Raw genomic sequence first — 72,089 nt, forward strand, 5'->3', positions numbered from 1 at the left:
TTCCAGGAATATTCGGGAATCCGAGGGACATGGGCGTGGTCAAAATATTGACCGTGCCCATGTCCATAGGATTCCCGAATATTCTGGGAGTCTGCAATCGACTTAAAGATTGTCGCTTTGCTTGGCTCAAAAGGAGATTGATTTATTTAAAATCAACAAATTAAATTTACATATTCACAGTCAGTTATTAAAATTTATGGCGTTAATATTTGTGACGTTAATTTGAATATTTTCCAAAAAAAAAAAAATACCTCTCTTTGTTAATGTTTTGAAAATTTTAACGTCAAATTCCAGGCCTGGTACTACATATTGAATAGACAGATCTTGTCATCCATCCTGCACTATGTGGTGACCAAATGACAGGGTTACATCTATTTTAAATAATCATTGTAAAATATAGTGGTATAATTCAGATAGTTTAAGTAGCATAATATAAGTTATGTTCACTCTGTTGTCATCGTTCTTGGTTTGTTTTCATCAATCTGTGGCAAATTATATAGTGGTTTAATGGCACTTTCATTTTATGAAAATGTTTCACACCATTCACATGACAGGTTAGGAAATGGTACCTTATGACCGATATATATTTGAACATTAATACATGCAATCTTGTGGAGTGTGACATGTTAAAGACCTTAATATCAAATGAATATTCCAAAAATTTAATACTCGGAACATTAATACAAACCAGTGATATAATGTATGAGCTCATCTTTGCTTTTTAACTTTGTACTATGGTATATTATGTCTGTGGTGTTAGGTTCATTATGATTGCTTCCTATTAGTTATTAGTTGGGTCAGGGCGGAATGTAATGTGAAAGGATTTATGTTTTTGAAGATTAAATAGTATAAAGTGTTAAAAGATTAAGTGGGTTTTATGGTTAAGAGCATGTTTTTTGTAAGAGGTTACAGGTTCAAAATCAGAAGGATAGACGAGTAGAGTAAATCAGAGGAATAGAGTAAGTTTTATAAGTCCCTATATTGTTGTCATACAAAATGCACAATAAAAAAAATAAAAATTAAACGATGTGTCATAAAAAAAAGTATAGAGGAGTAGAGTAAATCAGAGAAATAGAGAGGAATAGAGTAATTTTTATAAGTCTCTATATTGTTGTCATACAAAATGCACAATAAAAAAATAAAAATGAAATGATGTGTCATAAAAAAACGCATGATAAAAAAATAAAAAATGAAACGAATTACCTCCAATGTCAAACAAATTACCTTCATGGAATGGACAATGAAGTTTCTGATTACCCTGTGTTAATCTAACATGAGGAAAAAAAATGAGAAATGGAAAATAGGTAGTTTAAAGACAACAACTCTATGATTTCCATGGTTTCTCTTTGATCTTACCCTTAAAGAAATCTTGTGAGATTTTTTTTTTAAAATGCCATTTTTTTAATATCACAAGGGGTTGATAGAGGCATTAGATGCAAGACTTAAACAAAAAGTATTTATGAGTGCTTTAGAGAACATACTAGAAATATTTTTGAGCCCACACCCTCCCAACATCTTTGGTACTGTCAGACGATTCCACCTTACCCACAGAAGCACAAAATAATCTTGAGAACCTTCCCATAAAAACTTAAAACAAATCCTTTTGGCTTCCTCCAAAGCGCCCTAATCCAGGCCAAGGACATCCAGTAGACTGATATGGCTTCAAGGACTTATTTGATTAAGACCAATATGCCTGCTCTGGATGGACACTTGAAGCTCCAACAAGAACGTATTTTTTCCAATTTATCCAATAATCACATCCAATATTCTTTTTTGTAGCAGTTTGGTTTCAAACATAAACCCATATATTTTAGGCCTAATTCCACATTAGAAATCATAAAAGGAAAAGTAGAGTGAATATACATGATCTACTGCTCTTCCAAGTTATGGACAACTATGGTAGATTTTCTTTCATTTATCACCATGCTTGTCGCTTTCCCGAACAAAGTCAAAATATCAAACAATTTTTGCATATCTCTAGACGACCCATTACAAAAATAAGAATTTTGTAAAAAAAAAACATATGGGTAATTTCCAATGCCTATGCAATCACCACTCCATTAAAATCCCTTCTTCTCTTTGCCTCCATTAGCATGCAGCTAAGGCCTTAAGCAATAAGAAAAAAGAGGAGAGGAGAGAATGGACATCATTGTCTCAATCCTCTCTGAGCATGAAAAAACGACAAAGAAGATCCACTAATAAGAGCAATGTAAGAAACTGTTAAAATGGGCAAATAGGGCCAAAATCCATGTGGGTCATCCTATTTGTGGCAACTGATATTTTTCCTTGATTCCTCTCGTCGAGAGGTGTAGGATTGATCTAACGATCATTCGATTCCGACAAGTATTTATGGAGATATGAATTTATTTATATTTACTTGACAAATTGTCCAAGTCGGCCAGCAGCGAAATGTGTGGCACACATGCCTAGTATATCTGTCAGACCAGGAGGTAACTCCTCAAATCAATTCATTTATATTCATTTAGGTTGGTCTTTATTATATACATAAGGGAGATACTGTTCATTTCATCTCCCGGTGACTCTTCATATTTTCTATTATTTATTTACATCAATTTCAGTTATTCACCCAATCCTGATGATTAGGTGTCAATATTCCCCCCCTTAATCTGAAGGGATGTTGGTAAGTCCAAGCATCATTCCGAATCTTTCAAGCTTTTCTCTTCCAAGCGCTTTGGTGAAGATGTATGCAATTTTCTCATTAGTGGAACAATGGTGAAGATGGATTGTTTTGGCCTCAACATGATGTTGAATTAGATGATATTTAGTATTGATGTGCTTCATTCGATCATGGAACTTTGGGTTCTTGGCCAACTTTATTGCCGAAGTATTGTCAATCATGAGTGGAGTTGATTGTAGTTGTTTTACCTGCAAATCTTCAAGAATTTTCCTGAGCCACACAATTTCTTTTGTTGCCTCAGTTGCTACCACATATTCTGCCTCTGTTGTGGAATCTGTTGGAACTGATTGTTTGCGTGATATCCAGGAGACAGTTGTTGATCCAAGACTCGTAGCGTAACCTGAAGTAGATACCCCAGTTTCTTTGTCTCTATCAAATTCTGAATCAGAGTATCCAATCAAGCTGAAGTCGTCCACTTCTGTATACTTGATTCCAAAGTCTTGAGTTCCCTTCAAGTACCTTAGAACTCTTTTTGCAGTAGGCCAATGTCCCTCACAAGGCTTTTGCATAAACTTGGAGAGGATTCCAATAGCGAATGAAATGTCTGGTCTGGCAGTAGTTAGGTAGTTGAGACTTCCTACAAGCTGTCTATATTTTGTTGCATCCTCAAATTCTTTTCCTTCAATGGATGTAAGCTTTATGTTTTGTTCCATTGGAGTAGTAAGAGGATTGCATTCTATCATGCCAAACCTGTTCAACAGATCTTCAATGTATTTCTTTTGAGAAATGAATATGGACTTCGGGTGTTGAGTTACTTCAATACCAAGATAGTAATGAACATAGCCCAAATCAGTGATTTCAAAACCTTTTCTCAATTCCTTCTTTATGGATGCAATGCAGCTTTCATTGTTCACTGTCATCAAAAGATCATCTACATATACCACAAGATATACAACGGTTTTGCCAACTTTCTTGACAAATAAAGTTGCATCATCAAGATCATAATGTTTGAAATTGAGTTTTAGAATATGCTCAGTTAGTTTTTCATACCAGGCTCGCGGTGCTTGTTTGAGGCCATACAAGGATTTCACAAGTTTGCATACTTTATGTTCATGTCCTTTCACAACAAATCCTTCAGGTTGGGACATAAAAACATTTTCTTTTAGATCTCCATTCAAGAAAGTAGTTTTTACATCCATTTGATGGACTTTCTAACCATTCTGAGTTGCTAGGGCAAAGAGTGTCCGGATGGTAGCCCATTTTGCTGTGGAGACAAAAGTCTCCTCATAATCAACCCCTTCCTTCTGTGCAAAACCTTTTTCCACAAGCTTGGCTTTATGCTTGTCAAGTGAGCCATCAGCTTTATACTTGTTCTTGTAGACCCACTTGCAGCGAATTGGTTTGGTTCCTAATGGAGGATCAACCAGCTTCCAAGTGCCATTCTTTATCAGGGCATCATACTCCTTTTGCATCGCTTCTTTCCATTCATCATGAGAAGCAGCTTCTTTGAAGGAAGTTGGCTTGAAATCTGCAGACAAATTCAATTCACAATCATAAGAAACATCCATATCAACAGGTGAATCAGAGTCATCTACATCACCTCCATTTTGCCAGTTTGAATTTCTAGTTCTTGTCTTTCCAACCTCATTAGGATGAGCACTTTCAAGTGTCTTTGTCAACCACTTTGGGGGACGTTTCTCAGATGGTCCAGGCTGCTCCGTTGATTGAGTTGGGACTGAATCAAGATTGAGTCTCCCAATTCTATCAATCACATCACTTAAAGTATCATCCGTTGGTGGAGTTTCATGCGGGAGAGAGAGTGCTTCAGAAGAAGATTCCACAGGTTGATCTAGTATAGGAATCCCCCCTTCAAGATGTGGAATCTGATTATCAAATTCTTGAAATGATTTTGCATTTGCGAATCTATCCAAGCGATCAAGTTGTCGCTCAACAACATTATCAGTTTTGGATGATTCAAGAAATATTACATCTCTAGATACAACAAATTTTTTATTGACTTCATCATAGAGACGGTATGCTTTGAAGGTGTTTGAATACCCGAGGAAGATACACTTACGACTTCTTGCACCAAGTTTGTTTCTATATACCTTTGGTATCAAGGCATAACAGGTGGAACCAAAGACCATGAGATGCTTTACCGAAGGAATGTGCCCATACCACATTTCATAGGGAGTCTTGTTTCTGATAGCATTTGATGGACATTTATTCTTTATATATACATCACATATAACTGCATCAACCTAAAACATCAATTTTACATTTTTGAAAAACATCATGGAGCGCACCATATTTAAGATTGTCTTATTCATTCTTTCAGCTACACCATTCTGTTTGGGATTATAAGGCACGGTTGTTTGATGTTTGATCCCATGTTGGCAAAGATAGTTTTCAAATTCATTTGAAGTATATTATTTTCCATTATTAGTGCGAATAGAGCCAATATGAGATTGTGCATCATTTTCAATCCATGTATAAAAGTTCTTGAATGTTTGAAAAGCATCAAATTTGTTCTTCAATAAATAAACCCAACACATTCTGGTGTAGTCATCAATAAATGTCATCATATATTTATTTCCATTTGCAAAAGGAACAAGCATTGGACCACATAAATCTGAATGAATGAGTTCAAGTTTTCTATGTGCTCTTGAATGTGAATCATGAAAAGACTGTTTGTTATGCTTTCCTAGAATGCATGCATCACATTGCTTAAGTTTCCTAGGAATTGTAGGCAAACCAGTAACACCATTTTTCTTCAACAAGTGGAGGCTGTCATAGTTCAAATGTCCAAATCTAGCATGCCATAATAAACTTGATGGAAGTGTACCTTCTTCATAATGACAATTGTATGAGAAATGTTGTGCACGAGCAGAGGTACCCTGCAGCTTGAGAAGCCTTTCTTCTTCTATCCCCCTCATGACAAGTGAGTGGTCAGATGCTTTTCTCACCTCAAGCTTGTTATCAAACATATGAATGGAGTGACCTTGCTGGCGAATTTGGACCAAGGACAACAAGTTTCTCTTCACTTGTGGGAGATATAGAACATGATGCAGAAGAAAGTCTGGAAGACCAGGCAATTTAAGCCTGATTGTGCCAAGCCCTGATGGCTTGAGTTTTGATTGGTTTGCAAAGTATACTGCTCCATCAACATTTTCGGCAAATTCTTCAAAAAAATATTTTCTATGAGTCATGTGGCAAGTTGCTCCTGAATCAAGCAACCGATCATTTTTCCAAGAAGCAAGTGAAGCATTAAATAAGTCTTTATTTACTATTACATTGTGCCACAACATAATGAGCGGATTCAGGTGCTTTACCTTTGTCCGTGTCATTAGTTTTAACTTTGGGTTGGTTTCTTCGTTGCTCAATTTTTTCCCAAGGTAACTTGCATGTGGAGGCATCATGTGATCCATTTCTTTTGCAGTGTATGCAGTGCAAGAGTGTCTGCCCCCCCTGCCTCTGAAATATCTTCCTCTTCCTCTTCGACCACCTCTTCCTCTGGAAGAATCTTGGGCAAGATTATTTTCTTTATGAGCAAGGCACACAACCTCTTCAAAAGATTCAGGGGTTGTCTTCTTTCCAAAAGCTTTCTTTCTTTCAGCAATTTTTTTCACAAGAGAGTCAAAGGTAATATCTTTGAGATTTCCATTTTCTTGCAATGACTCAAAATAATTGGAGTAAGTAGGATAAAGTGCCTTGAGAAAATCTATCAGAGGAATATCCAGTTCAACATTAGTGACTTTGATATCATGCATCATAGATTTTACTTCTGATGCGAGAGCAAGAGGATCATTGTTTTGTAATTCAGGAGTGAAGAGTTTAATCATGAGTTGAACAACTTCAAGTGCAGAGTGTGAGTTATAGAGTTCTTTTAGCTTTTGTAAGGCTTCGAAAGCATTTGAAAATGGCGAAATATGGCAACTCACCTCTTCACTTACAGATGCTGCAATTAATGCATAGGCTTTGTTGTTCTTATTTTCCCAAATAGCGCATGTATTAAAAATGATGTATATTAAAAAAAACACACAGTGGTGTATTAAAATGAGAGTGGGAACGATATTGTATGGTGGATTATGGCAGCACATGTATGAGAAGCGCGGTATTTTTAAGAGCCAACGTTCATACAACAACCAACGTAGGAATTGAATACCATTTTGAGCATCATACACCATGTCGAAGCAGCACCATCACCAGAACGAGGTCTCGGTTCTGGCTAGCAGCATTTGGCTCTCTCCCTTTACAGAATCTGTGGGATGAGACAAGGTAGAGGCAGAGGACTGGTGGTATGTGTAATAATGAAAACGTAGTGGGTATTCAAACTAGGTCCGAAGCTATCAGTGAATGCAACATGATTCATTCAACTACAAGTCACAATCCAAGTCAATGACTAAGTGCCAAGCATTGAGCTCCAAACCACTATGGATAGAAATGTGTAGTGAACAACAAAGGCAACGCGGTATTATACTGTGTAACGAACAACAAAAGCAGCGTTGTATTATACTGTGTAATGAACAACAGAAGCAGCGTGGTATTATACTGTGTAATGAACAACAGCAGAAGTGAGGAGACCAGAGTTACCAGCGTTATCAATAATGTTGTGTTTGTGGTGCGTGGGATGGAGACCCGAGGCTGCGAGATTGAATACAATGGCGGTAAGACCAGATTGAATGCATTCTGGGAAAAGAACGCGGCAACCAGTGGGGAGAGCACAGAAAGCACCATGAGCGTTTTGTATGCAGGTGGAGTAGCGACAGGAGCAGCGTAGCAGAGAATAATAAAGAATAAAGTGTTCAGGCTAGTGGAAGTGTCAGAGCAGCCAGGCTAGCCAGTCTGCATAGGATTCAGAATACCATAGGCAGAATAAGGAGTTACAAAGCAGAGGGAAGCCAAAAATGGTGTTGGTTCTGATACCATGTTAGACCAGGAGGTAACTCCTCAAATCAATTCATTTATATTCATTTAGGTTGGTCTTTGTTATATACATAAGGGAGAGACTGTTCATTTCATCTCCCGGTGACTCTTCATATTTTCTATTATTTATTTACATCAATTTCAGTTATTCACCCAATCTTGATGATTAGGTGTCAACAATATCATGTAAATACAAGTGAGGTTGAGTCATTATTCACTCATCTCATCTCTCACACATCTCTTCTCTCCTTCGCTGATTGGGTTTACACACAAGGAAGAGAAGCTCACACGTGGGAAGGAGGAGGATGCAAAAGGGCAAGGAAGGAGGACACAGGAGGACACAGAAGCTACAACAAGACGTTTTGGACAACGTTGACTTTTCAGGAGTGTGGTTTTGGTGTGGTAGGCCGCAATTTTTGGCACGCAAACCGAGGAAATCTGACCTCTGGTTCGACAAGCGTTGACTGCCCTAGTTTGGGGCAGCACGTTGACTGCAATTTCACTGTGTTTTTGGGGTTGTTTATGGACTTCTTGTTGTTGTTGGAGGAGGAGTAGATGACCGGGAAATTAACCAAACATATTGAAGGTCAATTTCAAATTGTTTGACCAAATTTTACTTTGTTGGTTAGGGTTTACTTCTGTTGTCATAAAATTATAGATTTCTGAATTTGTACTATTTCTCTCTATTGAACTATTGAGGATTAAAGAAGAATTGATCAAAGGGTTTCCCTGCATTGGGGTTTGTCCCTGGCTAGCCGCCACATCTTGTGTCTCTTGTCTTGGCTTGTTTTCTGTCGATCTATTAATGTTCTATCAGCGTTTTACTTTATGTTTATGTGATTGCTAAACAATGGCTAATAAGAAGAAATTGAAGTAAATTGCACTAAGCATAGAACATACCATAAATTAACATGGTATCAGAGCTGAGGTGAAGACAAAGCCCAAGCAAGAGCAAGAGCAAGAGCAATCACCGAAGGTTGTTGAAGCAATCTCAAAGACTTCATGGGGTCCTCATCACACTTCCCCACTGAAGACAAGCTCCGTGAGAAGTCTGACTATCACAGATGGAAGATGTCTCTCGATCTGACATTAGAAGAGCAGGAAGTGTTGGACCATGTGAGAGGCAAAATCGTTGAGCCTCCATCAAATGCATATGTTGCTACTAGGATCAAGTGGACCAGGGGAGAAATCAAAGAAAAGAAGATCATCTTGGACTCTATCGACAAGCACCTAGTGGCTTACATTTCCAAACTGACCACCTCCAAGGAAATCTATGATAGACTGGTAAGCCTATTTAAAGTTAGTGGTGCAAATCAAGTTTTGCTCCTTAGAAATAAGTTGAAGGAAATTAAAAAGGGCAAAGATGAGAGTATGCAAGCCTACTTCTTAAGGATCATTGAGATCAAGAATGATCTCCTATCGATTGGGGAAGTCGTTCCTGACAAGGAACTGACCATCACAACTCTCGGAGGGCTCCCATTTGAATGGTATATATTCAGAACCACTCTTCTCAACAATAATGTAATCCCAAGATTTGAGGAACTGATGGCGAGATGCATTCAAGAAGAAAAAAGGATGGAAGAGCAAGAAATGCCTGCACTTAGAGGCAATTTCGTTGCATTCTCCTCTCATGCTAAAAAGAGAAATAATTATGGGGCAAGATCAAAGGGAAAGGTCGGACCAAAACGTAGAAGGAAAGGTAGATGTTACATTTGCAACAAAATTGGCCACTATGTGAGGGAGTTCCCTGATAGAAAGGACACATCTCATGATGATGATCAAAATCACTTCCGAGGCAATTCCAACAACAATCAAAGGAAGGGCAGGTTCAATGGAAAAGGAAAAAGGAATGACATAAATCAGGGAAATGGTCAACCCTCCAAGAAGGCAAGAAACTCCAGGTATGAATCTAACGTTGTTAACAATAAGCAAGATGAATATTATCTACCAGCGGTCCTCTCTACTACTGCTCCCCCGAATTCGCTTGGAAATTGGCTTATTGATAGTGGTGCCTCAATGCACTTCACTGGTTACAAAGAAGCTCTCTCTAATTTGATAGAGAAGGAGACCAACCTGGAAATTGTTCTTGGGGACAACTCCAAATATCCCGTGAAATGCGTAGGGAATGTCTCTCTACAATTGAATCATGGTAATACAATTCATTTGCAAGAAGTCCTATATGTATCTGATCTCAAAAAGAACTTGGTGTCCCTTTTGGAAATGGAAGACAAAGGCTACAAGGTGGCCTTCATCGATGGCAATGTACATGTATGGAAAAAGAATTTCAAAGATGCTTTCACTCTTGGGTTTAGGGTTGACTCTTTATATCATGTCGAAGGAAGTCCATTGGGTGTCATGACTTGTGACACATCTCTTCAATTTGAACTATGGCATCGAAGGATTGCCCACCTTCATTATAAAGCTCTACCCGATGTGATACAGATGGTGACCAAGATGACCAAGTTCAAATTAGAGCAAGAAGGTGTATGTCCAGGATGTGCCGAAGGAAATCTCAAAAGGGGACCATTCCCCTCAAGCCATAGCAAGACCTCCAATATATTGCAATTGGTTCACTCCGACATATCTGGTATGATGCCTATGAATTCCTTGGGAGAATATTTATATTACCTCACTTTTACAGATGATTATTCTCGCAAGACTTGGATATACTTCTTGAAAAAGAAGGATGAAGTGTTCTCCTGGTTTCGTCACTTCAAAGCCTTGATCGAGAATCAAACCGAAAAGAAGATCAAGATCTTAAGCACTGATAATGGGACTCAGTATGAATCCAATGAGTTCCATGACTTTTGCAAAGAGGTTGGCATTAAGAGGGAGACTACAACACCATGTACTCCTGACCAGAATGGTGTGGTGGAAAGGAAGAATCGTATGATTGTGGAAGTTGTCCATGCTATGCTACATGATCAAAGGCTTCTGAAGTTTCTATGGGCCGAAGCTGCGAATACCATTGTATATGTGCAAAATTGATGCCCTCATCAAGCATTGGGTTCCAAGACTCCCAAAGAAATGTTCACTGGTAAGAAACCTGGCGTATCTCATTTTAGAACTTTTGGAAGTCATGTATATTTTCATGTGTCGAAAGAGAAAAGGAATAAATTGGGTGCTTTTGGAAAGAAAGGAATCTTCGTGGGTTGTAGCGAAAATACTAAGGGCTATAGAATCTATGTTGTTGGTCAAAGGGATGTCGATATTAGCCATGATGTCACCTTTGACAAAGATATGGCTCTTAGTAAAGTTGACAATCTTCCAATACTAAGGAAATCTGGAGACGCTGACACCAGGAAACCAGAGGAAAAGGAAGATGAGATGATGCTCGATGTAGAAGAACCTATGGATCCTATTGATCCCCCTCCGCAAAAACCTTCCTCTTCTAGGAAGAGGTCTTCATGGCTCAGAGGGACACTTGATGATGCCGAAGGACACATTGCACCCAGAGGGACTTTCCATGAAAGTAAGAAGCCAGCCAGGTATCAGGGATACTTGACCATCATGAGCACGATCATTCAAAATGAGCCTTCATCGTTCACAAAAGTTGTCAAGCATCACGTATGGAAGGATGCTATGACTAAGGAACATGATTCCATCATGAAGAACGATGTTTGGGATGTGGTCCCCAGACCCCAAGACAAAGCAATTGTCACTTTGAAATGGCTTTACAAGATAAAGCATGGAGTTGATGGAAGTGTTGAAAAGTATAAGGCTCGTTTTGTCACTCATGGCTTCTTTCAGAAGGAAGGTATAGACTATGACGAGATATTTTCACATGTTGCCCGATATACCACCATTCGCTCGATCATAGCCCTTGCTGCTTCGCAAGGATGGAACCTACATCAGATGGATGTCAAGGTCAAGTTCTTGCATGGTTCAATGAAAGAGGAAGTCTATGTGGAACAACTCGAAGGATTTGAGATTCATGATCGGGAATCTCATGTGTACAGGTTGAAGAAATCGCTCTATGGGCTGAAGCAAGTACCTCGAGCGCGGTATGAGAGGATCGATAGCTACTTGATGAAGTTGGGATTCACTAGGAGTGAAGCCGACCCTAAACTTTACTTTAAGGTTGAAGATGAAAAACCTCTCATAATGGTGTTATACGTTGACGACCTCTTTCTGACAAGTGCAGACCCTCTCATTCACAAATGTAAGAGGGAGTTGGCTTCTGAGCTTGAGGTGAAGGACCTGGGACTGATGCACTATTTCCTAGGACTAGAACTCTGGCAGAAGCCACAGGAGATTTTCCTATCTCAAGGAAAATATGTGGTGAAGATATTGGAGAGGTTTGGTATGGTGGACTGCAAGTTTGTGACTACCCCGATGGAGCTTGACTCAAGAAGTTAAGCGGTAGTGCTGTCGGACCTGCTTTACAAAATGCTACCGAGTATCGTTAACTCATCAGAGCATTGATGTTCTTGGTAAACTCCTGTCTGGATATATGTTTTGCAGTTAACATGTTGAGTCAACATATGGTTAAGCCTCACCATACACATTGAATTGGTGCCAAGAATCTATTGAGATACCGTCGTGGCACAATAACTCATGGGTTGAGATACACTGTCGGAAATATCAGACTACATGGATATATCGATGTTGATTGGGCTCGCAGTGTGGTGGACTGAAAGAGCACTTCCGGGTGTTGTTTCTCTTTGGGATCTGCCTCGATATCCTGGATGAGCAGGAAGCAGAAGTCAGTGCCTTTGAGCACCGCTGAGGCAGAGTACATTGTTGCGAGTATGGCCTCTTGTGAGGCAGTCTGGCTACGGAAGCTCTTCAATGAGTTGTTTGGATTTACAATGGATACTACCGTGATCTATGTGACAACCAAAGCAAGATTCGTTTATCAGAGAATCATGTATTTCATGATCGCTCCAAGCATATCGATATCAGGTACCACTATATCTGGGATATGGTGCAACGGGGAGCAATAAGGCTCCAACATATCGGTACAGATCAGTAGGTAGCCGACATTTTGACAAAGCCCCTAGGAAAGGTCAAATTCTTGATTTTCTGAGAACGACTTGGTGTAATTGAGAGACCCTCTAATGAGGGTCGTGTATGATGCATACATTGAGCTCTGGGAGCTCCGGGGGCTTGGGGTACTTCTTGGAGCGACATGCGACCACAAGGGCGACTCAACCTCCCCTAGTGGTGAGCTATGTACATGGTGAAAGGTTCAACCCGCCCCTATGATACCCCATGGCGACTTAGGGACAGGATGATTAGTTCTCCTGTCGAGGCATCCTACCCATGCAATCTCATACTCATGGGAAGTACCTCTCATCTAATCAATGAGCAAGGAAATGGGGTTAGGGACCATAGTAGTACTACCGATGGACGCATCGTTGTATCTACTGTACTCCCTATGCTAGAATGACCTCCATTGATCTGCGATCAATGAAACTGATCTAGGATCAGTGAGAGTGATATGACACACTCTCTAAGACTGACTTCAAGTCAGTGGAGGATGCTATGATACATCCTCAATCATTTCTTCTTCTTCATAATTCAGCAGAGCAGAGAAAAGCAGTGTAGTGCAGAGCCGAGCAAGTGTAGGGTATTGCATTTGATGGCTGATATAATACCGACGGTTAGACGAATTAGCAAATGGAGTTCTCCCTAGTTGAGAGGGAGTGTTAAAATTAAAAACTAGGGCCAAACCCCATGTCAGTCATCCTATTTATGGCAGCTGATATTTTTCCTTGACTCCTCTCGTCGAGAGGTGTAGGATTGATCTAACGATCATCCGATTCCGACAAGTATTTATGGAGATATGAATTTATTTCTATTTACTTGACAAATTGTCAAGGTCGGCCAGCAGCTAAATGTGTGGCACACATGCCCAGCTTATCATATAAATATAAGTGAGGTTGAGTCATTATTCACTCATTTCATCTCTCACACATCTCTTCTCTCCTTGGCTGATTGGGTTTACACACAAGGAAGAGAAGCTCACATGTGGAAGAAGGAGGATGCAAAAGGGCAAGGAAGGAGGACACAAGAGGATGCAGAAGTTGTAGCAAGAAGTTTTGGACAGCGTTGACTTTTCAGGAGTGCGGTTTTGGTGTGGCAGCCTCTCTTGGGCAAGCCACAATTTTTGGCATGCAAACCGAGGCAATCTGACCTCTGGTTTGACCAGCGTTGACTACCCTAGTTTGGGGCAGCAAGTTGACTTCAGTTGACTACAGTTTCACTGTGTTTTTGGGGTTGTTTATGGGCTACTTCTTCTTGTTGTTGGAGGACTAGATGACTGGGAAATTAACCAAACATATTGAAGGTCAATTTCAACTTGTTTGACCAGATTTGACTTTGTTGGTTAGGGTTTACCGCTGCTGTCATAAAATTACAGATTTCTGAATTTGTACTATTTCTCTCTGCTGAACTATTGAATATTAAAGAAGAATTGATCAAAGGGTTCCTCGCATTGGGGTTTGTCCCTGGCTAGCCGCCACATCTTGTGTCTCTTGTCTTGGCTTGTTTTTTGTCAATCTATTAATGTTCTATCAGCATTTTACTTTATGTTTATGTGATTTCTAAACAGTGGCTAATAAGAAGAAATCAAAGTAAACTGCACTAAGCATAGAACATACCATAAATTAACAGAAACATATGTCAAACAACTCATAATCCAATTGATTAATTGAACGCCAAAACCCACATGAGTGAGAATAAGTTTGATGAAAGACCAATTGACTCAATCATAAGCATTAGCAAGGTCTATTTTAAACAATGCACCCTTGATATTTTGAGTTTTTATGCTATGTAACCCTTCCTGAGCAACCCCATTGGCCTCATGGATCTATCTCCCATCAAGAACCCTGAATTATTCCTGAGAAGATGCCTTTGAAAGGATTGACTTGATTATTCTAACAATGACCTTAGAGATGACCCTGCACACACAGTTGCAAAGAGAAATTGGCTAAAAGTCCTCAAAGGAAATCAGATTATCCACCTTAGGAATAAGGGCTATGAAATTTGAGTTGAAAGCTAGGATAACACTACCTTTTCTTTGAGACTCATTAACAACTTGCAATAAATATTTTTCAATCGGGTCAAATAAAGCAAAGAAAATTTTCACAACCCATCCATCAGGGCCCAAACTCTTGTCATTTTAATAACTGGAAAGAGCAGTCTTTAGTTCATCTTCAAACACTGCCTTCATAAATGATTTGTTCTTTCCTCCTCTACAAATCTTGGTAAAATTGAGCCACTTTGATCATTTCAACAATATTGACCCCCTTTGGTTCCCTAAAATGTTTTGGAAAAATGGCTTTCCCACGGGCACAAGACCTTCAAAATTTGAAACCTCACAACCCTCACTGTCAACCATAATCCTTATGGTGTTGACCATTTTTCTACCTTTTGCGTAAGCATGAAAAAATTTGGTATTCTCATCTCCACAATCCAACCATAAAGCCTTTCTTTTAAGACACCATGCAACTTCCTTATTTGCAAGGATCTCCTTTCTTCTTGATTTAAGCATGAGTTATTCCTTTCTAGAAACTTGTGAGTGATAGCCTTCAACACAATATTTATCGAGAAACTGAAATCCCATTACTTTCGTCAAAAGGCCACCAATTATCCCTAACCAAAGCAGAAAATTCCTCATCTTTAATCCAAAAAGTATTCATTTTGAAAGGACTTGCAAGCTTTTTGATTTTCTATTTTAATTCTAAAATGATAGGAGAATGATCTAGTACCCCTCTAAATCCTACCCAATGGTGAAGAAGAGGAAAGCTAAGCATCATAGATTCAGCTAATATAAAGTTGTCAAGTCTTTTTGCCACATGACCCTCCCCCACTTTATGATTTCCCCATGTTGGTTTTAACCTCATTGGAGCAATATCAGTCAAACAATTAGTAGTTATCGTGTGTGATAAAAAGTTTGAAAAAGGGTCAGCGTTGACACAAGGGCCCCAAGATTCAGTTGCTCCCATAGAAAAAATTGAATCGCCGTCGATTATCAAATTGTTAGTAGTCAAAAGAGACTTCCCAAAGAAAGTGTTCTAGAAAGAGACCATATCTTCATTAGGCCCATATCTATTGATAAAACTAAAAGTAAGATCCAACTCCACAGAGAAGCTGACTAGTCCCAGGTCCGAGGAAATGCTCTAGGAGTTATGAGCCTATATCTTATGAACATCCCAACCCTAATCCAAGCCCCTGGACTGATCACGAACATCCACAGAAATAAATTTCCAGAATGTAAATATAGATTCTAAAAATTTACAAATATTATCTCCATCCCCCAGAGTTTCTTGAAGAAATAAAACACCAGGTTGTTCCACTGAAATAATCTCTTTAATGCAATTTTTTTGGGATTACATGTCAACCCTATGCAATTTAAAGACAAGACTTTCATTATGGCACCTTCTGAAGGGATTTCAACGCTTTGAGAGCCCCAACAATAGAAGTTTGTCCCAGATTGTTCCCCAAGTTTGCAAAACTTCGGGGATTCCACATATTAGATGGTAATCATGGAAATTAGACCCAAATAGGTATTTCATCTAATCGTTCCCTTCGAGAAACAAACAGTGGAGTCTAGAATTTAAAAATGACTAGTGTATAATCAATAGCCCAAATCTCTTTCATGATTTTGGTCACATCCTCCTAAGACTTGAATGTGATTTGAATCCATCCCTTTGCAAGAAGAAAAAATATTGGGGCATCTAAAACCAAAGGGTTTATATGTTGATCCCTGCAAATAAAAATAGTCTCTAATACAAACTTCTGACCCCTGGCCCTTCCCACCAACGATTTTTATGCCAAACTCGTCGCTTTAGACATCTCTACATCATCCTCCAAGCACAAAGTATATGCAGTTGGGTTTTTTTTACATTTTAGGACCCAAAACTTCTTTCTATTTGGAGAAAAACATCGACCACCCTCCTCCTGTGCACAAGGGTTTGAAGCATCCTTCTCTGTACCCCCTAGAGTGTTGCCAGAATTAAGATCTTGCTCTTTGGTCGCCTAATTCACTAAAACTTGTTGACCAAATACATATGATGTGGATATTCTATAGCATTTATGGGGGCCTCTAGAAATGGCTTTGAAACAAATGGTAGGCCACCCACGGGCCGAGAGACCAGAAACGCTAAAATCCCTCCACTTAAGGAAGAAAGGGGAATACCCACACCATTAAAACCCATGGAAAATGATATTGAAAATTCTTTCAACCCATCGCTAGAAATGGGTGGGTCCAAAGAAGAAATACATCCCACAGAAATCAGTTGCAAAAAACTGACATTAGAGGAAAAATTATTTACTTGGGATATCACTAATGAGAACCCTAGACATATGGCAATAGATGAAGGATTACCTGGAAACCATTGGTTTCAATTCCATGGATACTCTCTGGATGGGTTCGAACCCCCAAAAACATTTCCTATAGGTGGAATGCAAAATCCCCTAAAATAACCAACATCACCAAAAGAAACAAAAATCGAACCCCTAATAGGTATCACCGAATTGTAGTCAATGGCCTCCACGTCGTTCATCCCTTTATAACTTTGTGCGTTGTAGATCAACAAACCCATTTAAATTCATTCCACAGAGCCCCAGAAAGGAAACTAAATAGGGTAAGAACCCAGGTTGCACCACTAAAAAAAACTCATAACCTGTCACATGAAAATTTAAATCACCTAAGGAAAATGTTGCCACTCAAGGAAGAAGACACCAACATCGCCCAGACTGCTAGCAAGCTCAACTCTCCCACCAACAAAATGGAAGCTATTCAGAGCCCATCAAAGAAACCCTACAGTAGCTCCAGTTACAAGGATGTTACAAGAGTATAAACATTTAAAATTGTTTTTGAAAGACCATATCTAGGTGGCATGCTCCAAAACTCTATCTAGTCTATTAGAAACCAGAAAATTGAAAAAGATTACTAAGATTCTTGTAATATAGAGCCACAAATATATATATATATATATATGCAACTCCTTTGCCCAGAGCATGCAGCTCCTCTGCCCAGGGTCGCGTTCGGCAGACTCTATTTTTTTTTTAATAAAAATTTTATATTTAAAAAATAATAATAAAATTTTATTTTAAAAAAATGCGTATAATTTTTTTTTAATGTTTAAATTAAAAAAATAATAATAATGAATTATATTTAAAAAAAATTGTTTTTTTTTTTTAATTAAAAATATGCACATAATATTTTTGGAATAAAAATAAATAAAAGTTTTTTTTTTTTAAATCAAACATATATATATTTTTTAATAAAATATATATGGTTTAATAAAATTTTAAATGTTCTTCTCTTTTTTTTTTAATCAAAATAGATATTAGTTTTTAAATTTTAAGTGTTCTCTTTTTTTTTTTTTTAATTTGAAAAAATATATATATATTTTTTAAATTTTCTCTCTTCTTTTGTCTTTTTTTTTTTTAATTGGAAAATATATATGTTTTTTTTTTTTTTTTAATTTTAATTTGAATATGTTTTTTTGTGTCTTTTTTTGTTTTTTTTAATGTTTTTAATCTTAATTTTAATCATTTTTTAATTTTCTTTTGTTAATTTTCTATTTTTTTAAAACTAGTTTGTTTTTAATTTTTCTATTTTTACTTACTTAATTTTAATTTTATAGTTTTAGCTTTGTTTTTTTTTTTTCAAATTCTTTTATAGTTTAGAAGATATTTTATTTTTTATTTTACATTTTATTTTATGTTTTTTTGTCTTTTTTATATATATTTTTATATTTGTTTTTTTAAGTAATCAACATTTAAAAAAAAAACAACAACTGGACATAATAAATTTTAAAATGTGAAAAATAAGTCCCCTAAAAAAAGGTCGAAGCTACATCAACACGTTTCAAAATCAACATGAAACTCACTAACATTTAAAAAAAATAATTATATTTGATACATAAGAAAATTTAAAATGTCAAAGCTCTGAAAAAAAGAAGTGTGTTCTGCATCACCACTTTTCAAAATCGAGTCATTTTTTGCTACCTCTACGAAACCGGTAATCGTATCAGTGATTTAAAATGTCAAAAATATGCTCAAAACAAAAAAAACAAAACAAAACAAAACAAAAAAAAAGTGTATTATGCATCACCACTTTTCAAAATCGGGTCACTTTTTTACTACCTCTACAAAACAGGAATCATATCAATTCCCGTTTCAAAGCTTACATTGTTCAAAGTAGAATTCTGTTGTGATTCTTGGTTTGGTAGCAGCGATCTAAGATCTTGTAATGTCCCCATTTTTATTCTTCTTCATAATATAGCCAGGGTGGATTTCCAGAGCAGGGGATGGCCAGGTCAGTGACGCAGGGTTATGTCATCATGGGTCCCGATGGAATTTTGAGGAGTTTTCATGGGGTCCAATGGCATTCATTTGGCATATTCATCATCATGAGTAGTTTCAAACATTTTGTTTTTGATTCCGTGACTTTCTGATAATTCCCGTAAAACTAGCTTATTATTGGCATAACTTAATTAATTATGTTCGAGGTGGCATTCCGGGGAGATTAATTGATGGAACACTTTAGTGTAATAGCTCGTTGAAACCAAAATGAAAAGATCTACACGATGGGATGTTGAAAAGAGGCTTCTAGTGGCTGAAGAGAATATGGTGGGCGATTCACCGTTTTCCTTAGTTAAAAATGACTTAATTAATTATTTAATTAAGGAAAAATAATTAATTGAAGAAAATGGGCCAAAAGTGATTTAAGTAAAATTAAATTAAATTAAAAATCACTTAAGATAAAGTCAATGGAAGAGCTTCTAGAATAATAATATAATAATAAAATAAGATGCGTTTAAAGGCTTGGAGATCTATCCATCATAGTTATAAAAGGGGAGGAAGAGATTATTTGGAGACATCTTGGATTTATGTATTGTTTTTGTGGAAAGGTTTGAGAATTCGTTTTTCTACTTCAGCAGTAGCCCCAAAACAGAAACCCTTGGGTGATTTAGTGAGAGTGGTCAATCACCTAGCTATTCCCTTGGTAAATCCATTCAGGGTTCACAAGTTGTAGTGCACTGTTTCCCAATTATGTTTGGAGGCCGATAGTGGCATTATTGTAGATCTGTTTGAGGCCAGTATATCTCAGCTATATGGGTTGTATGTGCAAATAAACCCCATTTTATCTAATATAATAAAGCTGAGATTGTTCATGTTCATTGTGTTATGGGATTGCAATGCTCTTTTGTTTAATTTTACATGGCAATCTTCTGTTAAATGTATGATAAATTTTATGTAAAGAATTTGTTCCAAATTTTCTTCATTTGGGACATTACAGTAGTATTAGAGCATCGAACTTGGGTCAGCTTGCGGGTTCGGGTTTTTTCAGTTTCAATTTTAAGTATTCGAGGGTTTATTCTCGGAGTGTCAAAATCATCTTTGTAACAAAATTTTTGTGCCAAAAGTTGGAATCATTTTATTTGGCCAAAAGCCAATTTTCTTCATTTTGTTTATTTCTTAATAAGCATTTGACAAATCAAAGAGTCAAAGTATAAGAGTCGTCCATTAAATTTATTGAAAAGAAAAAGGGCAAATTGGCCAATTCACTAAAGAGTCGATGAGGGCATGAGCATTTTTCCAGCGTGAGTCGCGTTTGTGGTTGCATGCATTCATTTGAAAAAGGGGTCGAATGTAGAAATTTCTGTTTTCCCACCTCGGTTTTCAGTTTCACCTTATTTCTCCTATGTAGTTAAATGTCATTTCCCATAACCATACATTTAACAAGCTAAAAAAATAAATATTGCTGAAAACACAAATTCTGAAAATTTTACAGAACGCTGGAAATTGCAGAAATAACAATCAGCAGTAATAAACAGCCATTAGAACACATTTAAACACTGAGATTTTTGGTCAACTTGACCCTGGAAAAACCCCCTACAACTCTTGGGGAAAACCAGTTCGAGAGCTCTTCTTTATTTCTGAAAATGCATTTTTCACAGTGAGAAATATTCAGCAAAGCAAATTTACAACTTATCTCTTCCCATGCCTCACATCAAACTAGAAATTACAGCAAACAGGGCAGCAATAAATGTTGTACGGCTGCCTCGATTTTCGTGCCCACTTTCAGCATTAAATGCTGTTGTACGACTAGCATTAAATGTGATGTATGGACTGCAATAAATGCATTGTACTGCCCTCGTTTTGCGTGCAGAAAAATCAACAAACTGCTCCTCGATTTTTGTGCAAACCACTCCTCAAAAATCATGCCAAAATCTGTCTTTCACTGTGTGCTGAACCAGCTGTACAAATCTGCTCAACTGCTGCCTTGGAATGTGTGCCAAGCTGTTGTCTCCTTCTCCTCCCTACTCAGAAATCTCTCTTGCTCTCTTGCTCTCCTTCTCCCAATCTGCTCATGAAAGAATGAATGACCTTTTCTTCATTTTCCTCCTTTAATCTAACCCCAAGTGACTTTTGGGTGATCCCTAAATCCAATGGCTGAAATAGATTGAGATTTAAGGCTGAAATTAAATGCTCATTTAAATCTCACTTTTTATTTTTTAATTCACCCCACTTTAATAAAGACCCACTTAGTCATTTATTTCCAAAGTCACTTTTCCTTTCTAATTTTTCATTGACTTTATAAAAGTCACTTTAAAATTAGACTTAGTAACTTTATCACTTAAAGTCACTTTTAAATTAGATTTAACTTTATAAAAAAAAAATTACAAAATCGCTTTAGGAGAAAAATTAAATTCTTTTGTACACTTTTCCCTACGCCAAAGATCAAAGCCTTATGGAACCACCTGTCCTCTGGTACCAAATTTCAACACTCCTTCTTACCGAGGAAGGTGTTCCTCACCACACCCATCTTGTCTCTGAAGTAGACATGCTTGCCCCGTGGTAAGGCTTTAGTAAGAATATCTGCAACCTGCTCATCAATGGAAATATACTCAAGCTTCATAGCTCCCTTCTGAACATAGTCTATGATGAAATGATATCTGATCCCGATATGCTTTGACCTGTCATGAAATACTGGATTCTCCGTGAGTTTAATGCAACTCTGATTATCACAGTAAATCATTGAAGGTCTCAACGACTGACCAAATAAGCCAAACAACATCTTGCGAAGCTAGATGGCCTCACAACTAGCTAGACTGGCTGCCATATACTCTGCTTCCGCTGAACTCAGTGCTATTGACTGTTGCTTCCGGCTGAACCATGACACTACTGTTGAACCCAACCCAAAACAACACCCTAAAGTGCTTTTCCTATCAGAAGCACAACCTGCCCAATCAAAATCAGTGTATCCTGCCAATCTCACTCCATCTCCCTACATGTAGTCCAGACCATAATCCACTGTCCCCTGCAAGTACCGCAAAATGTGTTTTGCAGCCACCCAATGAACCTTCCTAGGCTCACACATAAACTGACTCATCGTGTTGACAGCAAAACAGATATCTGATCTAGTGTTGACCAAATATATCAAGGAACCAATCACCTGTCTGTACAATGTGGGATCCACCAACTCGGAATCTGAAGCATGAAGTTTCTTCCAGTTGGTGATCATCGGTGTCGACATGGGTCTACAATCCTCCATGTGGAATCTGCTAAGGATGTCCACAATATACTTCCCTTGCCCCAGGAAGAAATGCCCCTCCTCCTGCCACACCTCCAAGCCCAAAAAGTAATGCATCAAGTCGATGTCCTTCATCTCAAACTCCGTCGCAAGATCTCTCTTGCAGTGCTCTATGAGTCTCTCTGCACCTGTAATGACCAAGTCATCCACATACAACACCAGAATGAAAAGCTCCTCACCAATCACAATAAAGTAAAGGTTCGGATCTGCCTCACTCTTTGTGAAACCCATCCCCTGCAAATATGTATCTATCCTGGAGTACCAAGCTATGGGAGCTTGCTTCAGGCAATAAAGGGCCTTCTTCAGTCTGCACACATGGGACTCCTTCCCATGCACCTCAAAGCCTCGTGGTTGCTCAATGTACACCTGCTCCTGTATGAAGCCATTGAGAAATGCGGTCTTCACATCCATCTGGTGGATCTTCCAACCCATCTCTGCTGCTATCGATATAATGGAGCGGATCGAAGTATATCGAGCCATGGGAGCGAAGGTCTCCTCATAATCAACTCCCTCTACCTAGGAGAACCCTCTAGCCACAAACCTCGCTTTGAATTTCTCAATGCTACCATCTGCAGCATGCTTTACCTTGTAAAGCCATCTGGAAGTAACCACGGATTCGCCCTCAGGCCTCGGCACCACCTCCCAAACATCATTCTTTATGATAGAAGAATACTCCTCCTACATGGCCTCTCTCCAGACCTGCTCGCTAGCTGCCTCCTCATAGCTAGAAGGCTCAGATTCAAGGATGCTGGTAACCATCGCCATATAGCTACAAAACCTCTCAGGTGGTCTACTCTCTTTGACCGGCCTCTTTGGCTCAGCAACAGATGTGACATCTCTCAAGGTGTCCTGAAGCCACTTGGGCTTCCTCTTCCCTGAACGCACTTCTCCCACCGGAGAATGAAACTCCTCCTCCTCATCACCATCAATAGCCTGAACTCCTGACTGTTTGTCTGCTGTCCTCCTGCCTGCACCTAAACCTGTAGAAGCCGAGGTACCGTGTGAACTGTCCATCAGTGGACTCCCTAGTGAACTGCTCTGTGAACTGCTCTGCATGCTGCCCGGAGCACCACCCCTCTGGCTCGGTGAGCCACTGCTCACTGACGGACCTGACATCCTCATAGATGTACCTCCTGATCCTCATGATCCCTACCCACTGGATCCCTACGACTGACTCAACTGCTACTGAGGGTCTGGCTGATCCAGATACTCTAACTCTCGTGACCTCCTAAAGGCCCTGTCCTCCTTGAACTTCACATCCCGTCTGACGACAACTCTCCTCTGTGCAGGAATGTAAATCCGAAAGGCCTTTGAGGTCTCACTGTAGCCCACAAAGATACCCTTCTCTGCAGTGGGCTCTAGTTTGGTCCTCTTTTCCTTGGGTATATAGGAGTATGTAATGCATCCAAAGATATGAAGATGACCAATATCAGGCTTCTTCCCAGAGAAAGCTTCCTTCGGAGTCATGTGCCCCAAGGCACGATGCGAACTCATGTTCTGCAAGTAAACAGCTGTGTTGCAGGCCTCTGCCCATAAGAACAATGGCGACCTCTGATCATGTAACATGGCTTTGGCAGCCCCTATGATGGATCTGTTCTTCCTCTCCGCAACCCCGTTCCGCTAGGGGTTGTAAGGAACAGTGAACTCCCTCCTAATGCCTGCCTCCGCACAATAGTCAACAAACTCTCCAAGGGTGTACTCTCCTCCATTGTCCGACCTCAGGGACTTGATCTTCCGACCTATCTGTGTCTCCACAAGAGCTCTGAACTCCTGAAACCGCTTGAAGACCTCACTCTTGGCCTTCAAAAAATAAATTCAGGTCCTCCTGGAGTGATCATCAATGAATAAAACATAGTACTCATATCCACTCAAGGAAACATGATACATCCGACCGCTCATGTCAGAATGAATCAAATCAAGTATCCCAGTCGCTTTGCTATCACTGCTGGGAAAAGGGGATTTGGAAAACTTGTCCATCGCACAACCTCTGCAAGTATCAAAGTGATCAGTACTGAAATCTGGCACACCTGTAGTGATCTCCCGCAATGTCCTCAAGGCTCCATGATACATATGTCCCATCCTGCGGTGCCAAATCTCACACAGCTCAGAACTGCTAGCTCTGTTGTCGGTACTACTGCTCAATGCCAAAAGGGGCTGGAATGCAAACTTGCACACCTTTGCATGGCGTACACCTATCACTCTAGCTGAATCAGCTGGAGTGCCCCCGGGATACATCAACACCTGTCCTCCCCTGAACAGTACCTCATATCCTCTGTCCTCCAAAGCTGAGACAGATATGAGGTTCTTCCTCATCCCTGGCACATAAAGAACATCTGACACTTTTAAGGGAGGTTTGGACTCCCTCTGAAATGTCAGTGTCCCCACCCCGACTGCTCTAACAACTCTGTCATCACCGAATACTACTTCAATATCAGTGCCACTCTCTGAAAGCTCTGAGAAGTACTCACGGACTCCTGTCATATGACGTGAAGCCCCACTGTCCACATACCAGATACCTGAAGATGCTCCGCTAATCGAGGGAAAAGCATGCTCCCTCTGAACCTGTGTGGCAGGTGATCGTGCACTAGAGGACTCACAGGTAGTGAACGCAAACTCCCAGTCAAAACGACCTGCAAAGTCCTCAATCTCTGCTGAAGTTGCCACGTCCTGGTTCTTCCCCTTCTTCTTCTTTTCCGGACACACAACTGCATAGTGTCTCATCTTTTGACAATTCCAACACTTCACCTTGGAATAGTCCTTCTGTGTGTTCCCCTGTTTACCTTTACCTTTGTCTTTGCCCCCACCACTGCTAGTGGAAGCCTGCTTCTTCCCTTTACCTTTCTTGTCTCCTGCCACCAGTGCTACATTCTCATCCTGCTCAACTGGCTTGGCTGCCCAAGCTGACCTTTCCTGATCTCTGTCTGAATACAATCATCCCAAAACTTCTCCCATGTGAGAAGGGTCTCACGTGCACAAACCCCATCAGCAAAGTTCAACCATGAACGGGGGAGACCATTCATTGCAATCCGCACCAACTCAGTGGGTGGAATGGCCTCTCCAATCGCTCCCAACTCATCTCTTACATTAGTAATCTTTGTGAGATATCCAGCTACACTATCATTACCCATCTTAATGTTCTTCAGCTTCTCCTTCAGGACCATCTTCCGGTTCTCATTGGTATTCTGGTAGAGATTGGACAATGTTGTCCACATCTCATGGGCATTGCTCTTTCCTCTCACATAAGGAATGCAATGGTCTTTGATTCCGTCTAGAATCAGTCTCTTACCTTTATTGTTCTTCTTATTATACTCAGCCAATTGAGTAGCATCAATAGGCACAACAACAGGGTTCTGTGTGGTATGCACCACGATATCCCAGACTTCTGCTTCTTCAAAGATACTTTGCATTCTCTCATTCCAAACGTTGTAATTTGTATGCCCATCCAGCCTATCCTCCACCCTCAATCCCAATGACATCCTGTTGTCCTAACACTGAAAAATAGCACTACTATAGTAAAGATAAAGTTGTTGTTTATGAAAAAATCAGCTTGCTGGAATTTTCTGAGTGAAAAATCAGCAGTTGTAATTTTTCTTCCTTGCTGTCCCAAACTACACTTCAACACTCAAGCTTCGATACCATGTAGAAATTTCTGTTTTTCCACCTCGGTTTTCAGTTTCACCTTATTTTTCCCATGTAGTTAAATGCCCTTTCCCATAACCATACATTTAACAAGCTGAAAAAATAAATATTGCTGAAAACACAAATTCTGGAAATTTTACAGAATGCTGGAAATTGCATAAATAAAAATCAGCAGTAATAAACAGCCATTAAAACACATTTAAACACTGAAATTTTTTGTCAACTTGACCCTAGAAAAACCCCCTACAACTCTTGGGGAAAACCAGTTCGAGAGCTCTTCTTTATTTCTGAAAATGCCTTTTTCACAGTGAGAAATATTCAACAAAAAATCAGCAAGCAAATTTACAACTTATCTCTTTTCCCATGCCTCACAGCAAACTGGAAATTACAGCAAACAGGACAACAATAAATGTTGTACGACCTCCTCGATTTTTGTGTCCACTTTCAGCATTAAATGTTGTTGTACTGCAAGCATTAAATGCGTTGTACGAACTGCAATAAATGCATTGTACGGCCCTCGTTTTGCGTGCAGAAAAATCAGCAAACTGCTCCTCGATTTTTGTGCAAACCACTTCTCGAAAATCGTGCCAAAATCTGCCTTTCACTGTGTGCTGAACCAGCGGTACAAATCTGCTCAACCGCTGCCTTGGAATGTGTACCAAGCTGTTGTCCCCTTCTCCTCCCTGCTCAGAAATCTCTCTTGCTCTCCTTCTCCCAATCTGCTCATGAAAGAATGAATGACCTTTTCCTCCTTTTCTTCCTTTAATCTAACCCCAAGTGACTTTTGGGTGATCCCTAAATCCAATGGCTGAAATAGATTGAGATCTAAGGCTGAGATTAAATGCTCATTTAAATCTCACTTTTTATTTTTTAATTCACCCCACTTTAATAAAGACTCACTTAGTCATTTATTTCCAAAGTCACTTTTCCTTTCTAATTTTTCATTGACTTTATAAAAGTCACTTTAAAATTAGACTTAGTAACTTTATCACTTAAAGTCACTTTTAAATTAGATTTAACTTTATAAAAAAATATTACAAAGTCACTTTAGGAGAAAGATTAAATTCTTTTGGACACTTTTCCCTAGGCCAAAGATCAAAGCCTTAGAGAACCACCTGTCCTCTGGTACCAAATTTCAACATCGAATATACTCCGGTGCGAATTGTTGTTTGATCCAGGTCAACCCTAGTGGCAGGCTGAGAGGAGATTTTAACAGGGAGAGGTGAATTAAAGTATTAAAGGTTGAGATGATTTGATAAAGAGGTCGTGGCATGTTATAGGAGGAGCCATGAAAACTCTTAGTGGGTTGTAGAAGATTTTTATTACAGCCCAAATAATTTGTGAACGTCAACATAGAGGTCGGAGCCAATTTTTTGTGAAGATTGGCCCACCAACTGTAAACATTATAGAAGAGGGTCAATATTTTATCAAACTCCCACTGCTGTGGTCGAACTAAAATACCAACTTTGTGACGTACACTAAATTTCTTCATCCTTATTCGAGGACGGATTCATTGCAGAGAAATAGGAGGGCCAAAATCCATCCTTCACCAGTCAATCGAGTTGCTTGTGCCCTTTTCTGGATGAGCCAAACACTCAGAAGGTCGAGCACTTGTGATTTGTCATAAAAAAGGAGCCCAAAATCATTTTTTTTAAAAAGGTGGTTCACTTGTAAAAATGTAGATGAAATTAGAAGGTCGTGGCATTTGAAATTAGAAGGTATGGCTTATATTATTTAAAGTGGGAGACGTATTATTCATATGCAGTCGAGTTCATATCCTTATTACTCGCCAAGTATGGAGCTTTAAAGAGGGTCAATATCAGTCTTTGAAGAGGCTAAGTTACTTCATTTACTAGCCTAGTTTGTTGTGGAGAGAAATCTCTGATTTGGGCTGAGTTGAGTCACTTAAAGGCCCTGAGCACTGTTATATTTCTATGGGATGTGAGCAGCCATCTAAAGAGGTTGAGTCTATTGTAAAAAGGTCCAAGTTTACGATTCTTTAAGAGGGTTGTGGGCATCATTTCATTGTTGGCTGAGTTCTATTGGGTCACAGCATTTCGTGTGGCTGAGGCACCACCTACAGCAGTCATGTAAGGGACTAATACAATCAGGAAACAATGTTGATATCCTGGCTGAGTTTCACTGTCTTTTATAGTGGTTGAATTCTTTCATTTGATGAGTTGGAGTTGCTGATGTAGAGGAAGCTAACCCCTTCTTTTTTTGTGTTTATTTGGGCTGCCAAAGATAGTTGTTTGTTTGATTGAAGAGAAGTTGGGAAGGTGAGCATTGTTGGAAAGAATTGGCGTCATTCTCTTGCTGGAACAAACCCAGGCTGATATATCAACATTGTTAGAGGAAGGAACACAACAACAAAGGCACGAGCTTGTGTGCAGCGGTGTCCATCAACTCCAGTTCTGCGAGGACCAATTTCACAGTGAGTTAATTGGGTTGAGTTGATGTGCCTCTTGCTGGACGAGTTACCCACCAAGGAGAAGAATGGTTGAATCCCTTGTATACTGAAGTTGATATCATAACAAAACTTACTGCTGAAGCCGCCATCAAAAGAGACTAAAGTATTGAGGTTCATACTGCCGGACAATAAATTTCAAGTTCTTATTTATTTAACCACTCTTACTGTTGTTTTGAAGTTAATAAAATGGTTTATTAGTGTTGAATATATGATTGTAGTGGTCATTTTAATATAATATTGTGAATGTGAGTTTCATATGAAATATATCCAACTGAGTCATTATCTCTCCATGGCATAAAACTCAATGCTATGTCTATTTCCTATGAAAAATGACATGAAAGTGTACCTACAGCCATAGATAATCAAACTGTTTGACGAAATCTTTCACTAAGGAAACACTCCAAACGCAGGAATTGCCTTGTAAAACCTGTGTGATCAGATAGGTACCACTATGTTTGTGTGAATAAGAGGGTATAGTACAGTGCGATAGTTGATCATTGACAGTTGTACATCCATTTATCATTGTATGTTGCCACTCCCTATATGGTGCCATGAGTCTTGATACTTGTAGTAGTTACTCTTGATGTCATTATTGAGTCAACATGTGAAGGCGGAATTGCATTGAAAAGATGTTGGTGTTACATGTTGATTGTATGGCCATATTAATGGCTTTTATAGTTGCTAACCCATGTCATGTTTGGATTAAGTGAGTATATTGTTGTAAAGGGCGGTTGAGGTGTTATGGCAGCCTTGTATTGTCATGTTATTGTTGATTGATTATAGTTGAGCTACCAATACCATTGTTTTCATATATGTTGCTGAACAATGGAGTTTTTAAAACAAGTCTTAAATCAACACAGCGATACATTAGTGGACTGCAATTTAGACCAAAAACCCAAACTAAACAACAGACCTTTATCAAGGGGGTTCAATGCCATTATTCAATAGGAGTAGTCAAAGGATTTGCAGAAAGCCAGAAATGGGGCACAAGATCCTTGCACTTGAAACAAATTTGAAACATATGAAGGTCACATGGAAAATCATTTTCAAATTAGATGAACTTGATGCACTCTTCTCCAAAGTAAGCCAATTAGAAGGGAAGGAACTCATTTTTGTGAAAAAATCAAAATAGAAATCCTACTGTAGTGATAATATTATTTCTTCTAGTTATTAACTCATAAATAAGTTATTCACAATGTTCTTACGGTGAATATCAAAATAAATTCTATTGCAATGTTCACAAATAAAATTCTGAAAGCGAATGCAATAACAACACATAAGAATAACCACAATGACAGTTATTTTTGGACAATTGTCCCCGGAAAAATCCAATGTGAAAAAACCAGTGCAGCAGATGAGGGTTTTTTATTATTCTTCAGCAAAAAATCTCTTGTACAATATACAACCAACAGAATAGAAATAAGAAAATTTATAGACACTTCCTGACAAATCTTTGATCCAGGGGAAGTGCTCCTCAGACCTCTGAATCCCATTGTGTCCCTCTGCAACACTTTTCTCACGATGGCCCAGCATCACATTGCTCACGCAGTCCCAACGTCAACCTACCCTTCGTTGCCTCTCACTGCGTCACACTTCTGCATTGGCTCTCCTTGGCTCTGCATCTTCTTGGCTTGTACTCTCGACTAACGTTGATGCCCTCTTTCGCTCTCACCTGCAACTCTCCTTCTGATTTGATTTTCTCTTGCCAAACTTCGACCAGTGAGAAAATCGATCTTACTCGTCTAACTGATTATCTACCTGTGGTGTGTTCTCCAAGCGTCCATCAAGTCTCCTCTTATAATCCTCGTTGATCAATCAACAGCTCAGATTAGATCCTAATCAATATATTGACTTGATCTTCGCCTTCTTCTAGAAGTTTCACCCATAGTTTAGATCAATACCCATTAATTATTTTAATTTCTGAAGTTTAGACTTAAGATCCCATTAAAAATAATTAATTATCTTAATAAAATTGTCTCTGGGTGGAATGTCCAAAAACGATTTCTACGTTTTGGAGAATGCGTGTGTCTAAGCTTCCCTTCAAAATTTGAGACCTAGAGCACATCCGATGCTACCAGAAATCAACGCTCCCTCTTAACGAAGAATGTGCTCTGGCAATGCTACCAACAAAAGCATCCCCCTGACTTCATAACATCTTCCTCTGCGTTGTTGATGTTTGGTCTGTTGTCCACCAACTACTGTGCAAATGTTGCCTTTGTACTGTCGCTAACCCTGCCACTATCAACCGTGCATCCGTACTGCAACTCCCTCTGTCACTGTAACTGAGAAATCACTTGTTTCTGCTACCGAAACGGATTCTCTACCATAACCATCTGCTCCCTGAATTGAATGAACTTAGCTCTTCTTAGAGCCTTCGTGAATATGTTTGCTACGTGATCTCCTGTGGGGACATATTGTAGATGTACTGCACCACGCTGAACACAGTTTCTAATAAAGTGACATCTGATATCAATGTGTTTTGACCGATCATGAAATATTGGATTCTCAGAGAGCTTGATACAACTTTGATTATCACAGTACACCCTGATCGCTTCCATCCTTTTTTTGAACAAGCTCACAAGCAATTTTCTGAGCCATATAGCTTCGCACATAACTGTGCTGGTTGCCATATATTTCGATTTTTGCTTCCTGCTGCACCAAGATATCATTCCTGATCCAACACTGAAGCAATACCCCGAGGTACCTTTTCGGTCTACTGAACTACCTGCCCAATCTACAATTGTGAACCCATTCAATCTAACGTCCTCCCCTCGAGAGTATTTCAACCCATATCTGAATATTCCGTGCACATACCTAAGAACGTCTCGCTGCCACCCAATGCACCCTTTTTGGTTCCACCATGAACTGACTAAGAGTGTTGACAGCAAAGTAAATGTTTGGCCTAGTGTTGACCAAATACATGAGCGACTCAATGAGTTGCCTGTATAAGGTGAGGTCCACTTCCTGGTCTCCTGATGCATCTATTTTCTTCCAGTTGGTGATCATGGGAATAGTCATGGGTCGACAATCCTGCATTTTGAATCTCTTCAGAATTTCTGTAGCATATCTTCTTTGTCCAAAGAAGATTTCCCCATTATTCTGCCAAACTCCCAATCCTAGAAAATAATGCATCAACCCCATGTCCTTCACGTCAAATTTAGCTTCAAGATTCTTCTTGCAATCATGTATGAGCCTGAATGACCCTGTTAGGAACAAGTCATCTACATATAATACCAGAATAAGTGGCTCATTCTCTACCATCAAATAGTAGAGATTGAGATCAACATCACTCTTGACAAATCCCAACTGCTGCAAGTAACTATCAATCTGACAATACCATGCTTTGGGTGTCTGCTTGAGCCCATACAGGGGTTTCTTTAATTTGTAAACATAAGTTCTCTTCTCATGAGTTTTGAAGCCTTTGGGTTGTTCTATATACACCTCCTCTTTTATCACTCCGTTCAAATATGTTGTCTTGACATCCATCTGGTGAATCTCCCATCCCATTTGCGCTGCTAGGGATATAACAGATCTGATAGAAGTATATCGAGCAACTGGGCGAAGGTCTCTTCATGGTATATTCCTTCTTTCTGAGCATACCACTTTGCCACGAACCTAGCCTTGTACTTCTCTATACTGCCATCTGCAGCATACTTGATCTTGTAGATCCATTGTGGTCCTACCACTGATCTATCTTTTGGTCTAGGTACTACTTCTCAGACATCATTCGTCATGATAGAGTTGTATTCTTCTGCCATGGCATCTACCCATACTTGGTGTTGAACAGCGTCCCGAAAGCTAGAGGGTTCTTCAACCTGAGCTACCAATGCCTGGTATCTGTCAGGTTGTCTATGCTGCCTTTTCTCGGTTCTAGGAGCTCCAACAAACTCCTCTGCGTCTCTCAGCGTTTGTTGTGCTTCTCTGTTGGTTTTACCATTGGTGGTGGGAGGCTCAATCAACTGCTCCTGATCTTGTTGTTCCATCTATTGAGAACTACCTGGATTTCCTCCTTCTGAGGAGATACTAGTACTGGTCACTATACTCGATCTAGATGTTTGTCCTCCTTGTTGCCCCTGCTACTCCTAGACTAGTGGAACATCTCATGACTGATCTTCTACAGGCTCTCACGAGATTTCCTAAAAGCTTTGTCCTCCATGAACTTAGCATCTCATCTCACTACAATCTTCATGTTACAAGGAATGTAGATTTTGTATGCCCTTGAGGTCTCTTTGTATCCTACGAGATACCCCTTTTAAGCAGTCTGACCCAGTTTACTGCGCTTCTTGTCTAGAATGTGACAATAAGCCACGCTTTCGAAAACACTGAGATGACTAACTTTCGACTTCTTCCCTATGAAGACCCCTTCAAGGGTTTTTTCCCCAATGCTCTATGAGGAGATCTATTCTGGATATACACTGCTATGTTGCAAGCTTCTGCCCGTGAATACTTAGGTAGATCCTGATCAAACAACATAGCTTTGGCTGCCCCAACGATAATTCTATTTTTCCGTTCTACTACTCCATTATGCTACGGATTATATGGAGTTGTCAACTCTCTTTTGATGTCCTCCTTTGCACAGAAATCTGTGAAGTCTTTGTCTGTATATTCTCCACCATTATCTAAACGCAATACCTTTATCTTTTTCCCTGTCATATTTTCAACAAGAGCTTTAAACTCTCAGAAACAATCAAAGGCCTTATCCTTGGTCTTTAAGAAATAGATCCATGTTTTTCTGGAGTGATCATCAATAATGATGACGAAGTATTTGCCACCACTGAGAGCTCTTGTGGACATAGGACCACAGATATCTGAATGTATCAATCCTAATACACATTTTTCTCTATTGTTACTTCTAGAAAAATTTGCTTTAGTGTACTTCCCTAGTACACATCCTCTGCATAAGTCATCATGTTCGCTACTAAGGACTGGTACTCTTGTAACAATCTCTCTAAGCATCCTCAGTGCTCCATGGTGTAAATGTCCTATTCGCATGTGCCATAATTCATTTCTTTCCTTTTCACCATCATAGTTGTTGCCTATAAGTGCCATTGGAGACTCCAGCTACAGCTTATACAATTTGTTACTTCGAGTTCCAATTTGTCTATTCTTCTTCCAGTTTGGATGCTTGACGTATACTTACATTCCAATGAAGTATACATCGTATCCCTTGTCCTATAACTGGGACACTGAAATCAAATTCATTCCTAATCCCAGCACATGCAAAACATTGGTGGCCCGGATGTTGGTTCCTGCTTTTGTCTGAAATGTTATGGTGCCCCACCCTACTGGAGTACACTTTGTCCGATTTCCCATAATAATATGGAAAACCATTTGTTCTTCTTGATAGCTCGAGAAATATTCTCGTACTCCAGTCATATGAGCTAATGCACCGCTATCAATATACCAAACATCTACTGACACTAAACTTGCAAGGCATGTAAATTCTTCTTCTAGTCTGGAAGTCAATTCAGAGTTACTTTGAGTACCCATCTTAGTGTTGTTTTCTGACGCTATTTTAGTGTTGTTGGTAGAGACTTTCCAAGACTTGGACCACAGTGCAGGCTCTACATTTGGGAAGAAGCTTGAAATTTTAGAGGCTATGGCCATGACTAGGACTTACGAAGTCATGTGTTGATCTAGAGTGTGATGGTCTGATCTTACAGATGTTCCCATGCTTTTTCAGCATTAGGAAACATCATCCTCACACAGTTATAGCACATACGCAGTCCATCTTGTCATCATATATGAGAGGCCGCGATGCCATTTGTCGGAAGTTACAGTCTCAATTGTTGTCTGTTTGGAGGAGAGGGCAGTTGATCTCACTAGCTACTTATGAGCTAACCGAAAGGTTGGTTGAGCAGAACATTGGGTTGTTTAGGAGACAATTGACCAGAGAGGAATTGCTCAGGTTTGGGGAATCATGCAGCAAGAATGCGCTGAGGAGGAAGCGACTTTGATTCATCTGCAAAGGACCTTGGGGACCTGACCACTCATGCTTTAGTAACACTGAGGTGATAACAGCAATAGAGCATGGAGATATTCTTTATGTCTGTCGGGATGATGACTCTTTGTTGGACGAGTCCATGGGACCATACAATGATACCTCTAAGGAGCATGAGCAGTCGTGTGGAGTTTTTGACAGTAACCCAGATATGCATCCATGCGTGGTAGAGGGGTGAGATGAGCAACTAATTGTTCCCGTGAGGGAGGGAGATCTAGGAGCAGATGAGTGACTGATGATTTAGCATAGAGAGCGCATAGAGGAGCATGAGACAGATGACACAGTGTGCAAGATGTGCCAGTGTTGGAGATTCAACTAGTGGCTCATGTTGAGCCCATGATGGAGGATGAGCAGACACCCTTGGGGCCAGCCATTGATGATGAGCAAACAGAGGTACAGACAGCTAGCAAGGTGACAATATTCACTAACACTTGTCCCCAGGGAATGTTGAAATATAACAGGATAGTTTGGTAGGAGATTGGTGGACTAGAGGCGCGTGGAGTTTTCTATCAGGCGAGGGAGATAGCAGTGCATCCATCTTTGGTCTACCCATTGATGAGGTGCAAACAAATGTAGTGGCAGCCAGCCGAGCTGTAGCATTTTCAGGCAGCAGCCCTCTCCAAGAGTACATAGATAGGGCTTGTAGCACAGTTTGCCCACTTTTTCCCATTAGAGGGAGAGAGGCAGGATTTCTTGGACATGTTTTGATTGACTTGGTAGAGCATCAACAGTTGAGCATGGACCAGTGTCAGAATAACAGACGTATCCCTTGCATAGGTGTCCATACATTAGATTGGCGGGAGATCATGAGTTGGTATTCTTTTGATGGAGTATCAACCTTAGTTCGGGGCACAATACAGCAGGGTCACTTAGACGAGGAGGTTATTATATCTTTCAAAGAGATGTGGGAAGTGGACCGACAACTCACCAATGTTTCCATAGCACTAGCCCTGCATCAACGGAGTGGGGATGACCTTGACCTATGCCCGAGGTTGGATTGGAGAGAGGTGATGAGTTGCTACGCGGTTGGTGGGGCAGCGTTCACATCCGGAGCTATGGTACAGTTGGAGCCATGGAGCATTGATGTTACTTCATGGTGGCATTGGGATCTAGGAGGATTTGTTGATGACAAGTTTAGTCAAAGATTGGTCTGGGATCCGGGCATTAAGGGATCCGTTCATGGTGGGTTGACACAGGAGCAAAGCCTCACCCAATGGTTTGTATGGGACCCTGGAATTGGGTCTAAGTTGCATTGGGCCACCAGATTGGTCCACAGATTTGGATTGCTTGAGGGCAAGCAATTTTGGGGCGGGAGCACTGTAGTGTCCCCATTTTTATTCTTCTTCATAGTACAGCCATGGTGGATTTCCAGAGTAGGGGATGGCCAGGTCAGTGACGCGGGTTTATGTCATCAAGGATCCCAATGGAGTTTTGAGGAGTTTTCATGGGGTTTGATGGCATTTGCTTGGCATATTTATCATCATGAGTAATTCTGCACATCTTATTTTTGGTTCCGTGACTTTCTGATAATTCCTGTAAAACGGGGTTATTATTGGCATAACTTAATTAATTATGCTCGAGGTAGCATTTTGGGGAGATTAATTGATGGAACACCTTCGTGTAATAGCTCGTTGGAACCAAAACGAGAAGATCTACATGATGGGATGTTGAGAAGAGACTTCCAGTGGCCGAAGAGAGTATGGTGGGCGATTCGCCATTTTCCTTAGTTAAAAATGACTTAATTAGTCATTTAATTAAGGAAAAATAATTAATTGGAGGAAAATGGCAAAAAGTGACTTAAGTAAAATAAAATAAAATTAAATGTCACTTGAGATAAAGTCAATGGAGGAGCTTCTAAAATAATAATAATAAGATGCTTCTAGAGGCTTGGAGATCTATGCATCAAGTGTATAAAAGGGGAGGAAGAGATCATTTGGAGACATCTTGGATTTGTGTATTGTTTTTGTAGAGAGGTTTGATAACTCGGTTTTCTACTTCAGCTGTAGCCCCAGGACGGAAACCCTCAGGTGATTCAGTGAGAGTGGGCGAGCACCCATCTCTTCCCTTGGTGAATCCATTCAGGGTTCACAGGTTGTAGTGTATTGTTTTACAGTTTTGTTTGGAGGACGATAGTGGAATTATTATAGATCTATTTGAGGCCAATTGATCTCAGCTTGGTGAATCCATTCAGGGTTCACAAGTTATAGTGTATTATTTTACAGTTTTGTTTGCAGGCCAATAGTGGCATTATTGTAGATCTGTTTGAGGCCAATTGATCTCAGCTATATGGGTTGTATGTGCAAATAAACCCCATTTTATCTAATATAATAAAGCTAAGATTGTTCGTGTTCATTGTGTTACGGGATTACAGTGCTCTTTTATTTAATTTTACATGGCAATCTTCTGTTAAATGCATGATCAATTTTATGTAAAGAGCTTGTTCCAAATTTGGGACATTACAAATTCTATTCTAGACGCCAGGATCGTGGAAAAACTACAGGTTACAATATAGATTCTTCGAGAGTCTTCTACATCATAATCACATGGCTAGCCCCTTTTTCATGAATAATCGGGGGCTAATATGTCATCCTCTCGAATTATGGTGGTGAAAACAAGAAAGTCAACTTTTGATTGGCATAACTTTCGCCTGATGTGATTCTTTGCACCGTTGGAAAGGACTTTGTGTGTAGAATAGCATGAAAAACCGTTGTGCCAAAGCACCAAAGTTTTACCCCCAAAAAGCATTGTTTGATGGCTCAAAATGCTCCCAGAAGGTTTCAAGCTCTATTTTTTGCCAAACTGGGTCATGTTGATAAAAACAGTCCCATGAAGTGATTCCTCCACTTTTTCCACTCTAAACGCATCAAGATGAATGACAAACAATATAATGATCCAATCCTGAACAACAATTTGTAAGCAATTCTAAAAATTCCCTTCCATGGACAACACAAGATGTGTATCAAACTTGAGAGATAACATTCATATATTATGAAGCAAATCAAATCTTTAATTGAGAGCAAACTGTCAAATTTACAATGCCATTGTCAAGTATACAATTGGAAAGTGCACCTATGAACAAAACTTAGGTTGATTGATTTGGTTGTACTTATGAATCCAACTCGGCCTCCCCTAAATAGGCTGCCACATGCATGCAAAGAATGTGGTCTCAAGGAAATTTCCAGATTTGGTACATGAGTGTATCAATGACTCCCTAATTTAGAATTTTGTCCCTTTTTTTCCAGCACTTGGTACCATAAACCTTTATGCAATATATCGCTCAACCCTCTAAAAAACAATGCCTGAAAACCTCATAATTCATCCTCCTCACCTTGAACTGATATGTCCCTTCTTGTATGACAAAAATAGCACTTAGAATTGGAAGCGGAATGATGAATGACAATTCTGCCCAAGAATCTAAGTCTAGAACGAAGGATCGGGTAATCAACACAATCGATCCTCCTCTGAAATGCGTATCTTTTGGCCTGTTGAATCTTTTGTGTTGGTGCAAGATGACTCAGCCTCTTCCCTCTTGAATGAGCTCGATCCTCTTCTTGTCAGAATTTAAATGTGTTCTTCCTTGGCATCAAGATAGAATATGTGGCCTCCTAAATCCTTTTTGCATCATGTCCCTCCTTGGAGATAATTTCGGCTCCTCTTTAAATCAGCAATTCGGTCCTTGGTCACCATGGTTCAGCCCTCATCATTATTAACTCACCCGTCTTGCAATTTTAATGAGCTCGACCGCTTCTTGGCCGAAGATAAATTTTGGACTCACAAATATCCAAAATGCGTGGTTTGATCTTCACTTGGTGAGACAAATAAACTCGGCCCTGGTGATGGAATGATCCTGGAATCAAATTACACCCCAACATTAGAGCCTCCTGCAACCTGCAAACAATGATAATTAGATCTTTTGCAATAAGCACAATGGGAGATGTGAAATAATCCTCCCAAAGAGCTAACTAGAGTGACGCTCAAAGTCCACCGAAATTAGCTGAGTTTCGCTCGAAACTCTTGAAGCTCGCTTGAGCGTCTTTTCTATGTCAAGAGATAGATAGGAATAGAATGATTTTCCATTGAATTCCTCCTTTTATAATTCTTCATGGAGCCTCCCTCTAGCTTCTATATTCTCTTTTTTCCCTATTATTTTATTGGTGGGGGTCATTTTCCACTATGAGACTTTTTGCCATCATTTTAAATAAAATAGTAATGTCTCCATTTTTCAATAAAATATTATTTTGCCATCTTTCTCCATTAAAATAATAATTTACCTCCCTTCTCTAATAAAATATTATTTTGCCCTCATTTTCCATTAAAATAATAATTTTTGTCCTTCTCCACCAAAAATAATATTTTCCTTTTTAATTTAATATTACCAAAAATTGGCAAAACTCCTCAATGATTTTTGCATTCACAAAATTGGAAACATTACAAAAACAATAATGTGTAGGGGGGCCAAAATCCAAACACATTACTCATAATGAGTATCCCCCCTTTGTGTTTTAAATTTTCGTGACATTTTCATCACAAGGGAGCTATTTCTGGATTGTACCTTGTTTTATACCATTCTGCAGAGCTCTTTTGCCCACTTGACATGAGAACCGTGTTCAGGGCTGAACCATCAGTATGGATGGTTACACTACCAATATTACATCACATGACATATGTTGTTCCTGTTCAACATATGACACAGAAATAGGTATTGTTTTCTTTCTGTAGCATAGGTTTACTTTCGCTTGCTTAGAATAAGAAATTTTTAATCTTTTTACGAGAATAAGATTACTTTAATTTTGGTTTCATGTTTGTCATCTACCTTTTGCTTTCATTTCAGCAGAGTCTTGCCAACTTGTTAGTCTTTGATGTCCAGCGAAGTACCTGTCTCTTACGATTCTAAAACTTTCCTGAACGTTTGTCTTGATCACTGGTTCACTTATGACCTTATGGGAGGACATTTTGGAGGAGCTGTTAGAAAAAAGAAGCTTCCTCACCAGGGCTATTTTCTTGCTTCCCATAATCAAGATTAGTGAGTCAAAAGTTAGGCTATTAAATTTTGAAACGGGTATGCACTTTCACTAAATTAAGTTATTCAAATGTGTTGATATGCAAAATGTCGTACTAAAAAAACCACTTACCTGTTTGAAAGTAAATCAAGATCTTGAGCAAGGTATAACTGAGGAACCCTATCTCTGTACCCTTTTATCAGTCATGCCAGTGTGCAATTAGGCTTTCGCATTGAGTGTTTGTTGTTCTGTTTATAGGATTTTCCAGAAATTTAAGGGACACGTATTCTTTTCCTGGCAATCAAAACAACCGTCAATTATCTCTAGAGTAGATCTTCAATAACACAGCAAGGAATTTGAATCCTCTGTGACCTGTCTCGAATTATCTTTAGAAAGCTTGCTGATTTAGAAGATTACACACATACAAACATTTTGCTGCTAACAATGAATCATCACATCAAAGCTGATGTATTAATGATCAAAAGTCAAAGTGTCATTCAGTCAGCAAGGATTTTCAATTCGATTTCATGATCTTTCTCACAGTGGTGCTAACCTAGGTTAAGACCATTCTTGATATGTTATTTACTACTCTAGTAAAATATGCAAGTGTTGGTGCATTGCTTTTGAAGAACCTGATTTTCAGGAATCAAAATCACAGTAACCCACAAAAATTCATGGATCAAATGCCTCCTTTAACAATTTGAGTCTGTACTTGCATATGAGATGGAAGGCTAAAAAGAAGGGTAGCCAAGAGTCAGGGTTGAACTATACTACTGACAAACAATGCAGCAGTAAATGCAATGCATTCTTGCCACCACTGTTATTCTTATCCATATCAGACTGAAAGCAACATTTTCTAGAGTAAGTTTCAGTGATGACAAAAGACGGAAAAGAAACCAACAGTTGCACTGTAGTAATGAATCAGAGGAATTCGCAAACGGTTGTGATTTGGTGTAAACATAAGCACGACTAGAAGGGGTAAATTTAACAGTAAATTCGCTGATCATAAAAACAGAACATTGTGCACATGACTGATGATCCAAGTAACCCCATCTAAGAACCCAAGGTAATGAGGATCAGTGATCAGAAATTGAGCAATCAGCCATGAATGTGGTCCTGATTCATCCAAGTGATGTAACTGTTTTCAACAAAATGCTTACCTACTAGCCTTCTATAGAGATGAGCCTTTCTCCAGGAACTGAATGAGCATTGGTTTTCTTATGATGCATGTTTGCTTGTGAATACCCTGCAATAGAGAGCAAGCTTCACTTCATTTTTTCAAAAGTAATTTTGTTTGCTTGCAGCTTATTTTCTGCTTATGAAAAGTGAACAGTTTGCCTCTCAAGACTCTATTTCTGCTCAAACCTAGTTTTTCTCTCATTATTGTTAATTTCCATTGCTTATAAATTATAATTTTACTTTTGATGTGTTGCTCGAACAATTTGTTGTAGAATTTCGATTCGATTGCTTTGGATTTCAGTTTGCTTTCTTTTATCTCATTTCTGTTTCAATTTATCCAAAATAGCTTGAAGATATAACAAACTTCCTTTTGGTTAGTGCAGCTTGTTTTCATGCTTTCGTGATTTTTGAAGTGGAAGATTTCAAATGCAGCTGTTTGAAATCATGAAAAATCTCAATAGGCTGCTTATTACACGAGGAGATTAGGCCATCTGAATTTCTGCAAGGACGCCACATTATTCAAGATAAGTGGTGGAAGCACAGAATCCATCAGGTCAATGGCTCCTGAGTGGCTTGGGAAACTAAGTGTTGGATTACTAACCAATGGTCTGAGAGGTTTTCATCCGCTCACATAATAATCACTGAATGCTGCCTTATCTTGAGATGCAATCTTTGCTTGCCTCAGTAATGCATTCATACCCATATGCTTTATTTTGATAATACATATCATAAATTGACATAATGCTTCTCCTTCTACAAGTAACACACTTATTTCTGCTAACATCAGAGTAAGGGATTTATATTTTTAACTCGCAGATACTATAAAAAGAACAGTTTCTGAATTTTTTCAACTTTCTTCCCAGATTTTTTGGAGAGGCCCAGAGCCCAAACAGGACAACCATAAAAAAATACTGTTTGCGCTAATATTCTGAAGAGCATTTTTGTTATTATATATGCGGGTGTCCATGTTTCACACCATGTTAGACTCGGAGCGTAATGAAAGATGAGCATTCTGAGGATAATGAAATAAATTCATCTCCCATTAGCTCCTGTGGGAACAATGCCAGGGAAACTAAAGATAAGAGGATTCAAACAATAGCATTTCTTGCTGCCAGCAAACATCCTCGGAATCCTGTTGCTGGAGAATAAGCAACCATCCTTGGAGTCCTGCCAGCAGGAGAAAAACTGCCATCAGTTGGACTTTGTCCACCTTTAATCTATCCCTACAGGAACTACTTCAAGCATATTTACAAACATTTGGCCTCTTTCAAAATCGTCAGTTGTCCTATTTTGTAGTGTGGCCATTCTTCTTACTTTTCTGGCCTCTTATATGCCTTACAGTTTTTCTATCATCCCCAATTTTATCCTAGTTGCCTATACCCATATTTCATGTCTTCCTGTGTTGTCAACTAGTCAATTTTGACATTCCTGTTAGCTTTAATTCATGTTTAGGACTCAAGGGATAACCCCATAGAATCACACTAACTACCCTATTATGTAGGATTGACGAAATTCTGCAAGGGACGGAAGTGGGCCCTCCTTTTCCTATCAAATGATGATTTTCCTCACCATTTTCAGGAACAAGACTCAGCATAACAACACCATATTACTCCCACAATCTGGTATGGAGTTTTTTGGCTTCTTCGTGTTCATCCTTGGGCTCTTTTCCCCCCTGGGAGTCTAACTCTTCATTACACAATGGCATGCGGGGAGATTCTTACAATTCTGCCTGAGTTGAGGCCAAGATCGTGGATTCATGATGTCTTGAATTAAGGTTAGGATCATGACATGTTACAGTTGACTGAGTCTTTCCATTTGGGTTCACACATTCTTGTTGTGGTGAATTAGGAGTACACCCATCAAATCTAATTTCTCTCCTCGTAAGTGGTGCTCTTCGAAATGTTGTTGATCCAACAAAACAATGAGGACAACGATTGCAACATCAACAAATCAGATGCATCTATTCTATTTTCTGATTTCTGCTAGTTTATAATTGATTTATCAAATAGTTCCATGACTCTTCTTTTCAAGACCAAGTTAACAACTATCACGAAGAGTGTTCATTATTCTTTGAATGCAACTGGCTTGGAGGATTGACAACGGACCTTAAATGTAAAGCCTTGGTTCATCCTCCTTTATAAAACACTGTTAGTTTTGGCAGTTTCAAATACTCCAAAGAAATTATATTTCTTTCAATGCACAAGGCTAAGTCAATTCCTTGTTGGCAACGCTCCAACCTCCACCAAATCGTCATCAGACATTCACAAAATGGTGCCTCTAAGGTAGAGTCAAATTTAACCCAAGCTCCTCAACCCTCAGCGTATCATCCAAGGTAATTGCTACTTTTACATAGTGATCCTGGACACTCTTGAATGCCAATAAATCTAACAAAGATTTGAAAATCATAAGCAAAAGCACCTATAGTTTTCTCTCAAGCTCCTTAGTAACTAAGTCAAGCAAGGGTCAGCATTTTCAACAAAGAACTTCCAATATCCAAGACTGTAAAATTGCTTAGATTTCCAATACCACTACAAAATGATTTTCTCAAGTTTGTACTTATAAGTGTATTTCTACCCAGCACAGTCGATGTGCTATTTGTACTTGTGAGATCTAAGGACCACACAGTGCTAATATTTTTTAGTCACTCACCTGAGATCGTGAGATTGTTGTAACATCAAACTCAAGAAGTACTAAATAAGAATTTGGAAGTATATTTGTTGACACTAAGTGGATGTCGAAATATCGAAATGTTGACATTGCCACTTCATTAACAATAACAATAATAAAAATAACAATAGCAATAATAGCCAAGCCAGACTTTTGTAGGATAATGGAACCCCTCTACATATTTAACTTAATTGCGAAAATCTCTGGAGTTGTAGATATTCTGCCTTACCCTACTCTGTATTTGAAGTTTGAACTTAAGAGCCTACTCTGTATTTGAACTGAAGAGGAAATATATGTTCTCAACAATCAGACACATGGATCAAACACCAAAGTTTCCATATCAGACAATGCCTTAAAAGAAAGAAAATATTTGCAACAGCTTCTTTGTGGGCTTTGGAAATTCCAAGTGGGATGCTTCGCTTCAATAATCTCCGGAGGTGTACACACTCTGTTGTACTCTGTATTTTAACTTACAACATTTTAGGCGAAAATATATGTTCTCATCAGACACATGGATCAAACACCAAAGTTTCCAAATCAGACAACGCCTTACGCAAGAAAATATTTGCGACAGCTTCCTTGTGGGCTTTGGAAATTTTAACTTGGGTGCTTCGTTTCAATGATCATGTATCCAAAATTCCAACAAAAGCCTTCGGATCTTTTGAAGGGAAGACAGGGAAGGGTAAGGATGCTTACATCAGTAGAGCAATCCATAGAACGCATCCAAAAACTTTGTAACCAGTTGTTCAAATCAAATCCTACAATACAACGGGATGAGGTGGCGGCTAGTGAAAAGCGTGCAAGCAGAAAAGCCCAGGGAAAGTGAGAGATGATATACATACCTTCATCGCCACTATCTATTTGCAGATCACGTTGAGTTAAGCCCGATGAACGAATTGAAAGACCTTGTAGCTGTAACTTCTGCAGGGTTGAACTAATCAGATCTTTTACGGGTTAAGAAGAATTATTTTGCCGAGGTTGTTTTTTCGACACCCAAATCTATACGCCCTTGGCCACAACTGCAATAACAACAGTTTTTGAAAATCTCTGTTTTTCTACTAAACAAGATAGATATTCGATCGCAAACTGCTCTAAGGATCTTTGATCGATGTGTACAATTTAACTTAAAAGTTCGACCTGTGTGGATATACACAAGATAAAAGTTCGACCTGCGTGGATATACCCCTCTTTTTGTCTTGAATGGGTATATCCACAGTCAACGCTGTTTTATAAAACCCTTCTCCACAATACTTCACTATAAAACAAAGAAAAATCACCTGAAACTTTGTAAACCCATGCAACTTGATAAAATAACAAGGGGTAATAAGAGAGTGAGATATGTCACTCAAAACACGCCTCTAAGCTCGTGTCGACAGATTAAAGATGAAACATCAAAGAGGGCCTCTGTCACTTCTTGTATTTCGAAAATTTTCGTGAGCATACACTCCATCTTTGCCCTGCATGGAAACCTAGAAGATCTCACGCTGTAAAAGAGGGAAATAATGAGAAACACCGACTTCAATATGAGGAGAGCTCATACAGACCTATTTATGAATGAATGAGCTCCTCCTCATGTTAAAGTGGGAGGTTCCATTATCATCAATTCCGATCTTTTACAACGTGAAACCTTCTGAGCTCCCAATTGTGCTCTCCAAAGGAATCCTTAAACTCTCGCCCCATTTGAAACAAATGGAAAATGGAAAGACTCTGTCGCGGAAAGGACCAGAATATGCAGAGGGGGAAAATGGGAAGGAAGCAGAAAGGGAGACGTTTAATCATGTGGGTAGGGTATTCAGATGGATGTGTGGGCACACCAGCGGTCCAGCAGAGAATATTTATGAATGAATGAGCTCCTCCTCATGTTAAAGTGGGAGGTTCCATTATCATCAATTCCGGTCTTTTACAACGTGAAACTTTCTGAGCTCCCAATTGTGCTCTCCAAAGGAATCCTTAAACTCTCGCCCCATTTGAAACAAATGGAAAGACTCTGTCGCTGAAAGGACCAGAATATGCAGAGGGGGAAAATGGGAAGGAAGCAGAAAGGGAGACGTTTAATCATGTGGGTAGGGTATTCAGATGGATGTGTGGGCACACCAGCGGTCCAGCAGAGAATATTTATCGGGAATTTGGGCATATACAAGTAAAAGAAAAATTACCCTCACAACTGCTGGGATTAGGTCACAAGGGAGAAAAGAAAAATGGATGGACCTGGAATTTTGATTATTTTCACCATTTAACTTTAAAAATTCGGAACAATAGTAATCAAATTTATTGTCGAAAAAAAAAAAAAAAAAAAATGTGTGATGTTTTGATATTTCACTTGATATTTCCCATCCACAGCTGCAATTTGTACAATTTTAATTTGAAAAAACAATGCAGCGCTGTCCAGCGATTAAATTTGAATGGTCCAGTTTTAATTTAATTTGGAACGGGATATATATATTTAACTTTTCAACTATCAAAAGTTTTAAATAAAATTGCAATTTTACACAAGTGTATATTAAATAAATCCTTTATTGAAAAAACCAAATGAAATAACATTTTTCTAAATTTTAAAATTTTAAATTAAGATTTGTCATTAGTGTTCTATAAATTGTGTTGGGCATGTTTAATTTATAGTATCTATTAAATCTTTGCCTATATCATGTCTCTTTAATTTTGCTCTATTTCGATTTAAAGAGCAAGAGATAATTAATCTACTTCATTTTGGTTTAAAGAGCAAGAGATAATTAAGGAGAGAATAATTCTTGTTACTAATGTTAGCGCAAAAAAGGTTATACTTTATAACCATCACCGCCTTTTAGTCACTCTTTAGTTAATAAATAATTTATAGTATCCATTAAATCCTTGCCTACCACACCATATCCCTTTAATTTTGCTCCATTTCTGATTAAAGAGCAAGAGATAATTAAGCAGAGAATAATTCTTACTACTAATGTCGACGCAAAGAAAGACTCTATTCTGTAACCACTCTTTAGTTAATAAATACTTACTACTAATGTCAGTGCAAAAAAAGACCATATTTTGTAACCACTGGGGCTCTTTAGTCACTCTTTAGTTAATAAATCTTGTTCCTTCCAAAAAAGCTTTCATGCAAAATTATTGTAAATTGTAACATGGATCTCCATAGATTAAAAAAATAAATACAAAACATCCATCTCCATAAATTTTATCACTGTATCCACTAAAATAAGAACTTTTACCGTCAAAGTATATTATCACATATTCCTTTTATTCTAAAAATTCCAATAAGAATTTTTACCATTAGAATATATTATCTCATATTCTTTTTATTTTAAAGATTCTATGGCGAGATCAAAATGATATGCTCTGTTAAGTGGATGAAATTTTTATGATACACAGAATTCCTTCACTATCCAAAAGATTGTGCACTATGGTAGAAAGAAGCACATTAATTATGAAAGAATAGAAAAACAATGGGTAAGCTCAAAATTGTGAATGAACAATATTTTCAACATTTAAATATGGTAACTTGATTCCAAAATTCATATGAATTTTTTAGGTCATATTCCATTTTGAGCCTTTGAAATTAAAGTATTTGGTGTACTTATTATTGAAATTCATTAGGGGAGGGACGCCATTAGGCAAACGGGTCCAGTTAGGACCTCACCGATGCCATGTCAACCAGCGTAAGTGTCATACGACACATGTCATGTGTGTGTGGTCACTGGTTCAACCGATTTAGTGCGCGTTAGGCTAACCTAGCGGCGACTTGTCTGAGCCTTCATTCAATTGTTGCCATATTCTGTCCGGGAATATTTCTTGTGCGTTTCTGATCCCAAGTACTTGCACGACATTGTTGCAATGCCGCTTACAGCGACGCCTATCCTTGGCCCTGCAAATAGCGAGTTATGTGGTCTTTCCACTGCTTGTTCGAGGGGTTGTGAGGTTGTTATCTAGAGTTTGGTATGGTTTATTGGGTTTTTTCTCTTCCCCGTATGGTGTATTGGCCTGGGTATTCGTCTTTGTTCGTCCCTATGGCGGATTTAGCTCAGCTCGGTGTTGGTAATGGTAGTTTCGTGCTCTGAAGGGTTTTATCAGGTAGAGGAGTAAGTTTATGCGCTACACTGGAGATTTTTGCTTGTTTTATGCAAGTTTTTGGAGGTTTTTTATGTCTAACCCCATGGCAGGCCTGTTCTGTAGGTAATTGTGGGATTTTGCAGTTGAAGCTACGATTTATCGAGCATATGGGGTTCTTGTGGCGCACTAGCATGGAGGAAGCCGACGAAACGAGCCCTGGAAGGTAGGACATTATCCTACAATCCTATATCTACTTGTGTTTTTAAACACATTTCATTGGATGGATTATTGTGCCTTTGTGCTTATCTGCGTGTGTTTTTGAACACTTTTCAGTTGTGTTGGTTTTGTCTAAATTGTGGATTTTGTGTGGGTTTTTTGTAAATTGTGGGGTTTGAAGAATGAAGACTTTATGTGTCATGTCATTTGTGCAGCAATGGTGCATCGAGTTTGGTTGTAGTTTTAATGTTTTGGTGTTCTGGTTGCGATTATTTATTCTGATTGCACGCTCAGTGCTGGAGTTGGTGTATTAAATTGCTTTGTATGTGAGAATAAGGTTTGAAATGAGCACAACCCACCAAGGTAGAAAGTATTGTTGAAATCTTTAATAAGCTACAGGTTCAACTGTAAAAGGACAAAGAGAGCATACAGTGGTTTTTCTTTAAAACAGAGAAAGAATTCTAAAATATTATTACCCTACAAGCCCGAGCCTTAATTTTTAAACAAGATAAGAAGCCCCATTAGAGAATTCATGTTTAACTATCGTTCCTAATTAATTATAGAACAATATGTATTTACTGTCTTGGAAATGTAAGAAGAAAAATTATAGTCACGGCCTTATGGCACTGAACCAAGAATTGACGAGTGAAATAAGAGCCTGGAAATAAATCCTTAGGAGGAGGTGAAACCCTCGACAAAATAGACAGAGCACAAATATTATTGAAATCTTGTTACAAAAAATGGGCACTTGCCCTTAATATTATTAATAGAACTTCTAGACATAGTGTTTTACAAATAGAAAAGTGTTTACAACCGGCGTAAGACGAAGAGACCTAACTAAGTAATTCAGCGTCGAATCTCTTAAGAATAGAGGAATCTAGTAAATCATGGTCTTGATTGAAATTTTGTAAGTAAACAGGGTTTTTCGCTGTTGTTGTTGCTAATTGGCTTGGTTATGATGTTAGGGTCCCACCCTAACCCCCTTATTTATGTAGTAGGATCGAGTCATAGTTATAGTTAAGTAAAGAGTCAATAAAGCCCATATTAATAATTGTAAGTGGCTAACCCACATTTAATGACGGGACCACAGTTAGTTATGGGCCATGGTATTAGATAGATGATATTAATAAGAACCATGGTATTGCATGTATGAGTCATATATAAAGGATAGAGACTCCCTCCGAGGAGCATCGTGTCTTATTTTGTAATCGAGCTTTGCTCTATTGGAGGTTGCCCCCTCGAAGAGGCAAGTGCACATTGATTTCTGAATAATAAAATACTCGCTGTTGTTTCTCACTATTCTATGTTCTTGGTATATTTATTCGCATATTTGGTATTCTGGTATCGTCTTGCAGGTTAAGAGCATAACATACGATCTTGCTGAGATTGTTTTGGCGGTGTTTTTCTTTTCATGTTGATATGGTACTAATTTGAAGTTGATGTCGTGTGGTTATGTTGGTATATTTTTTCAGTGAGTTAGAGTTTCCAGTTTTTGTGATGGACAGTATGGGGAGTACATGCTATCAATAGTTTGGATTATGATTGGTACTTGATTGGATTATGATTATGTTACCAGTGTAATTGAATGATGCATAAATTTTGTTAGCAATTGTTAGCAATATAATACATTTAAATTGTTAGCAGTTGTCAACAGTGTAATACATTTAAATTGTTAGCAGTGGTTAGCAATAAAATGTTGTTAGCTTGTTTGTTTGTTTGTTAGATTTAAATTTAAAAACTCCCTAAATACATGTGATTTTCTTCACTAAGTTAGATTTTCTAGTTTTTTTTAAGGAGGGTATGGAGGGTATCGCAGTACATGTTATCAGTAGTCTGGATTATGATTGGTACTTGATTGGATTATGATTATGTTACCAGTGTAATTGAATGATGCATAATTTTTGTTAGCAGTTGTTAACAATATAATGTTGACCGAAGTTGTTAACAGTTGTTAGCAGTGTAATGTTGACGGAAGTTGTTAGCAATATAATACATTTAAATTGTTAGCAGTGGTAAGCAGCAAAATGTTGTTAGCTTGTTTGTTTATTTGTTTGTTAAATTTAAATTAAAAATTCCTAAATACATGTGATTTTCTTCACTAATTTTAGTCCCACCCTCACTCTTTTCAATTTGGATAATGGTGTCCCTCCCCTAATGGTTTAAATGCTTGCATTATGAGTTGTATATTCGTAGTGCCAAAGAAAGGTTTGGAAGTCTCCTTGTTTTTTCATGGCCGAAAAATTGTGTGAGGAGGAGATACAACCACCAAATGTGATTGCAACAGAGAAAAGTGCTTGCAAATTCATCAAAGAAGGTGCTTAGAATTAGCTTTAGGGCTTGTATGTTGTTGTATGGAACTGGGTGATTCAAACTAGAAAAGTTGGTTAGCAATAAGATGCCTAAACATGTTGTTGTCACTGACTCCTAACAAAACCATAAATTAAAGCTTCCAAGTAAAACATTAAACAAAATGATTCATTGCTTTAAAGTTAGTGATTTTCTCTAAATAAAAGCGCAGATGTTGATGATTGAAAAAATCATAAAAACCTGACATCAAAATAAAAATATTTTTCAAATTAGAATTCAAATTCAAATTCAATAGAGTTCATATTTTTTAATTCAATTTATCTAACTTTGATCAAATTATCCAAACAAATTTCAATTATCTACAGATCATATTATCCCAAAAAAATTCAAATTCTTGAATTCAATTCATCTACCTTTGTTCCTTGATCATCACAATGACCATTAACAAACATTCTCAAATCAAGAAAAAGTGGATGTAACTGTGTAGAAGAGAATGGTATTTTTTATCATTCGCAATCCTCAATCTGATGAACTAGATCATCCTTAATTGTGTAGAAGTGTAGCTTCTACTATTAAACCAATCAACGTACATCCTTACAAAATTTACATTGCGATGTGGTTACAAAAATTATGTCATGCTTGCCCAAAATTGTTGAGTTGCCAGCCTGGTCCAAGTATGGTGGACTACGCAAGATTGGTTGATTAGGATGTGCCTAAATGCTGCCATATGCTTGACTCCAGTTTCCTCCTTATAGCCATGGAGGGACTTAGTATCCCAAATGTCCACTTCTGTTACTAACCCCAACACTGAGTGCACGTGTCATATAAACATAGTTACGATTTAACCCTGCACTGGTAGGGGTATAAGAGGTGCACATAACCCCTAGCTGATAACGGGGGACTTGGATGTTAATCAGGGCTTGGTATGATGGTGTGTGCTTTGCAATGTGGTTCAACGTGTTGGACATCATCCTATTTGCCTCAAATTGTCTTGGACCATAGTCTTACATGCTTGTCACCCCTCCTCCTTTTTCCAACACTTGTTGAACCTTTCTTGCCTTCCTCTCTTGCCTTGCCAAAAAAAAATATGTTCCTTGTCTTCTCTTGCTTTTTGTCTTTCCAACCTTTCCTTTGCTCAAGCTTCTATTACTAGAATCCTTGCAGCGCTCTTTTCCTTTGCCAACTCCTTTCTCTTTTTAGATTCTTGAATTTCAATTTTTTTACGTTCAGAGTCAACAATAAATTCACATAATCTTCAGATGTGACCAACTGTGAACTCCTCCCCAAACGACAATAATATGATGTTTAGTGCCTTGATGAGGCCTTCACTCTCTCTACTGGTAACTTTAGGAATGCACCAAGTATTCTCTGCTTTAATGTCCCATGCTCCTCAGGACCTAACACTTGGCTTTCAACCTCCAGGACAACTAATCGGCCCCCATTGTTGTCTTCTTCATGTACTTCATGATGAATAGGCTCCTCTTCCAGTGACCCATTGTCCACAAAATAATGAACAATTCTGGTGTTCAACTCTGATGGTTGTGAAGGCATGCCCATGCTTTCCTCATTGGTGGTAGACACATTATGTGTGTTGATATTCATCATGGCCTCTACCAACCATGATGGTGGGCTTACTTGGGTTGGCATGCTCAATTGCTCATTGTTTAATCTTGTTGCATTATCATTTGAAATCAAGTTTGCATTTTCATTTGCTTGATCAACTACCTCATATGGAATATCACATGAAGAATTGGTCGGTGGTTCAATGGGTGTGACAGCCTCCAAGATATTGACAGTTGGTTCATGACTAGATGGTGTCTAACTCACATGTTCATCATCATCACCATAGAAGTGTCCTTCAGAAAGGAACATTATACCATCGGTAGCAGCAACATCTTCTTGACCATCAACATGGTCTTGCAAGTTCTCTGCTTCTTGGCCTTCCACATCAAATGCTTGGCTACAACCAGTATCATGCATAAGAGCATCAACATTAAGTGGCCATATACCAGTCCTCCTAAATCCAGCGTTGATATTAGAAGGTGTGAGAGCCCTTTTAAATGCTTTACTTGCAAGCTCAGCTGGCTCAAACCTCTTTACTTCCACCCCTAGATTGTGTCATACACGAAGCTCGCTTGACCCTGAAATAGTTCTTGAAAGGTCCAAACACGCTAACATCAAGGGGTTGCAATATATGAGTGGTATGAGCCAGCAATGTTAACATGTCAATGCCCAAATTGTTGGCCTCCTCAATTGTCTGCACAACCATGTGGCATCCATGGCCATCTAAAATCATTAGGTGTCTATTTTCAGGTGAGACACCACCTGATATAAATGCAACAAAGTGACAAAGCCAATTCAAGAATAGTTCATTTGTCATCCATGCATGGGGATGTGTAGCCATGCATGCACCTGGTTCACAGTATTGTATACAGTGTTTTAGTTGTGTTTTACCTTTGAATAGATAAAATTCTGGGATTGAAGAACCAATTGCATTGAAACAACAAAGAATAGTGATCTACCCCCTACTCTTAGGGAAAATCTTGGCACATTTATGCTCCCTCTCTTGGAAAATACTCGAATACCACAATTCTTTCCTGTCTGTAAGCCTGTTTCATCACAGTTCCATATATGGTATGGGGCATATGAGTGTTTCTCGTATGCAACAAAAAGAGTGTTATGGAACTTGGACACAATTGTAGGGCGTAGATTTAAAGCCCTATCTCTGTCAAGGCCCTCAGTTGTACGTAGCACAAGGTCTGGAATGTCTGGTTTGTTGTAACTTACTCTAGGCATACAAGTATTGTCGTAGTTGGTGATCTGTGTGGATCACTGTCTCCTTTCCCATCTAATAGTGCTTCCACTTCTTCACAACTTGCACCAGGGCATAGAGCTCCTTGTTGTAGGTAGGGTAGTTAAAAACTGCCCCATAAAAGAATTCAAAATGGTAGCATACGGGTCATCCTCCTTATATCAAAACCGCTCCTACAGCATACCCACTCGCATCTGTCTCCACTTCAAAGGGTCACTGCAAGTTTGGTAATACCATAACTTGTGCTTGATTGATCTTTTTCTTTAGCTCCTCAAAATCCCTTTGTTGACGCTTTCCCCATTGGAAACTCTTGCCACTTGTTGTTATGGCATGGAGCGATGTTGCTACTATTGAAAATGAGGCTATGAATTTCCTCAAGTACTAGTACTGAGCTACCCCAATGAAACTCTTGACTTCAAAAACATTAGTAGGCACCATCCATTTCATGATGGCCTCCATCTTGGCAGGATCCATCTACATCTCTCCTCCACCTATCACATATCGCAAAGATTGCTATGCAAACTCACACTTCTTAAGGTTTGCTAGTAGTTGGTGCTTCTTTAATGTCTCTGACACCTACGTCAAATGTGAGATGTGATCTTCCTAGGTAGCATTGTATACTAGTATATCATCCAAATAGACAATAACAAATGAATCTATAAAATAGTGCAATACATCATTCATTAATCTCATAAATGTAGTCGGCGCATTACATAGGCCAAATGGCATCACAAACCCCTCGTACAAACCTTGACTGGTTTTGAAGGTGGTTGTCCAGGTATCTTTGTTTTTTGACATGAACCTGGCGTATCTAGACTTTAAGTCCAGCTTAGCGAAGTATTTTGCTTACAACAGTTAATCCAGCGGATCATCTATCCTCGACAGAGGGTACTTGTTCTTGAGCGTGATTTTGTTCAAAGCCCTATAATCTATACACATTCGCCAAGTCCCATCTTTCTTTGGCATAATGATGATGGATGAAAATACTCGAATACCACATCTAGTTCTGCTTCATCAATAAAATCAACACTAATAGCAAATCTAATTTTGCAGTGTTTTGTTACCATCAGCTCTACATCTTTATTTACTCATCCCAATGGATATGGGTTTGGATGATCAAGAACTTCCAACCCCAATTTCTTGACCAACTATGCTGCAAAGAGATTCACCTGCAATCTTGAGTAAAATAGAGCATCAATTTTTGTCTTCTTGACTTGTCTCTTAATATGGAAGTGTTTGGTCATTTCTTTCTCTTCTTGTTGCTAAAGGCTACTCAAATTCACCTCTTTTTGCACTGATGTACAGACAATCTTCTCATCCACGTCCAAGTTTCTTCAACTTGTCTGCTCAAATCAGTGTCCATGACATTTTTCTTCTTATTGTCTTTCTTTTTGTTCTTCGGATTTAGCTTTGGATGCAACTTCCAACACTTCTCCTCTGTATGGTTGTCTATGTTGCAGTGGTTGCAATGGTTGTTGGGATCTTTGCACTGATGTGTTCTGGATACCATCTTTTTATATTTTCATGCTTTATGCTTCTTTTTCCCTCCTTAGAAGCGTCTTATTACTCCTTGTGTTTTGATCCACTTGATTGCGCCCTCTTCAAGCCTATGTTCTCCAGATTATGTGCCTGTACAAAAGCCTTGTCCATTGATTTGGGCTTGAACAACATCACTTGCTCCCATAGGTGACAGTGTAGACCCCTCAAATACTTAAGTACATCTGAGTTCTTTGAGGAGATACCCAGCATTATGCTAATCTTTTTGAACTTTGTGGTGTACTCCTGCACATTTTGCCCCAACTTTTGTCGAAGTAGTGCCATCGAATCCACCGGTCCTCTATGTACCCAATAGGGTAAAACTATTATTTAATGAGCATTTTGAAGTCCTCCCAATTATTCAATGGAGGATCCTTCCAACCTCAAGGTCTTTGTGTGGCTCTCCCACCAACTCAGGGCATGGCCCTTTAATTTTAGTAGCGCAAATGAAATCTTTTGTTCTTCCTCAATTTGTTGGACATTGAAATACACTTATAGCTGTTGCAACCAATGATTTAACTTCAAAGCGTCGATCTCGTCATGGTACGACTTGATGTCAACCTTTGCTTCCATTTTAAACAAGGGTTGTGATTGATTCACAACACTCAAACTGGGTTGATTTTTTCCAAATTATTTCTTTAGTTGGTTCTCTGTTTCTTCCCAATCTCTTGATCCCCCTTCTGATTTGTCATCTACATTTGAACCCCCATCTTCTCCAAATATCCCAAGCTTATTACTCATGCCCACCATGAGGATGATTTATATCAATGACTTCTTGTTCCAACCACGAAAACCTCTCCTTTGCAGGATCACGAGGGTTATTCACAGATTCATCGGCCATGATTAGGGTTTTATGACTTTTGGCTCAGCGGATCTAGATCTTTGCAATATTCTCGAAAGAAGTTGCTCTGATACCATTATGATCCGTAAATCGTCATGGATATTCCATTGCACGTCACAACAAATCTAATAAAAATATATTTTAAATCTGAAATTTTACACTTACATTTTTATTAGATTTTTTGGATATGTAGATCTATTGTTAATAGTACATGCATGTGAATAAAAATTATGCAAAAAATAGAGAACGGCAAAATAAAAGCTCACACACACATTTGACACAAAATATGCTTTGGGAAACCCTTTCGAGAGAAAAACTTAGCTAGAAGGTCAAGTCGCTCCGCTCTCTTTCTCTGAATGGAAATATCGCTGCAAGTACAATGAAGTATGGCTTGTGGCCCGTGGGCTGCTACAGTGCACAAATCCTCTCTGTGTGTTCTACATCTTACCTCTCTTGGCTCTTTTTGCTCAGTCATGGAACAAATGCACTCAAAAGAATGAAATCTCTTTTCCTCCTAGTGGCTCAATTATAACACAACATGATAGCCTACTAGTGGTTAGGTTTGACTATCTCAACTCTTGACCAAAGTTACAATATAGACTCTTCTAAAGTCTTCTACATCATAATCACATGGCTAGCCCCTTTCCATGAATAATCGGGGTTGACGTGACACCCTCTCGAATTATGGTGGTGAAAACAAGAAAGTGAACTTCTGAGTGGCATAACTTTTCCTGACGTGATTCTTGCACCGTTGGAAAGGTATCTATGTGTAGAATAGCATGAAAAAGTGTTGCGCCAAAGCACCAAAGTTTTACCCCCAAAAAACGTCGATTGATGCCTCAAAATGCTCTCACAAGGTTTTAGGACTTATTTTGCCACACTGGGTTCTGCCGGTAAAAACAGTGCCGTGAGCTTATTCCTCCACTTTTTCAATTTTGAAAGCATAGAGATAGATGACAAACAATATAATGATCCAATCCTGAACAACAGTTTGTAAACAATTCTAAAAATTTGCTTCCATGGACAACACAGGATGTGTATCAAACTTGAGAGATAACATTCACAAATTATGAAGCAAATCATATCTTTAATTGAGAGCAAAATGTCAAATTTACAATGCCACTGTCAAGTATACACCTAGAAAGTGCACCCACGAACAAAACTTAAGTTGACTGATTTGGTTGTACTTCTAAATCCAACTCGGCCTCCCCTGAATAGGCTGCTACAGGCATGCAAAGGATGTGGTCTCAAGGAAATTTCTAGTTCTGGTACATGAGCATATCAATGACTCCCTAATTTAGAATTTTGTCCCCTTTTTGCCAGCACTTGGTACCATAAACCCTTATGCAATATATTGCTCAGCCCTCTAAAAGACAATGCCTGGAAACTTCATAATTCATCCTCCTCACCTTAAACTAATATGTCCCTTCTTGTATGACGAAAATAGCACTTAGAATTGGCAGCAGAATGATGAATGACAGTTCGGCCCAAGAGTCTCTAAGTCTAGAATGAAGGATCAGGTAATCAAGGCAAGCAATCCTCCTCTAAAATGTGTCTTTTGGCGTGTTGAATCTTAAGTATTGGTGCAAGATGACTTGGCCTCTTTCCTCTTGAATGAGCTCGATCCTCTTCTTGTCAGAGTTTAAATGTGTTCTTCCTTGGCATCAAGATAGAATATGCAGCCTCCTAAATGCTTTTTGCATCACGTCCCTCCTAGGAGATAATGTCGGCTCATCATTAAATCAGCAATTCGGTCATTAAATCAGCAATTCAGTTCATCCCTCGTCATTATTAACTCGGCCCTCCTGCAATTTTAATGAACTCAACCCTTTCTTGGCCCAAGATAAATTCTGGATTTGCAAATATAAATTCCTCCTCCAGATTGGGCAGTTCAATCTTCACTTGGTGAGACAAATAAGCTCGGCCCTGGTGATCGAATGATCCTGCAACCAAATTACACCCCAATGTTGGAGCCTCCTGCAAACAATGATAATTAGACCTTCTATAATAAGCACAATGGAAGATCTAAAATAATCCTCCCAAAGAGCTAAATAGGGTGGCACTCGAAGTCCACCGAAATTAACTTTGACTTTTGCATGAAACTCTTGAAACTTGCTTAACCTATTTTCTATGTCAAGAGATAGATAGGAATAAAATTATTTGCAATTGAATTCCTCCTGTTATAATTATTCATGGAGTCTCCCTCTAGCTTCTAGATTCTCCAATTTAAATAAAATAATAATGTCTCAATTCTCCAATAAAATATTATTGTCGTCATTCTCCATCAAGATAATGATTTGTCTCCCCTCAATAAAATATTATTTTGCCACCATCCTCCATTAAAATAATAATTTCCACCTTTCTCCACCAAAAATAATATTTTCCTTTATTAATTTAAAATTACCAAAAATTGGCAAAACTCCTTAGTGATTTTTAATTTTTTTCATTCATAAAATTGGGAACATTACAAAAACAGTAATGGTTACTGGGCCAAAATCCAAAAACATTACTCCTGGTCATTATCGGGGCCCTTTGTGTTTTAAATTTTCTTGAAATTTTCATCACAAGGGAGCTATTTCTGGATTGTACCTTGTTTTATACCGTTTTGCAGAGTACTTTATTGCCCACTCGACACGAGAACCATGTTCAGGGCTGAACCATCAGTATGGATGGTTACACTAACAATATTACTTCATATGACATACGTTGTTCATGTTCAACATATGACACAGAAATAGGTATTATTTTCTGTCTATAGAATAGGTTTACGCGTTCAACATATGACACAGAAATAAGTATTGTTTTCTTTCTGTAGCATAGGTTTACTTTCGCTTCCTTAGAATAAGCAATTTTTTATCTTTTTCCAAGAATAAGATTCCTTTAATCTTGGTTTCATGTTTGTCATCTACCTTTTGCTTTCATTTCAGCATAGCCTTGCCAACTTGCTAGTCTTTGATGTCCAGCTAAGTACCTGTCTCTTATGATTCTAAAACATTCCTGAACGCCTGTCTTGATCACTGGTTTATTTATGACCTATTGTATGGAGTCTTATGGGAGGACATTTTGGAGGAGCTGTTGGAAAAAGAACCTTCCCCACCATGGCTATTTTCTTGCTTCCCATAATCAAGAATAGCAAGTCAAAAGTTAGGCTATTAACTTTTGAAACAGGTATGCGTTTTCACTAAATTAAGTTATTCGGATGTGTTGATATATAGAATGCCGTACTAAAAAAACCACTTGCCTGTTTGAAGTAAATTGGGATCTTGAAAAAAATCTACCGAGGAACCCTACCACACACCCTTTTACCAGTCATGCGAGCGTGCAATTAGGCTTTCGCATTGAGTGTCTGTTGTTCTGTTGATAGGATATTCTGGAGATTTTAGGGACACGTATTCTTTTCCTGGCAATCAAAACAACCATCAATTATCTCTAGAGTAGATCTTCAATAACGCAGCAAGGAATTTCAATCCTTTGTGACCTGTCTCGAATTATCTTTAGAAAGCCTGCTGGTTTAGAAGATTATACAAATACAAACACTTTGCTGCTAACAATGAAACATCACATTAAAGCTGGCGTATTGATGATCAAAAGTCAAAGTGTCATTTAGTCAGCAAGGATTTTCAATTCGATTTCTTGCTCTCTCACAGTGGTGCTCATCTAGGTTAAGACCATTCTTGCTATGTTATTTACTACTCTAGTAAACTATGCAAGTGTTGGAGCATTGCTTTCGAAGAATCTGATTTTTCAGGAATCAAAATCACAGTAACCCACAAGAATTCACGAATTGAATGCCTTCTTTAACAATTTGAGTCTGTACTTGCACATGAGATGGGAGGCTAAAAAGAAGGGTAGCCAGGAATCAATGTTGAACTATACTACTGGCAAACAATGCAGCAATAAATGCAATGGATTCTTGCCACCACTGTTATTCTTATCCATATCAGAGTCAAAGCAACATTTTCTAGAGTAAGTCTCAGTGATGACAAAAAATTGAAAAGAAACCAACAGTTGCACTGCAGTAATAAATCAGAAGAATTCGCAAACACTTGTGATTTGATGTAAACATAAGCACGATTCAAAGGAGAAATTCAAAAGTAAATTCGCTGATCATAAAACATAACATTGTGCGCATGACTGAGGATCCAAGTAACCCCATCTAAGGAACCATGGTAATGAGGATCAGTGATCAGAAATTGAGAAATCAGCCATGAAAGTGGTCCTGATTCATCCAAGTGATGTAACTGTTTTCAACAAGATGTTTACCTACTGGCCTTCTATACAGATGAGCCTTTCTCCAGGAACTGAATGAGCATTGGTTTTCGTGTGATGCATGTTTTTGCTTGTGAATACCCTGCACTAGAGAGCAAGCTTCACTTCATTTTTCCAAAAGTAATTTTGTTTGCTTGCAGCTTATTTTCTGCTTATCAAAATTGGATGGTTGCCTCTCAAGACTCTGTTTCTGCTCAAACCTAGTTTTGCTCTCGTTATTGTTAATTTCCATTGCTTATAATTTTACTTTTGATGTTTTGCTTGAACAATTTGTTGTAGAATTTTGATTCTATTGCTTTTGATTTCAGTTTGCTTTCTTTTATCTAGTTTCTGTTTCAATTGATCAAAAATAGCTTGAAGATTTAACTCATTTCCTTTTGGTTAGTGCAGCTTGCTTTCATGCTTTCATGATTTTTGAAGTGGAAGATTTCAAATGCAGCTGTTTGAAATCATGAAAAATCTCAATAGGCTGCACGAGGAGATTAGGCCATCTGAATTTCTGCAAGGGTGCCACGTTATTCAAGATAAGTGGTGGAAGCACAGAATCCATCAGGTCAATGGCTCCTGAGTGACTTGGGAAACTAAGCGTTGGATTACTAACCAAAGATCTGAAGGGTTTTTCATCCGCTCACATAGTAATCACTGAATGCTACCTTATCTTGAGATGCAATCTTAGATTGCCTCAGTGATGCATTCATATCCATATGCTGTATTTTGATAATATATATCATAAATTGACATAATGCTTCTCCTTCTAAAAGTAACACACTTGTTTCTGCTAACATCAGAGTAAGAGGTTTATATTTTTAACTCCCAGATACTCTAAAAGGAATAGTTTCTGAACTTTTTCAACTTTCTTCCAAGTTTTTTTGGAGAGGCCCAGAGCCTAAACAGGACAACCATAAAAAAATACTGTTTGCATTAATGTTCTGAAGAGCATCTTTTTTATTATACATGAAAGTGTCCGTGTTTCACACCATGTTAGATTTGGAGCACTATGAAAGATGAGCATTCTGAGGATAATGAAATAAAGTCATCTCCCATATCTCCTAAGGGAACAAAGCCAGGGAAACTCAAGATAAGAGGATTTGAATGTGTTAATTTTAGTTAACAATGGTATGTTCTATGCTTAGCACAATTTACTTCAATGTTCCTTAGTAGCCCAATAACAATTTCCAATAGCAATCACAATAATCACATTGACAATAAAAGCAGATAGAACATGAAACAAAATGCAGAAGAAAATCCAAGACAAGAGGGCACCAAATTTGGCAGATGCCAGGAAAAAACCATAATGTGGGAAAAACCCTTTGATCAATTCTTCTTATTATTATATCAAAAGTTCAGCACAGAGAGAGAGTACAAAAGTCAAATTGACTTGCCCAATTCAAAATCAAAACAGCCTTGTAAATTTCTGCAGTCAACTACAGTCAAACTTCAGCACTAACCAGAAAGTCAACACTGGTCAAAACAGCAATCAAACTCCTCCTTTGAAGCTCGGTCAAAGGCATTCAAACTCGGCCTCCAGCAGCAGTCAAGGTCAGCCAAAAACAGTCACAAAAGCAGCGGTCAACCTGTGGTCAACACAGGTCAAACACACTAGGAATTCTCGATTTATGTGCCAGTCAATGCGGCCTGGACAAACAGAAATGTTCCTCCAAAAACCACAGTCAAAACTGGTCAAAGCTGGTCAAACTGTCTGAAATTCTGAAATTTTGGTTCTGCAATTCAGCCCAGAAAAAACTCGTCCTTGCCACACATGTGAAAGAGAAGCTGCCCAATGTTGTACGAACCAATAAGAGAAGGAGAGAGAATGAGCAAGTGATGAATGTGCAAATGAGGAGGAGGGACACTTGTATTTATACAAGTTGAAGAGGGTGAAGTGTCATGTCTATTGGGCTCTATGAGCCTACATGATGATGAGGCCGACCTGAACAATTTGTACATCACTGGGCATAAATTCAAAATCATACTTCTACTTGTCCGAATGAGATAATCTTTATATCAATCTTGGTCCTCTCAAAAAGAGGAATCTAATGCAATCATCATATAAATCAAATGAATTGTCCCAAGGTCGAATTTAGCCCTAGTTTCCAATTTTAACACTCCCTCTCAACTAAGGAAAATTCCACTGCCAATCCATCTGTCTTCATGTATCATCTATGTCATTTCATCTCTACTTTGTTGAACCGTGAAGTAATAATGAAGAAGAATCAATCGAGAGTGAGTCACAAGACCTTACCACTCTCCACTAACAAAAGTCAATCTAGAGGTAAAACCTCAAATGATCCCAAATCAAGTTGTTGAACACCATGCATCCTAGACATAGGGAGTACGACAGTACACGATGCATCCATCAGTAGTGCAATGGTCGCTATCCACATTTCCCAACTCATTGGCCAGATGAGAGATACTTCCCATGAGTCCCGAACTACATGGGTAGTATGTATGTTGGGGCATCAACAAGAGAAGGTGAACAACTCATCTTGCTTATATGCCATAGGAGAAGGTGAACCACTCATCATATGCATATGTCAATCATAGGGGAAGGTGAACCACTCACCCTACACACATGTCACCATGGGGTATCATAGGGGAAGGTGAACCACTCACCCTGTACACAACGCACCACAAAGGGGAAGGTGAACCACTCACCTTGTGGTCGCCCATAGCTCCAAGAAGTACCCCAAGCCCCTAGAGCTTCCAGAGCTCAATGTCCAACTCAAGCAGAACACTCATGGGAGGGTTTTTCCACGACTCCAAGTCTCTCTCAAAAGGTTAAGAATTTGACCTTCCCCAAAGGCTTCATGAGGATATCTATGACCTGCTCATCAGTCCTGATGTGTTGGAGCCTTATTGCTCCCCACTGTACCATATCCCGAATAAAGTGGTACCTGATATCAATGTGCTTAGAGCGGTTGTGGAGTACGGTATTCTCTGAAAGGCGATTCCCACTTTGATTGTCGCAGAAGATCACGATGGTATCTAACACATGCTCAAATAGCTCACTGAAGAGCTTCCTCAAACAAACAGCTTCATAAGGCCATACTAGCTACAATGTATTTGGCCTCGGTGGTGCTTAGTGCAATTGATTTCTGCTTCCTGCTCATCCAAAAAACTGAAGCAAATCCTAATGAGAAGCAGCAACTAGATGTCGCTTACGATCCACCACATTGCCAGCCCAGTCAGCATCTGTATACCCATGCAGCCTCAAATTCCAGGCAGTTTATCTCAGTCCATAATAGATTGTGCCTCGGAGATATCTCAAGAAATTCTTAGCAGCAATCCAATGAACGTGATGAAGCTCAACCATATATTGACTCAACGTATTCACAGCGAAGCATAAGTCAAGACGGGAGTTTACCAAGAACATCAAGAACCCCACAAGTTTTCTATATTCAGAAGGATTTGCCAATTCGGGCCCAACAGCACTTCCACACAGCTTCTTGAAGTTGAGCTCCATTGGAACAGACATAGACTTGCAATCCACCATCCCACATCTCTCGAGTAGCTTCACAATGTATTTTCCTTGAGATAGGAAAATCTCACCTACCTTTTGCCAGACCTCCAAGCCTAGGAGGTAATGCATCAATCCTAGGTCCTTCAGCTCGAATTCGGAAACCAACTCCCTCTTGCATTGATAAACGAGAGGGTTTGCACATGTTAGAAAGAGATCATCCACAAAAAGGACCAAAATGAAAGGCGTGTCATTTTCAACCTTGAAATATAGGTTAGGGTCAGCTTTGCTCCTTGTAAATCCCAGCTTCATAAGATAGCTATCAATCCTCTCATACCAAGCCCTAGGGGCTTGCTTCAACCCATAGAGGGAAATCTTCAATCTGTATTAGACTTCCTCCTTAAGCGAGCCATGCAAAAAAGCAATCTTAACATCCATTTGGTGTAGGCTCCATCCTTGAGAGGCAGTAAGAGCTATAATCGAACAGATAGTGGTATATCGGACAACTAGTGCAAATATCTCATTATAGTCCACCCCTTCCTTTTGAGAAGAGCCTCGAGCAATGAATCTGGCCTTGTATTTTTCAGAACCCCCATCAGCTCTATGTTTGATTTTGTAAAGCCATTTAGAAGTGACCACAGACTTGTTCCTGGGTCTAGGAACCACATCCCATACATCATTCTTCATGATGGATTTGTACTCCTCATTCATCGCATCCTTCCATACTCGTTGTTTCACAGATTTTTCAAACATACAAGGCTCAGATTGAACAATAGTACTCGTAGCAGCAAGGTACCCTTGATACCTGTTTGGATTCTTACTTTCACAAAATGTTCCTTTTGGAGCAACATGCTTTCAACATCTTTGAGAGCATCTTTGAGCGACAAAGGTCCTTTTTCTTGAGGAAGAGGATCACTAGGAGGTGGATCGGTGGGATCCATCGGGCCTTCAACATCAGGCATATGCTTTCTTGTAGCATCATCATTCTCTTTTCCTAGAATGGGGAGATCTCTGGCTTTCCCAAGAGCAATGTCTTCATCGAATGTAACATCATGGCTTACTTCCACATCTCATTGACCAAGGACATAACTTCTATATGCCTTTGAGTTTTCACTGTAGCCCACAAAAGTTCCTTTCTTCCTACATGCTCCCAACTTGTTTCTCTTTTCTTTAGGCACATGAAAATATACGGGACAACCGAATATTCTAAAATGAGAAACATAAAGTTTATTACCAGTGAAAACTTCTTCGAGTGTCTTGAAATCCAATGCTTGATGTGGACACCTATTTTGAACATATACGTATTTGTAGCTTCTCCCCATAAGAACTTCAACATACCTAGATCATGAAGCATGGCACAAGTGGTTTCCATGATTGTTCGATTCTTTCTTTCAGCAACTCCATTTTGCTCAGGAGTGTATACAACGGTTGTCTCCCTCTTAATGCTAGACTATCTACAAAAGTCAATGAATTCATTTTATTCATATTCGGTTCCATTATCGGTCCTCAATATTTTGATCTTCTTCCCTGTTTGACTCTCCACCAAGACTTTGAAAGAACGAAACCATTTTAACACTTCATCCTTCTTCAAGAAATAGATCCATGTTTTGCTAGAGAAGTCATCCACAAAGATAGCATAATATAAGAATCCTCCTAATGATGTTATGGCCAACATACCAGATAGGTCAGCATGGACCAATTGAAGAATATCATAAGTTTGACTTTCACTTGAAAGGAATGGTCCCCTTGTAAGTTTCCCAGCTTCACAACCCTGACAAACACCTTCATGATTCATGTTGAAATCGGGCATACCTGTGACCATCTTCTTTACTCGAGGTAAGGCTTTGAAATGAAGGTGGGCAAACCTTTGATGCCATAATTCGGATTGAAAAGAAGTATTGCAAGACATGGCTCCCAAAGGACTTCCTCCAACTTGATAAAGACCATCAACCCTAAATCTAAGTGAAAATGCGTCTTTAGGGTTTCTTTGCCAAAGATGTACCTTTCCATCAATGAATGTTACCTTTAAGTCTTTATTTTCCATCGCAAAAATAGATAACAGGTTCTTCTTCAAATCGAGCACATACAAATACTTCTCGTATATGAATGGTTTTCCCTTGATTTGAGTGAAGAGTGACGGTACTTATTCCTTTCACGAGATACGTTGCATTATCTCCAAGTATGATTTCCAAGTTAGTCTCATTTTCAACCAAATTTGAGAGGACATCTTTGTACCCAGTAAAGTGCCTTGAGGCTCCAATATCAATCAACCAATGATCCAATGTATCTGAAGGAGAGACAATAAATAAAGAGGAAATAAGATAAAATTCATTTTGTTTTTCTACAACATTACTTTCCTCATACTTGAAATTTCTTGATCTTTTGGGAGGACAACCATTTCCATATCGAGTAGTGGGAGCATTCCTCTTTCCTTTATTGTTGAACTTGTTGTTTCTTTGATTTTCATTGCCTTTGTAGTTGTTTTGGTTGTTGTTGTCATCATCCCTTGGAGTATCCTTCTTGTGAGGACTCTCTCTAGCATAGTGGCCAAACTTGTTGCAATTGAAGCCTCTTCCTTTTCTTCCTTCTTTGAATCTCAGCTTAAATCCTTGACCTTGTATTCTTGGACCACCATTTTTCTTCCTTTTAGCATGAGCGGAGAAAGCGGTAGGGTCATGTCCATTTGAAGGCTTATCTCTCTCCATCATCCTTATTTCTTCTTGAGTGCATCTAGCCAATAATTCATCAAAACCTAGAATCCTGTCATTGTTGAGGATGGTGGTGTTAAACACATTCCATGCACTTGTAAGACCTCCAAGTGCAATAAGAGTGAGCTCCCTGTCACCAACAACTTCTCCAATAGATTGGAGACCATCCTTGATTTCGGTAATCCCCATGAAGTAGGATTGAATGGACTCTCCTCTATCCATCTTGATGTCTTTCAGCTTGTTCTTGAGAAAGAGGACTTGATTTGCATTGCTTACTTTAAACATCCCAACCAGCTTGTCATACATCTCCTTAGATGTTTCCAAATCATAAATATAGGCAACCAAAGGCTTGTGAATGGAATCTACAATAATTTTCTTAGCTTTGACCTCACCTTTCCTGTACTTTGTTTTTGCAGCAACAGGTGCATTTGAAGGAGGCTCCACCACTCTTCCCTTTACATAGTCCATAGCATCATCCTCTTCCAAAATCAAATCCAAAGTCATCTTCCATGCACGATAGTCGGATTTTTCCTTAAGCTTGTCCTTGGATTTGAAGTATGATGTAGTCCTCATTGAAGTTAGACCAATATTCTTTGTCGACAGCTTTCCTTAGTGATTGCTTTTCTCACTATTGCTTGGGCTTTGTCTTCACCTGGGCTCTAATTCCATGTTAATTTTAGTTCACAATGGTATGTTCTATGCTTAGCACAATTTACTTCAATGTTCCTTAGTAGCCCAATAATAATTTCCAATAGCAATCACAATAATCACATTAACAATAAAAGCAGATAAAACATGAAACAAAATGTAGAAGACAAGCCAAGACAAGAAGACACCAAATTTCGCAGATGCCAGGGAAAAACCCCAATGTGGGGAAAACCCCTTGATCAATTCTTCTTATTATTATATCAAAAGTTCAACAGAGAGAGAGAGCAAAAGTCAAATTGACTTGCCCAATTCAAAGTCAAAGAAGCCATGTGTATTTCTATAGTCAAACTTCAACCCTAACCAGAAAGTCAACATTGGTCAAAACAACAGTCAAACTCAGCCTCCAACAATAGTCAAAATCGGCCCAAAACAGTCACAAAAGCAATGGTCAAATTCAGTCAACCTGTGATCAACCCTGCAGTCAACGCAGGTCAAACAGCCCAGGAAATCTCGATTTCTATGCCAGTAAATGCAGCTTGGTCAAACAGAAATGTTCCTCCAAAATCGTGGTCAAAACTAGTCAACAAGCCCTTGGTCAACACTGGTCAAACTGTCTAAAATTCTGAAATTTCGGTTTTGCAATTCAACCCAAAAAAAACTCGTCCTTCTTGCCACACATGTGAGAGAGAGACACTGCCCAATGTTGTACGAACCAATAAGAGAAGGAAAGAGAATGAGTTAGTGATGAATGTGCCAAATGAGGAGGAGGGACACTTGTATTTATACAAGTCAATGAAGTTGAAAGGGTCATGTCTATTGGGCTCCATGAATCTACATGATGACGAAGCCAACCTCAACAATTTGTGAGTGGGCATAAATTCAAAATCATACATTTGCTTGTCCGAATGTGATGATATTTATATCAATCTTGGTCCTCTCAAAAAGAGGAATCTAATGCAATCATCATCTCCATCAAATGAGTTGTCCCAAGGTGGAATTTTGCCCTAGTTGCCAATTTTAATACAACGATAGCATTTCTTGCTGCTAGCAACCATCCTCAGAATCCTACTGCTGGAGAAAAAGCAACCATCCTTGGAGACCTGCCTGCAGGAGAAAAACTGCCAGCAATGGACTTTGTCCAACCTTTAATCTAACCCTACAGGAACTACAACAAGCATATGCACAAACATTTGGCCTCTTTCAAAATCGTCAGTTGTCTTATTTTGTATTGTGGACATTTTTATTACTTTTCTAGCCTCTTGGATGCCTTATAGTCTTAGATTCCTTACAGTTTTCCAGCCATCCCTAATTTTATCCTAGTTGCCAATACCCATATTTCATGTCTTCCTACGTGGTCAACTAGTCAATTTTGACCTTCCTATTAGCTTTAATTCATGTTTAGGACTCAAGAGATGACCCCATAGAATCGCACTAATTATCCTCTTTTGTAGGATTGACAAAATTCTGCAAGGGACGAAAGTGGGCCCTCCTTTACTTATCAAATGACAATTTTCCTCACCATTTTCAGGAACGAGACTCGGCATAACAACACCATATCACTCCTATTCCATACCCACATTTTGGTATGGAGTTTTTTGGCTTCTTCACATTCATCCTTGGGCTCTTTCACCCCTTGGAGTCTAACTCTTCATTACACAATGGCGTACGGGGAGATTCTTACAATTCTGCCTGAGTTGAGGTTGAGATTATGGATTCATGACGATTTAAATTAAGGTTAGGATCATGAAATGTTACAGTTGACTGAATCTTTCCATTTGGGTTCACACATTCTTGTTGTGACGAATTAGGTGTACACCCATTCCATCTAATTTCTCTCCTAGTAAGTGGTGCTCTTCAAAATGTTGTTGATCCAACAAAACAATGACGACAAGATTGCAACATCAACAAATCAGATGCATATGTTCTATTTTCTGATTTCTGCTAGTCTATAATTGTTTTATCAAATGGTTCCATAGTTTATAACTGATTTATCAAATAGTTCCATAACTCGCCTTTTCAAGACGAAGTTGACAACTATCAAGAAGATGGTTCATTATTCTTTTAACGCAACTGGCTTGGAGGATTCACAATGGACCTTAAATGTAAAGCCTTGGTTCATCCTCTTTTATAAAAGACTCTTAGTTTTAGCAATTTCAATTACTCCAACGAAATTATATTTCCTTCAATGCACAATACTAAGTGGCTAAGTCAATTCCTTGTTGGCAGCGCTCCAACCTCCACTAAATTGTCATCAGACATTCACAAAATGGTGCCTCTAACAGAGGGTCAAATTTAACCCAAACTCCTCAACCCTGCCTCTAAGGGAGAGTCAAATTTAACCCAAGCTCCTCAACCCTCACCATATCATCCAACTTTCCAAGGTAATTGCCACTTTCACATACTGATCCTAGACACTGTTGAATGCCAATAAATCTAACAAAGATTCCAAATAATAAACAAAAGAGCCAATAGTTTTCTTTCAAGCTCCTTAAGTAACTAAGTCAAGCAAGGGTCAGCATTTTCAACAGAGAACTTATGATATCCAAGACTGTAAAATTGCTTAGATTTCCAATACCACTACAAAATGCTTTTCTCAAGTTTGTACCTATCAAGTGTGTTTCTACCCAGCATAGTCGATGTGCTATTTGTACTTGTGAGATCTAAGGACCACACAGTGCAAATATTTTTGTCTCTCACCTGAGATAGTGAAATTGTTGCGACATCGCACTCAAGAAGTACTAAATTATTAGAGAATTTGGAAGTATATTTGTTGAAACTAAGTGGATGTAGATTGCCGCTCCATTAACAATAACAATAGCAACAATAGCCAAGCCAGACATTTGTAAGATAATGGGACCCTCCACATATGTGACTTATTTGATTGCTAAAATCTGGAGGTGTACATACTCTGCCCTACTCTGTATTTGAACTTAAAGAGGAAAGATATGTTCTCAACCATTAGACAGATGGATCAAACACCAAAGTTTCCAAATCAGACAAAGCTTTAAAACAAGGAAATATTTGCAACAGCTTCCTTATGGGGTTTGGAAATTTCAAGTGGGGTGCTCGGCTCCTTATGGGGTTTGGAAATTTCAAGTGGGGTGCTCGGCTTCAATAATCTCTGGAGGTATACATATTCTGCTGTAATCTGTATTTGAACTTGTAACATTTTAGGAGAAAAGATATGTTCTCATCAGACACACGGATCAAACACCAAAGTTTCCAAATTAGAAAACGCCTTATAGCAAGAAAATATTTGTAACAGCTTCCTTGTGGGCTTTGGAAATCGTAAGTGGGGTGCTTCGCTTCAATGATCATGTTTCCAAAGTTCCAACAAAAACCTTAGGATCTTTTGAAGGGAAGACAGCGAAGGGTAAGGATGCTTACATCAGTAGAGCAATCCATAGAACGCATCCAAAAACTCTGTAACCAGTTGTTCAAATCAAATCCTACAATACAACGAGATGAGGTGGTGGCTAGTGAAAGGCCTGCAAGCGGAAAAGCTCAGGGAAGTGAGAGATGATGTACATACCTTAGTCGTCACTGTCTATTCGCAGATCATGTTGAGTTAAGCCCCGATGAACGAATTGAAAGACCTTGTAGCTGTAACTTCTGCAGGGTCGAACTAATCAGATCTTTTACGGGTTAAGAAGAATTATTTGGCCAAGGTTGTTTTTCGACACCCAAATCTCTACGCCCTTAGCCACTACTGCAATAACAACAGTTTTTTTAAATCTCTGCTTTTCTTCTAAACAAGATAGATATTCGATCGCATACTGCTCTAAGAATCTTTGATCGATGTGTACAGTTTATCTTAAAAGTTCGACCTGTGTGGATATACCCAAGATAAAAGTTCGACCTGCGTTGATATACCCTCTTTTTGTCTTGAATAGGTATATCCACAGTCAAGGTTATTTTATAAAACCCTTCTCCACAATACTTCACTATAAAACAAAGAAAAATCACCTGAAACTTTGTAAACCCATGCAACCTGATAAAATAACAAGGGGTAATAAGAGAGTAAGATATCTCACTCAAAACACGCCTCTAAGTTCGTGTGGACAGATTAAAGATGAAACGTCAGAGAGGGCCTCTGTCACTTCTTGTATTTCGAAGATTTTCGTTAGCATACACTACATCTTTGCCCTGCATCGAAACCTAGAAGATCTCACGCTGTAAAAGAGGGAAATAATGAGAAACACCGACTTCAATATGAGGAGAGCCTCATACGGACCTCATTTTTGAATGAACGACCTCCTCCTCATGTTAAAGTGGGAGGTTCCATTATTATCAATTCCAGTCTTTTACAACGTGAAACCTTCTGAGCTCCGAATTGTGCTCTCCAAAGGAACCCTTAAACGCTCGGCCTATTTGAAACAAATGGAAAGACTCTGTCGCGGAAAGGACCAGAATATGCAGAGGGAAAAGTGGGAAGGAGGCAGAAATCGAGCCGTTTAATCATGTGGGTAGGGTATTGAGATATATGTGGGCACACCAGCGGTCCAGTAGAGAATTTATCCTCACAACCGCTGAGATTAGGTCATAAGGCAGAAAAGAAAAATTGACGAACCTGCAATTTTGATTATTTTCACCATTTAACTTTAAAAATTCGGAACATTAGTAATCAAATTTATTGTTAAAAAAGACAAAGCAAATTTTGATTATTTTCACCAATTAACTTTAAAAATTCGGAACATTAGTAATCAAATTTATTTTATAAAAAGACAAAGCAAACAAGAAAAATACTAGACACGTGGTGTGATGCTTTGATATTTTACTGATCTTTCCCATCCACAGCTGCAATTTGTACCATTTTAATTTGAAAGACAATGCAACATTAAATTTGAGTGGTACAGTTTTAATTTAATTTGGAAGGCTATAAATAAAAAAAATATATATATATATATATAATATTTCACTAACGAATCTTTTTCATTATTGAATATCTGACTCGAAATCAATGGGATTTTTCCAAAATATTCCCAATTAGGAAGGCTATAAATAAAAAAAATATAAATATATATATATATATATATATATATAATTTTACTAACGAATCTTTTTTATTATTGAATATTTGACTCGAAATCAATGCGATTTTTCCAAAATATTCCCAAAAATTAGGTTCTATTTGGTTGACATCTTATAGGAATATATTTACAATATAAAAAGAATACATTTTCTGATTCTGGATTGTTGATGGATCTTCTTAATAGGGTTAAAGTGTATATTAAATAAATTTTTTATTAAAAAAAACTAAAATGAACTAGTATTTTTCTAAATCTTTAAACTTTTAAATTAAGATCAATTTTATTCATTTGTCATTAGTGTTTTATAATTTGTATTGGGTATGTGTAATTTATAGTATCTATTAAATCATTGCTTACACCATGTTTCTTTAATTTTGTTTCATTTCAGTTTAAAGAGGAGATAAGTAGGCAGAGAATAATTCTTGCTATTAATGTCAGCACAAAAAAGGCTATACTATGTAATCACCACTACCCTTTAGTCACTCTTTAGTTAATAAATAATTTATAGTATCCATTAAATCCTTGCCTACACCATGTCTCTTTAATTTTGTTCCATTTCGGTGTAAAGAGAAAGAGATAATTAAGCAGAGAATAATTCTTGCTCCTAATGTCAGCGCAAAAAAGGCTATACTCTGTGACCACCACCGCCCTTTAGTCACTCTTTAATAAATAAATCTTGTTCCTTTCAGAAAAGCTCTCATGCAAAATTGTTCTAAATTGTAACATCCATCTCCATAAATTAGAAAAATAAATACAAAACATCCATCTCCATAAATTAGAAAAATAAATACAAAACATCCATCTCCATAAACTTTATTATTGTACCCATGAAATAAGAACTTTTACCATTAGAATATATTACCACATATTCATTTTATTTTAACAATTCCAATAAGAATTTTTACCATTGGAATATATTATCCGATATTCTTTTTATTTTAAAGATTCCATGGTAGGATGAAAATGATATGGTTGTTAAGTGGATGAAACGCACGAAATCTTTATGATAGACGGAATTCATTCATTATCCAAAAGATTGTGCACTATCGTAGAAAGAAGCACATTAATTATGAAGAAATAGAAAAACAATGGGTAAACTCAAATTGTGAATGAACAATATTTTCAACATTTAAATAGGGTAACTTTA

General features: G+C 38.5%; 1 long non-coding RNA gene across 1 annotated transcript; it reads left to right on the forward strand.

Annotated features, from left to right (window-relative positions):
• The first annotated feature begins 27,062 nt into the window (after window positions 1-27,062).
• LOC149137978 (uncharacterized) lies at window positions 27,063-60,048 on the forward strand. Its single transcript, XR_016264129.1, has 3 exons — window positions 27,063-27,850; window positions 28,005-28,341; window positions 59,490-60,048. It is a non-coding gene; the product is annotated as an uncharacterized LOC149137978 (long non-coding RNA).
• Window positions 60,049-72,089: the final 12,041 nt, after the last annotated feature.

Source organism: Pinus tabuliformis, chromosome X (genome assembly GCF_031772625.1).
Source record: "Pinus tabuliformis cultivar Carrire ecotype Pingquan chromosome X, CPIR1, whole genome shotgun sequence".
Taxonomy (NCBI): Eukaryota; Viridiplantae; Streptophyta; class Pinopsida; order Pinales; family Pinaceae; genus Pinus; species Pinus tabuliformis.